This window comes from Dunckerocampus dactyliophorus, chromosome 3, assembly GCF_027744805.1.
Source record: "Dunckerocampus dactyliophorus isolate RoL2022-P2 chromosome 3, RoL_Ddac_1.1, whole genome shotgun sequence".
In the NCBI taxonomy this organism is placed as follows: domain Eukaryota; kingdom Metazoa; phylum Chordata; class Actinopteri; order Syngnathiformes; family Syngnathidae; genus Dunckerocampus; species Dunckerocampus dactyliophorus.
The window spans coordinates 2,005,860-2,076,063 of NC_072821.1; the positions used below are offsets into that span (position 1 = coordinate 2,005,860).

At 42.8% G+C, this 70,204-nt stretch overlaps 6 protein-coding genes across 12 annotated transcripts in view; 4 read left to right on the plus strand and 2 right to left on the minus strand.

Moving 5' to 3' along the window:
* The window catches only part of cplx3b (complexin 3b), a 7,364-nt gene extending 5,002 nt beyond the window's left edge, over positions 1-2,362 (plus strand). The window contains exon 3 of the mRNA XM_054769798.1: positions 50-2,362. Coding sequence (XP_054625773.1) covers positions 50-274 — 225 coding nt within the window. The 3' untranslated portion in view covers positions 275-2,362. The remainder of the gene's footprint in view (positions 1-49) is intronic.
* Positions 2,363-4,441: 2,079 nt separating this feature from the next.
* On the plus strand, positions 4,442-9,635 carry si:ch1073-459b3.2 (growth arrest-specific protein 1). Its single transcript, XM_054769797.1, has 2 exons — positions 4,442-5,099; positions 5,189-9,635. The coding sequence occupies exon 2, from the start codon at positions 5,604-5,606 to the stop codon at positions 6,357-6,359; it is 756 nt and encodes a 251-aa protein (XP_054625772.1). The 5' UTR covers positions 4,442-5,099; positions 5,189-5,603; the 3' UTR covers positions 6,360-9,635.
* An 8,262-nt stretch (positions 9,636-17,897) lies between these two features.
* ulk3 (unc-51 like kinase 3) lies at positions 17,898-36,642 on the minus strand. 3 transcript variants are annotated; one of them, XM_054769792.1, is made up of 17 exons: positions 36,534-36,642; positions 35,961-36,092; positions 35,733-35,873; positions 35,133-35,253; positions 34,082-34,177; positions 33,846-33,989; positions 33,641-33,723; positions 33,090-33,245; positions 32,886-32,991; positions 32,752-32,792; positions 32,041-32,143; positions 28,799-28,863; positions 28,626-28,704; positions 27,933-27,973; positions 24,635-24,682; positions 23,355-23,418; positions 17,898-21,479 (listed from the first exon to the last, which is right to left on the minus strand). In XM_054769792.1, the coding sequence occupies exons 2-17, from the start codon at positions 36,063-36,065 to the stop codon at positions 21,463-21,465; spliced, it is 1,410 nt and encodes a 469-aa protein (XP_054625767.1). In that variant the 5' UTR covers positions 36,066-36,092; positions 36,534-36,642; the 3' UTR covers positions 17,898-21,462. The 3 variants fall into 3 exon arrangements, 2 of the variants coding, with proteins under 2 accessions (XP_054625767.1, XP_054625766.1); XM_054769791.1 differs by having other exon boundaries at positions 35,733-35,876; XR_008569742.1 differs by lacking the exons at positions 17,898-21,479; positions 23,355-23,418; positions 24,635-24,682 and having other exon boundaries at positions 31,992-32,143; positions 35,733-35,876.
* Positions 36,643-37,046: 404 nt separating this feature from the next.
* tars3 (threonyl-tRNA synthetase 3) lies at positions 37,047-49,057 on the plus strand. Of its 3 annotated transcripts, none has more exons than XM_054769781.1 (19): positions 37,047-37,355; positions 37,476-37,562; positions 37,801-37,988; positions 38,083-38,206; positions 38,275-38,399; positions 40,114-40,231; positions 40,999-41,063; positions 41,170-41,248; positions 41,319-41,465; positions 41,833-41,931; positions 43,079-43,245; positions 43,336-43,498; positions 45,907-46,044; positions 46,174-46,251; positions 46,326-46,426; positions 47,194-47,298; positions 48,119-48,191; positions 48,262-48,376; positions 48,716-49,057. In XM_054769781.1, the coding sequence occupies exons 1-19, from the start codon at positions 37,059-37,061 to the stop codon at positions 48,862-48,864; spliced, it is 2,418 nt and encodes an 805-aa protein (XP_054625756.1). In that variant the 5' UTR covers positions 37,047-37,058; the 3' UTR covers positions 48,865-49,057. The 3 variants fall into 3 exon arrangements, with proteins under 3 accessions (XP_054625756.1, XP_054625757.1, XP_054625758.1); XM_054769782.1 differs by having other exon boundaries at positions 40,117-40,231; XM_054769783.1 differs by lacking the exons at positions 48,119-48,191; positions 48,262-48,376; positions 48,716-49,057 and adding an exon at positions 47,405-48,098.
* Positions 49,058-49,387: 330 nt separating this feature from the next.
* On the plus strand, positions 49,388-59,342 carry tm2d3 (TM2 domain containing 3). Of its 3 annotated transcripts, none has more exons than XM_054769795.1 (6): positions 49,388-49,526; positions 49,799-49,900; positions 51,276-51,436; positions 51,526-51,700; positions 54,212-54,287; positions 56,855-59,342. In XM_054769795.1, the coding sequence occupies exons 1-6, from the start codon at positions 49,427-49,429 to the stop codon at positions 57,078-57,080; spliced, it is 840 nt and encodes a 279-aa protein (XP_054625770.1). In that variant the 5' UTR covers positions 49,388-49,426; the 3' UTR covers positions 57,081-59,342. The 3 variants fall into 3 exon arrangements, with proteins under 3 accessions (XP_054625770.1, XP_054625769.1, XP_054625771.1); XM_054769794.1 differs by having other exon boundaries at positions 56,810-59,341; XM_054769796.1 differs by having other exon boundaries at positions 56,565-56,961.
* Positions 59,343-64,991: 5,649 nt separating this feature from the next.
* larp6a (La ribonucleoprotein 6, translational regulator a) overlaps positions 64,992-70,204 on the minus strand; it is a 10,930-nt gene continuing 5,717 nt past the window's right edge. Inside the window, exons 2-3 of the mRNA XM_054769788.1 lie at positions 68,341-68,539; positions 64,992-66,653 (exon numbers count right to left, since the gene is read on the minus strand). Of these exons, the coding sequence (XP_054625763.1) occupies positions 65,535-66,653; positions 68,341-68,539 (1,318 nt within the window). The 3' untranslated portion in view covers positions 64,992-65,534. The remainder of the gene's footprint in view (positions 66,654-68,340; positions 68,540-70,204) is intronic.

Below are 70,204 nucleotides of genomic sequence, written 5' to 3' on the forward strand. Positions count from 1 at the left end.
TCAGCACGCAGGTTATTTCATGGTGTGTGTGCGTGGACCTGTTATTTAGAACGAGATGGACGAGACCCAGATCCAGCAGGCGGGCGACGACGTGGTCCTGCCCACCGAGCTGGCCAAGATGATCGCCGAGGACGGCCAGGAGGAGGCGCACAAGCAGTCGGTGCTGGGCCAGCTGTCCAACCTGCAGAACGTGGACATGGACCAGCTGAAGGACAAGGCCCAGGCCACGCTGGAGGACCTCAAAAAGCAGACGGAGAACTGCATCCTCATGTGATGTCGTGATGACGCGTGACGGCCTCTGGAAGGGCGGAGCTTCTTCTGGAAAGGAGGAAGTAGTTTGCTTGTCTCGTTTCTTTGTTGCTCATATTTGTCAAGCTCATTTTACACACGAAATAACTGGTCCGTAACTATTTTTGCTGTTTCTGACGACCTAAAAGTACAACAAAAATGGTTCAACCGCATCGACCAAAAGATCGGGATTTACCGTCCCGAAGCTTTTGTGTGCTTGAAGACGATGGCTTCATTTTACGTTACGTTTTAGCTAGCTTTTAAAAATGTCTTTTTGGGGGGAAAAATTCCCATAGAAATGACAAAACACTTGACTAAAACAACAGAAAAGGCTGTAAAGCAGATGCCAGACCACTAGTTGGCGACGAAACAGTACGTACGTATTTGCGAAACAACTGCTTTCCCTTGCAGATCTTATCTGAAACGCTGAAAAGACAAAAGCCACGACATTTTTGTTGCGGCCGTTGGACGTCCTCGTGTTGTCGCACACTTAGCACGCTAGCACATATCCTGTTTTTTTTTTTTGCGTTAATTGAAAAAGTGTCCTGAAAGGCACTCTTCCTCGTCTTAGAGAAGCTCCGCCTTTTCCAAAACTGCAAACCGTGCTTGCAACGATCGCTAACATCAGCCGCGATTTTTTTTGAGAAGTTGAATTTACGAAATAAGAGGGGTTAAAAAAAACAAAAAAACACAAAGACAAAAGCTCATTTCACGCAAGCAATAAAGACGGCTTTTTTTCCCGCGTCGTCGTTCGGCGTCTGCTTGAACGGCGTTGACGCAGAATCGGCGGACAAAGTTGTCCACCCGTTGGGAGGTAGTATCGAGTAACAGAGGCCTCCTGTGTGAAAGGGTGTTTCGCAATGCCGGGACAACGCCCGCTCTGTTGTGTTGAGAGTAACCGTCTTTGGTACCTCCCAACGGATGCTAAAGCTGCTTCGCGGGATGCTGTGTGAAAGGCACGAGGTGACATCTTGCGCCTCTCTGCTGGGCCATCTCTGTGTGAAAGTGGCAACTTTTTTCTCGTTTTTAATCGTTTCTTGTCAAATAACTTGTTGCGTTAGGAACTTTACCAGGCGCAATGCAATACATGAAGGGATTTTTTGGACATTTAAGAGCGTCTTTCAGCGTTAGACCATCTTTGCTGCTCTTTCACTTCAACTCATACACTACAGATATGTGTACAGTTTGTGTTTCCCTCACACAACCAACCTACACCGCAGTGAGGGCGTCTGTCTTAATCAAATACCGTAAATGCTCCAATTAAACACACATCATCAACGCAACCAGGGAGTTTGGCATTAATTGTAGCCTTTACGGTATTCATCTGAAAATAAAAAGCTGCTGTCACGCTTTAGAGGCCAAAGCCTTTGGTGTAAAATACGCGAGTCCGATGTTTGTGTCCGTTTTTGTGGCGATATTTCTGTTGTTTCGTCTGCACAGTCGGGGGGAGGGGGCGGGGCTGCCACCTCTAACCCCTTCCGCCGTCAAACGCCGTCCCAGTGGTGCCGTTTTCGTATCGATGGACTTGCTGTCGTTCAGCCCGTGTTGACGTGTCGAGTGATGTCTCGGTGAACCTTGTCCGGAGGGTTGCCAGGTTTAGCTTTCGCGTAGAACTTTGTACGTGTTGTTATTTATAGTCGCATTGGAGGAGCGCCGCGTGGACAAATGTATTGGGACGATTTGTGACGTGCTTTTGTCCGTCAAACGCAAAGCCGAGGGAGAACGCGTGGTTCTTGTCACGTGATAGAAGAAAAGGTAGCAATAAGTCATTTTTTTAACATCGCTACTACACAATATCTACCGTAATACTATACTAATGATAATAACAATAAATGGGGAAGTGAAGCCATAAGCTGTGTGTGTGTGTGTGTGTGTGTGCGTACTAATGGTTACCAAGACAACCAGTGTACAAATGTAACAATTATCGTGTCGTCATCCCGTGCAGGTCATATATTCAGGAAGTGGCTGCTTTTGTTTTGGCCATCAAATACTCTCAATGTCTGTCATTCCGTCTCTTAATATGTCAGTGTTGTTTTGGGGGGAGGCGTAACTGCAATAAACATTTTTAAGATAATATCGGCCTTATGTGTGATCTTTTAGTTGTTTGTTAGCTATTGAAGTAAGTTATGGGACGGTGTAAGGAAGCTCCAAATGAGTTCCTTCCATCCAGCTAATTAGCGTGGACCTGCACTCCTAATAATGGACAGCAGGGGGCGACAAGCGTGGTTACCGTTGGTAGCGAAAGGTAGGACTCTTACCTTGTGTTTTTATTTTTATATGATATAGTTATTTGTATGTTTTTTATATAATGTTGGTACTTTTTTAATGCTTATGCTTATAATGTTGGTACTTTTCTACTCCAACGACTGAGACTGTTTAAAGTTAAATCAATAAAGAAATAGAATAATCTTAATTAAATACATAAATTATCTGTAAATGAATGATTGAATTATGTTTTAAAGTGAAATCAATTACAAATCTAATGATAATATTCATATTTTTAAAGTTAAATAAATATAAATTCTGTAATAAATATGTAGAAATTGAAATGATCAGAAAAGTAATTATTGAGGACTGTAAATTATTTACATTTTAGAGGTAAGTTAAGATTCATTTAAGAAGTAATAGAAAATAAATCATTACATTATTAAGGACTGGAAATGAATTATTGATATTTTTACAACTAAAATGAAAACATCAGAGATGGATGGATGGATGATAGATAGATAGATAGATAGATAGATAGATAGATAGATAGATAGATAGATAGATCGATAGATAGATAGATAGATAGATAGATAGATAGATAGATAGATAGATAGATAGATAGATAGATAGATAGATAGATAGATCGATAGATAGATAGATAGATACATAGATAGATAGATAGATAGATAGATAGATAGATAGATAGATAGATAGATAGATAGATAGATAGATAGATAGATAGATAGATAGATAGATAGATCGATAGATAGATAGATAGATAGATAGATAGATAGATAGATAGATAGATCGATAGATCGATCGATACTTGATAGATAGATAGATAGATAGATAGATAGATCGATAGATCGATCGATACTTGATAGATAGATAGATAGATAGATAGATAGATAGATAGATAGATAGATAGATAGATAGATAGATATGTAGATCGATAGATAGATAGATAGATAGATAGATAGATAGATAGATAGATAGATAGATAGATAGATAGATAGATCGATACTTGATAGATAGAAAATAATAAAATAATAAAATATACAGTAGATTATTCTGGACTGTAAATTAATTATTTTTAAAAAAAAAAATTATGACCTAAAAACATTTTAATTGATGCCCCACAGATTGTTTAAAATTGCAAAAATAATATTTTTGTGCGTGTGCCGTGACATCATTCATTTTCTGTCCCTGATCTTGCTGGTAATCTTGAAGAAAAAAAATCCAAGATTTTACAAACGTGTGTTTGGACAGAGAAAAACAAAGAAAATGAGAATAAAAGACTTCATGATGTCGGCGTTGTAATAGTTGCATTTACTTCTTCTAGCCACCAGAGGGCAGACTTGAAGTGTATTTGGGCACTGCTGTGGTGTGTTGTGATGCTGTTTATTCTCCCTTTGGCGTGACGTCATCATTCCCTCGTGTTTGAGGGTAAGTTCTGCGTGTTCCTTCATAATAAAGGAACAATGAGTTGATGTTAGCACGTGAGTTCATGTAACATTCTTAGTCCACGAGTGTTTCTCTGTCTCTTTGCACTCCTGAAGCGGCATCCAATTTGGTTTTCTGCAACCATGCCAAGGCCTCCCAGGGGGGCAGACACACGTAAAAATGTTGTGTGTTTTTTTTTAAATCAAGGGCATTAGCATGTGAATGGCAGTAAAGGCTGAGCTATTGCTAGTTTTCAAGTGCAGCGTGAAAGGGGCTAGCTGTAAATTATATTGCTGCAGAAGGCCCTCTCCTTTGGTAGCTGCAGTGCGTGAACAATCCTCCTCGTGGGGACACTGCAGGCCAGTGTGGCACAATGGCGGTGAAACGGGCCAGAAAATACGATTCTACCAAGCTGAGGAATGTGTGACAGGAGTGTGTGTGTGTGTGTGTGTGTGTGTGGGGGGGGGGGGGGGGGGGGGGGGGGGGGGGGGAATGACAATTACATAAATTCCCAAAGTGAAGACCCTCAGCGATGAGGCCATCACGGTGGTTCCCGCCTGCATGTTTGCTATACGCTATGAGAGAACAGCGTATTTTTACACCAATGGACACACGGGTTTACATTGTTTGTGGATATGAATAATAGACAGGCTGATGTTTACTTGGTGCCAGTGAATGTGTGTGTGTGTGTGTGTGTGTGTGTGAGAGAATGGAAAGACAGATGTTTACATTACTGTGTGAGTGAATGGACAAATGTGTACATTATGAGTATGCGAAAGGACACGTTTAATTGTATGTGAACGTGTTTACTTGATTCTGTGCGTGTGAACTGAAAGACATGTTGACGATGTGCGGGTGAATGGACAAACGTGTGTATGCATGCAAACGGGCGCACCGACAGACAGCAGGATGTGACAAACGTCATTTTGTATATGAACACGCGCAGTAGTATAATGTTGCCCGTGTAAAAGCAGCGAGTAAGTTCATATTTAGTAGAAGTGTCGGCGTGACGTGTGCAAGTGAGGGGGCTCTGAGTCCAAGAAAATAAGCTAGCAACGTTGCCTCAGTCCGCTAGCAAAGCAAAAGTCACGAGAAGATTTGAGCAGCTGCCGCTCCGCTCTACAGCTGCCAATCAGAAGGCACCATTGCAAGTGACAAACGTGAGTGCGGGACGAAGGGAGGGGAGGAGGGAAGGAGGGGTGGGGGTGTGGATGTCTAAACTTTTCTTTCTCTCGTCCTTCCCCAACAGGGGGAGGGGTGTTGTGAGGGAATGCTCGGCGGAGCGCGAAGCGGAACAGCCAGACGGACGAAGGCGGGACAAAGAACGACGCGCACATTTGCTGCTCCTAATGCGGCACTTTGGTAACTTTTTGTTATTTGATTTGATTTCTTTAAACAGAGGAAGATGCGCCACATTTCTGTGTGTGTTCGCGGCGGCTGGTCCATGACGGCATCGTGGACGTAAGGGGCACGTCGAGGAGCGTTCAGGAGCGTGTTATGATTGTGGGAATATGTCTTCATGCACTCTGCCTTGGCACCCACCCCTGCTACGACCTCTCCAAGACCTTGTGGAATATTTCTGCTTTTTTGGTGAACTTTAGCCTGTAAGACTCAATCATGCACTGCTGCTGCTGCTGGAGGAAGACTAAGCGCGCCCCCCAAGTATGAGATGCTGCTGCCGGGCCCTGGCACTTCTCCCCTGGGTGCTGGTGGCCTTGGACGCTCATCTCATCTGCTGGCAGGCCCTCCTGCGCTGCCACGACGAGCCCGAGTGCGACCTGGCCTACAGCCAGTACTTGGCCGCCTGTGAGGGCAACATCCGGGGCACCAGGCGCCAGTGCCCCAGCCACTGCATCAACGCCCTCATCCGCCTCAACCACACCCGCAGCGGGCCCGACCTGGAGAACTGCGAGTGCGCCCAGGACTCCGAGTGCCTGGGCGCCAAGCGGGCCATCGAGCCGTGCCTCCCACGCAGGCACCCGACGGACGCCGGCGGCATCGGCTGCATGGAGGCCCGCCAGCGTTGCGAGGAGGACAGCCACTGCCACACCTCCCTCGCTGCCTACCTGTCCTACTGCGGGCAGCTGTTCAACGGGCGAAAGTGCTCGTCCAAGTGCAAGGCCACCATCCAGCAGATGCTCTACATCCCCAACGGGGCGCTGCTCAACCGCTGCGTCTGCGACGGCGTGGAGAGACCCTTCTGTGAGGTGGTCAAGGAAAACATGAGCAAGCTCTGCTTCATGGGGGACCATCACGGGGTCATCTCGGACCAGCCGGAGGTGGACGACATGTACGAGGACGAGGATTACGACCCCAGACAGGACAGGGAGGAGGTCTCCAGCGACCATTCCGCAGCTCCACGGAGGTTGTCTGGCTTTGAGACGCTCCTGGTTGTCTTGCTAGGATTTACGTGGCTTTGAGACGGATGGATTTACCAATTATGAGCATCTGGACCTGAGCCTCAACATCTGCTGGATAAGGGAAGCTGGTCAATCGTCGGTAGGAACTTCCCACAAAAGATGAACAGAAGGCCACTTGACGAGCCTTTGAAAGTTGTGCATCGGCGTTGAGCGTGTGCCGTGCAATTCTCTGCCCAAGTGCTAGGGGGCAGTGTTTTCTGGCGAGTCACGTCGGTGAGAAACCGTGACTCTGGTCAACTATTTTGCATGTTAGCTTCCTCAGTCGCTAATGAACGATGGCAACCAAAGTGACCTGGAACGTGGCACTGGGACTAATCGATGTGTTACAACACTTTTATTGCAAATGTTGATCCAAAATCGGCGGAGAAGGGCTTGAGCCGGCAGCAGGTGGGGCGGAGTGACGTGGACAGAAAAGGAACGGGACAATGTGCTTTTTGGCACCAGGTGGGTTTTAATTTGGTGGAAACGGGCCCAAGCATATGACGTAGGAAGGCTGCAGAAGCGAAACCGTGGAGTCTAGACATGCGTTGAATTTGCTTAGACAGAACCGATGTTGAACTAGAACACAAGAGGTAAACTGGAGGTGCTATCGTCTCTCCATACCGTCAACCGGTTCCTGTTTCGCTGCAGGGGTCGGACACATGTTGGAATGCACCCCCTTGGTGTCCCTGCCAGCTGATGGTCAATAGATTCGAGGATTCCATAGACAGTTCTTCCACGACTAAGCCTTCAACTGCAATAAAACTGCTCAACACCATTACGGATTACCATAGACCTTTTGGATTGACCGTTACCTGGATGACATGACAACCTAATCCGACACCACTTTGGACTGCAGCGTCCCCTTTGAAGGCTCTCTACATTTAAGACTCCTTTTCCGGGTGCTTCTGGGCATGGTGGCCTCGTGTGCGGCTGCCATTTGTTTGCTTTGGTGTTGAAAGTACTTGGAGTGTAGCTTTATTAAGACCTTAGGCAAACATGGCGCCTCCGCCGTCCAGTCTGCTCTATACGTTTTTTTGGAAAGGGGGGAGGTGACGGGGGTTTGCGGCTCTGTTGCCGTAACCACACTTCAAATATTTGTCATAGGACAGTAGTCAAATACTCAAATGAACTGAAGCGCCCCAACACAACTGGGTCCCCCTCCCTGTGCCACCACATGTGAGATAGTTTTATGGACCTTTTCCTCTCAGAACCCCCCCGTTCCTTTTCCTTCCCTTGACTTTACGCCTCTAAACCCCCCCCCGGCCTGCCTTTTATTACTGCGTTCACACTCTACTCTACTTCTCCTCCACTTTCTTATCCCCAAATTCTGCCTTTACAAAGACTTTTGTACACAAAACAGAGGAGCAAAAGATGAGAAACAGCTCTCGATGTTTACACAAAATTTACACAAAAAATGCACACATAGTCAAAAAAGTTTTGTGTGTTCCACATGTTTTTTGTTTCCCCAAAGGTCCCGACTATACCATGAACCAATTTAAAGGTTCCAGAGGTCCCACAGTCGTGTATTGGAAGGAGGACACAAACGTTAGCAAGACTAGCGTAGCTATGTCAAGCGCTAACATGACACTCGCATTTCAACAGCAGCGTCATGCTAGGCTAGGCCTATTTGCTGGAGAAAAACACATTGGTCCAGCTCAGCTCCCAAGTTTGACGGATAGTTGGCAGAGCTTTATTTGAAGATATGGGCTCATGTAGCTCGGCCAGGTCAGAGGCGGTATCATGCGCAAGTTTTTCCCTTCATGACGACGTGAAAAGTTGCGTTTCAGCGCCTCTTCTCTCAAAAGCGGAGGGAGGTTTTTCCTCACGTTTTGGTGCTCGCAGGCAGGCTCCAGGCACACAGAAAACAATACTGCTGCAACGCCGTGAAAAGAGTGACTTTTGCATAATAGGGGACCTTGAAAGAATGGTTTTCTGACAAGCGTCTTCCAGATAGTCAGGACTTTTAACAGAAAATGAATCAAATGTGTGCAAAAATATTATGTGGACACTAGCGTAAATTCCGGTGAATGAGGCGCTACTTTTTTTGAAACTTTGAACCCTACGGTTCGCACAGCGGTGTGGCTAATTTACAGCCAAATTCTAATCTCGTGACATCTCCTTTACTTCAGAACTACTCTAATCCTTTCAATACTGTGCCACTCGCGAGTCAGTGAGGAAGCGGTAGGTCTTTCTTTGGCAGGAGCCAATCACGAGCAATCAGTGCACTCACAGCGAGCTTGTCAACCCACTGAAAATCGCAGGAAGTCAGTATTTATAACAGTATAACAATATAATACTCAAACACTCAAAAGGTATACCTGATAAATATACAAAATTGTATAAATACAAGTTTAAAATGGGAAAAACTATTTTAAAGTTTTCTCATAAGGCATAAGGCGTCTGAGCAGTGCGTTCATTGGGGCGCTGCAATGACGTCAGCCTCCCTCTAGTGGACAGAGACAGCACTGCGTCGGTACACGTTTGTATATTTACCAGGTTGAGTGTCAAGTTGCTGTGTGATGAGTTTTGGTGTCATTTGTAAGGTGACACCGTGAGTCAGACTGTTACTGTCTGACCTCCTGCAATTCCCAACAGGTTGACAGGCGCGTTGTGAGTGCAGTGATAGCTCGTGATTGGCTACACGCCACTGTATACAGTATTTAGTCAAAGGTTTGGACACACTGTCTTATTGGACAGCATGGAAAAGTGGGTCCATACCTTCAGCTGGTACTCAAGCTCCAGTGTGAATCACAAACATAAGCAGAAAAGTGCAACATTACGCCTGCATTTCCCCATCCATGCACGTGCACGTGCACAGTGTTCATGAAATATGTGAATGGGTTTGTTTGAAATGCATTAGTTTATATAAGAAAGAGTATAAACTCTAACGATGCGAGTCTAAATCGGGTCACTTCTGATAAGGTTATTTAAGTCAAATCGTCTTAAAAATCAGGGGGAGGGGTGCAAAATCATTGATAACAAAAGGCCTGACACCGCACAGCCTCGCAGTGTGACAGCGTTTGCATGTTTTTAACACGTGATGACATTTCAAAGAAATATGAGGTGCTCCATCTTTAACAACTATCATTTGTACAAGGCTCTGTCAACGTGGCTTTTATTTTGTACTGTTTCAATGTTAAATTATGAAGCCAGAAGAATGAAGCGGAATGTATGTGTTTTACAGTATTATACAATTCTATGAAGGTAATACGCCTGAACACAAATGCAGCCGCGTGATTGAAATTGTCCGATGCTCATCTGTCTCTCTCCAGTGTGTTTGTACAATAAAAATGTTTATCAGTGACGTAAGAGTGTGTGTTCTATCACTTAATGACTGCAAAATGAGTAGTTAGCATCCTAAAATGTCCTTTTGATGCGTTTCCATTCCGAGTGTCTGCATGTCACGCCATGACAGCTTTTCCCAATACAGATAAAAGCAATCCCACGCAGGTCAATATATGCTAAGATATCTGAACAAAGTTAGCTTTGTTGTCAGTGACAGAGCATTTGTGCAATATGAATTTTATTTTTAGAGTACGGCAATAAAAAACAAGCTGTGTGACAAAAACGGCCTCCGGGCCGCACTTTGGACACCCATGAGTGAAGGGATTAGGTGAGTGGATGTGAAAGCTAAAGAGGGATTGGAAGCGTGTGCATCTTAAAGCCAGACAGGATGCTTGCAGCATTTTGGGCTCAGGTTTTCTAAAACTAAACTGACTTTTACCAAAAAGAACTCATGAACTCACAGCTCGCTAACATGCAAGCAGTTCCACACTTCAGAAGGTGTTTACAAGTTGTTAACAAACTGTAAAAGACTCCATTTGTGGTGGTAAGGCATTACAAAGTGCTCGTTTTTAAAGTACACTTGAACCAGGACTTTTCCCTCTATGTCAGGGGTGTCCAAGGTGAGGCCCACGGCACATTCAAAAAATATAATTTAACAAAAAAAACACACAAAAAAGATACACAGCCAAAATGGTTACAAGAATAAAGTCAAAATATTAAGAGAAAAAAGTTGCAATCTAGCAAGAAAAAGTCATAATTTTATGAGAATAACCTATTATTATGAGGGCAAAGATGTTTTCAGTGTAGTTTTTTTAATAAAAACAAAATGAATAAAGTTGTTCATTTTTAGAAAATAAAGTTGTGGGAAAGGTTGTAACGTAACGACAATAAAGTCGTCAGGAGAACATCTACAAGAAGAAAGTAGAAATAGCTGGAAAATGAAAGAAAAAACAGCCGTCATGTAGCAGCGGTAAGAAGAAATTCACAACATGAAGCGCAAACAGTCGCCGTTTTTATGAGAATAAACTTGTAATATTATCAGGAAAAATCATGTCATTTTAGTAGCAAAGAGTTGAAATATTAAAGAAAAAATATTCGTTTTTCAAAAAGTGGTGATACTAAAAAAAACAAAACTGTTATATAAATTTGGTAAAATGTTAAACTATTATGGGAATAAAGTCATTATATTACGAGAGAACATTTCTGAAGTATACTTAAGAAGAAAGTTGAAATATTTGGAAAATAAATTTTAAAAAATCCAAAATGGAAAAGAAGTCATTTTACAAGAATAAAATGAAAATGTTAAGAGGAAAAAACGAAAAAAGAAAAAGTCATTTTAGGAGAACACACTAGCATGAGGAAAAATAACATCAATTTAGTCACATAAAGTTGAAATATTAAAGAAAGACATTTTCTTTTGGAAGTCGTCATATTATGAAAAAACAAACAAAACTATCAATAAAGTTGGCATTTTTGGAAAATTAAGTTGCGTAAAAAGTTACGAGAATGAAGTCACAAGGAGAAAATGTCCAAGTCGAAAGCTGAACTAGCTGGAAAATTCCAGAAACAACAGCTGGAATTTCACGAGAAAATCAAAACATTAAGAGAACAAAGTTGCAGTTTTGACGAGAATAAACTTATAATATTATCAGGAAAAATCATGTCATTTAATAGCAAAGAGCTGAAATATTAAATAAAGAAAAAATGTATTATATTTTTAAAAGTGGAAATACTATGAAAAACCAAAAAGTTTTTTTACATAAGTTGGGGAAAAATGTATAATATTCTGGGAATAAAGTCATAATACTATGAGGAGTATATGTAAGAAGTATATTTAAGAAGAAAGTTGAAATATTTGGAAAATTAAAAATAAAAACAGCAAAAATGGAAAAGAAATCATTTTACAAGAATAAAGTCCAAATATTACAAACTGTCATGAGGAAAAATAACATCAATTTAGTAGCATAAAGTTGAAATAGTAAAGAAATACTTTTCTTTTTTTTAAGTCGTAATATTATGAAAAAACAAACCAAACTATGAATAAAGTTGTCATTTTTGGAAAATCAAGTTGCGGAAAAAGTCGTAAGGAGAAAATTTACAAGAAGAAATTGAATGAAATTGATGGAAAATTAAAGGAAATTAAAGGATTAAAGGATTTAGGAATAAACTTGAAATATTACATTTTTAATTTTTTGAAGTTGTGATATTATGAAAAAACGAACACAACTATGAATAAAGTTGTATTTTTTGGAAAATATAAGTTGTGGAAACAGTTTCGAGACTGAAGTCATGAGGAGAAAATTTGCAAGAAGAAAGCTGAACTAGCTGGAAAATTCCAGAAAAAACTGCTGTAATTTGACAAGAATAAATTCAAAATATTAAGAAAAGAAAGTTGCTGTTTTTAGGAGAACAAAGTTAACAAAGGAAAAATAATGTCATTTTAGGAGCAAAGAGCAGAAATATGAAAGAAAAAATAGAAATAGATCAGTTTTGAAAGGTGGTAATACTTTGAAAAACAAAGCAATTTTTTTTGAAAAAGGTAATAATTTTATGAAGTATATTTAAGAAGAAAGTTAAAATATTTGGAACATCTTTAAAAAACAGCAGAAAAGGGGGGGGGGGCAAAGCTGTACGTTTCCTACTAACGTGTCTCCACTGCCTTCTTCTGAGCATCTTCCAAAATATGAAAGTGGCCTTGCATCCTTTCATTTTTCACCATGTGGCCCTCGGTGGAAAAGGTTTGGACACCCCTGCTCTGTGTGGCAGCATGTGATGACTCCCAGCCAATCAGCAAAGAAAGGACAGGAAATGTGGGAAATAAAGGCAATGAAAGACAAATGCAGAGCTGGGCCTCGCCGAAGTGGCAACGACTCCCTCAGTTGCAAATAAGCACAAACACATCTGCAACCTAAACAGCATTCATGTTCAAATATGACGGTGTGTTCACATGCAGTAGTCACATGACACAAAAGAGCGGGGATGAAAAGGAGCAATTGAATGAAAGCAGATCAGTCCTAAACGTGCATGCAGCGTTGCACAAAAGCAGCTGAAATACAGCATGACCCCCCCACTCCTCCCGCTTGATTGTTAGATTGGCTTCAGTTACCAGTTAGCATGCATCTTCAATTCCTCCCAGACAACCGCCCCCACCCCCTTCACATCCCCACACCCTCACTCTGCCCCCCCAACAAAGTTTTCTGGGAGCAATATCAAAACAAACACGAGCAACTTCGGGTAAATGTGCGAGCTGAGCTCGTGCGCGGTGGGGAAACAAGGGCGCTACAGAGGCCGCACTGTGCTGCAGCCCATTTTCTAAATGATCTGGACTCAGCATTTCCCCAGAAACACAGTCCCCGACCCGCCCGCCCCCACAACAACCCCTCAATCCCGACCCCCGAGCTCCCGTCACTAGGCCAAAAAGGGAGGGACCCACCCGCGGATTTAGGAGGCTCTTGTCTCTCAGAGGTACAATGTTCCATTCATGATAACCATCCAGCCGCACTGAACGGCTGACCTGCTCTCTGCTGGGGGAGCAGTCAAGGCCCCCACCCCCGGGTCCTTCAGGTCTGGAACGCGGAGACCCCTCTTTTAGGGTGATGTTGACGCCCAATGGAAGTGAGCCCTGCGCCATTAAGATAATCAACACACGAGAGGGGAGAAGTGGGGTAGGGGTGTGCTGGTTTGTCGGTAGTGCCGAGAAACTGAGGGTGAGTTTCACAAAGCTTTAGAAAGGATTCACGCCAACATCGACTGAGAACGCGGTCATATGATGCCAGGCCAGGAGTTGGCAGTGTCCGTTGGTACAGAACCACTACACACATGCGCACCAGCTGCTTGTTTGCTGTTTTCCTAAACACCCAAGTTGTGTCTCAGTTGGCGCACTTAGGTACTCACGCTGAGCAGTTTGAGTGCACACAGTGCTACCTCGGTTTTCGTTACAAAAAACACACACTATTTTTCCAATAGGAAACAATGTAAATCCAATGAATACATTCCAAACACCCAAAAATGTTAACAAAAAGAAATGTTATGGAGAATAATTAGAGTCTAAATGCAGAAAACAGTAGTGTTTCTCACCTTCTTTGGCCCCATGGAGAGTTATGTAGCAGTCACGCTCAATAAACAGTGAGTGCGTGCTTTGTTTGGACGCTTAACTTTGCAGAACAATACCGTACAAAGTACACAAACTAGTTTTCCACATCCAACATTGTTTAAAAACCAAGCGAAAATGAAGGTGAACATTTTCTACAAAGACAGACTCATGCAAAAGCTGGGGCGTACAAAAACTGAGCTTTGACTGTACGTTAGCGTGCAGCTTTGGACCCCCACCGCCCTCAATAGCAGCACATCTTGGCTGCGGGGGGGACTAAGTTGAGTGGCTGCAATGCACATTTAAAACAGAGAGGAGAAAAGGAAGTGGATAAATGTTGCAAGTCTCATTTTCAGAAAGTGTGCAAAGACAGAGCTAAGTACACAGTGTACATCAGGGGTGTCCAAACCTTTCCAGCGAGGGCCACATAGTGAAAAGGGAGAGGATGCAAGGGCCACTTTGGTATTTAGGAAAGCAACACATACAGTAGAGATATGCTAAGAAGCTACATGCGTGTAGCTCAAGAAATAACATTGCACTTTTGCAATATACTGTAGGTGAAATGATTTCTTCCATAATAATACAATTTTATTCTTGGAAAATTGCAACTTTTTTTCTTAATATTTTGACTTTATTCCTGTAAAATGACCACTGTTTTTTTCCATTTCTGTTGTTTTTTTTTCCATTCCAGCTTTCCTCTTGTAAATTTTCTTCTCGTAATTATAACTTTATATCTTTTAAAACAATAGTGTATTTTTCTTTATTTCAACATTCTTACTAAAATGATCATTTTCCTCATTCTACAAGTTTATTCTGATCAAATTGAAAATTTTTCTCATTAGAAAACTTTAATATTTTGACTTTACTCTGGTCAAATTTCTGCTGTTAATATTTTTGTATAATTTTCCAAACATTTCAACTTTCTTCTTGTATATATTTTCTTCTCCTAATATTTTGACTTTTTTCCTGTGTTATAAATTTTCCCCCAACCTAAGTTTCCAAAAATGACAACTTTATTCATTGTTTTTGTCTTTACAAAAAAAACCCTTTTTTCTTTAATATTTCAACGTCATGCTACTAAAATGACATTTTCCTCACACTATTACTTTATTCTTGTGACATGATGGCTTTTTTCCTTGCTAGATGACAGCTCTTCTCTTAATAGTTTGACTTTTGATTGATTTTCCCATTTTTGCTGCTGTTTTTTTTTAAAAGTGTTAATTACATTTTTGACTGTGCTGCGGGCCGATAAACTCTCATCCGTGGGCCGCAAATGGCCCCTGGGCCGCACTTTGGACACGCCTGGTGTACCTAATACCGAAGTGTGCTGACAGACGTATAGCAATCCCTCCTTCATTGCGGTTAATTGCTCCCAGACCCGACCATGATAAGTGAATTTCCGCGAAGTACGATTCCTTAATTACAAACAGAACATTTTCATAGTTAGAGCATAGAAAACCTGTTTACAACCTTCTAAATATGGTTTTAACATTATTAGAGCCCTCTAGACATGAAATAACACCCCCATAGTCACCTTTACCCAATAAAGTAGACATAATAAGCCATTTAAGACATAAAGACTTGTGCTCATGTGTTTTGCTATAAATGTTGTTCCCTAGAGGTGAGTGAAGGGCGTACAGGAAGTGACGATGGGCGTTTAGGGTTGACTTTCAGCTTGGCATGGTTTTCGGCCGCAACAGTAACCTGCGTTTTTATTAGGGAATTTTTTATGAAGGACCACAGTCTTAGTTTTTGTACAACAGTGCACGTAACAAACTAGTAGGTTTGGCCTGCACTGTATCGTTCCACGGTATGGCGTGCCCAGACAAAGCACCTTACGTGTTACTGACTCATTGCAGTTTTTTTTAAATTCAGTGCCACTGCTAAATAACCCACCATGGGGTCAAAGAAAGTTGATAAACACTACCAATCATTGCAAAATACAAAGATGTCAGTGTCCATTTATCCATTTCATTCATCATTTCTCATTATTTCACATTGTTTTCTGCATTTGCCCTGTAAGAAACTGACACAACCCCATCATTTGTGCAGGAAATGCAACTTCCCTTTCACACTACTCACACTCGCCGGCTTTTTCCACTGAGTGTTCCATTCTTCAGTCCTTGTTAGGATTGACTCTCGGTCGAGGCAAACGTGGTGGACCGGTGTTTTGAAACCACAAGCTTCCTACTGAAAGCCTTTGTTCGCAGCTGGAGCTGAGGAATGACACATGCGAGTTCTTAAAAGCCTCTTGGAAGTTGCACTCCAGAGATGCCCAGGAGTGCATTATTGTTCTGGGAAAGAAGTCACAACAGCAACTTGAGAGTTCTATCTCTCAATCTAAAGATCAAATGTGATTCTGTGGGGCTGGGGAGGAAAAACAACATCAGCATGGAACTAAAGTCAGATGTACCAGCCACTTGGGGTCACACTGCTGCTTTTTACATCTAACCAGGCTTTGTTCTCCACCGCCCCACCATCTGGTTAATGGTGTTCACCTGGCACACTGGACTTAAATGACTCCCAGACTCCTTGGGGAAACAGGTGGGAGAACCCTGGTCTTCTGTGTGGGCCTGGTTCTGGAGCAACTTCATCACTTTAATCGGGACACAGCTTTGCTTCTGGCAGGGTTTGCTTTGTTTTTCTCAAATCCCCCACTAAGTTATTTTGCACGAAAAGTGCATTTTGATCTCATTATCTTCCGTTTGCGTCAGAGGCCTTTTACTCTGAAAACTGATTTTAAAAAATAGTCCTCAAAAGTTGATGTTTTTGCAAAATGACACCACTGTTGTGTCCGTCTGAAAACATCCAGCTGTGAAGATGGAGGACAAGTTGGCCCGTATTCAGTATTAGCATGCAGAAGTACAAACGACAGCGGCACTGTGGTCCGCTTTTGTCATTTTTATCAGAGCCACAACAGTGGATCTGCCCATTCTTTGCACACAGAACAACCGTGTGCGCTTTCACACAGCATGCACATGGATAATTTCAGCAATAACATCCGGGTTGGCATATGATATACTGGTTCAGACAGATGGTTCTGACACTAACCGGTAGGTGTATTGCCAGGTTGACCTTGTCCACACCATTCCGGCACTGATTGATGTAGCATTCTCTAGCATTGTGTGCAGTCAAATACGCCATTGTTGTTTTTTTGTGTTTTAAAGCAGTCTAGAAAGAATACAAGGTGAAAACTAAGGCTCCGTTCACACTTCTTAAAACACGAGTTAAAAAAAGCCGGAATTAGCCAAGAGGCTATTTTTCATCCTAACGGTCCCCTTACGGTTTGGTACAGGACGGTACAGTCCTCAGGTTATGTACGTCTCCCATTGCTCCATTGCGATGTACCGTAAGTCGAGTTTCGGTGTAAGTTATAAATGACACCTAAGTCACTCACACTGTACACACGTCACGTGAATCTAGTAATACAACACTAAAAAACAACAAACAGTCATAACAAACAAAAGCCAAAGCACGAGCAGCATGAACACACATGACTTTCTCTTTTCTGTGCGTTCTAAAGATATAAAAACAGATAAAAAGAGGCAGCTCATTACTGCACACATCTGGCCTGCCTACAAAGACTACTATTAAAACACCTCCAACAAGGTTTTATGGTTTTCTATACATGCTGTGACCATGTAGTATCAAGGTACATTCATGATAACATGTAATACTTAAGAGTATTTTGTCGTATTTTGGTCCTTTTAAGCATTAGCGGAAATCCCTTCCCGGGCGCATTGATTTCACATAGCAACATAGAAACAAACGCCTACACCTAGCGTTGTTAATGTGTACAAACTCAAAGATAAAAACACAGCAGCAGTTCCAATATGCAGCTTTACCCTTCGGTAGTCGCGTTGTGACGCGCTACGGGTGAGTGCGTGGTGAAGCTACTTTTAAAATGACCACGTCCCAAAGATCTACCTCCTACTATAAATATAGAAAATATATATTTACTGTCTGTATAAATATACAGTAGGTATTTATGTACTTTGTACATGTATATTGGGGTGCACGCACTTTTTCGGGGTGCGGGTTATAAGTTGACGTGATTTATCTCTTACTATAAAACATATAAGACATATATCAAATCTAACCGGTTAACTTTTAAACTACTATACTAAATACTAATGATTCATAAGTATTTCACATTCACAGTTTCAAAGCTGACAGGCAATCAAAGTAGTTTATATCATTCACAAATAATTCACAATTCAATTCAATATGGCAATAAAGATAATTACACATAATTCCTCAACAGTTACATAGTACATAATGTAAGTAAGTAATGTCAGTCAAAATAGCATACTTCATGTATTACGTACAGTTAGCATTTGCTATCAAACATTCCCGATATACAAGAAATGAAAATGGTTATGCAAAAGGCAATGCAGCCGAAGTTTATATATTAAAAAGCTTGAAATAATAATGAAATCATGAAATAATAGTTTAAGAAAGGGACGAGTAGAAAAACACGCATTTCCATAGTGGAGTTCATGCACGCAAAGCCATCAAGCAATTCACTTTATTTCTACTTAACGAGCCGCTACAAGTGAACATAGAACCTTTGTTCTACATACAGGCATCTTACCGCTCATTAGTTATACATTATCGGAAGATGAAAGTTGCATCTCTGTGTGCAGTTTGAGACATCTGGTCACCATTGCCGCGGGAGGGGCAAGAGCGAATCAGGAGGGGAGCTTAATGTCAGCTGACTGATGGCATATGGCATCTACAAAGTGACGTTTATGCTATCGACCAAAACTACCTTTGCGATTGACATAATGTGCACCCCGGGCTAGTAGCTAGCCGGTATGGAGTGGCAAAGTGTCAGTACGCCAGTAACGTAGTTTGATCGGGGTAACAATGTTAATAATAACAATGTCGCTGTAGCTTGGTTAATACGCCTGTCACATGATATGCAAATGGGGCGTTGTTTTTTGGCGCTGAGTTTTTTTCAGAAGGCTTTATAGGCGGAATATGTGTTTCCCAGTACATGCACTCTTAGTTCCATCTTTTCCATCTGTTTTTATATCTTTACAACACACAGAAAAGAGAACTACATATGTTTTCATGTGTCACATACGGATTGTGGCTGATGGGCAAAATTCCCAAAAAAGTGCCGTTTTCCTTTAAGGGGTTTTCTGATTTCCGACGGTCTTTGAACGTGTCATCAGTCCTGCGTGTGCAGAAAGGACAGTTGAGTTTCCTCGCACTGGAGGTTACAACAGTGTCAACTCCTATAAAACTGTAAAAACAACAAAAGGAAATTTGAGGGTGACAAACAAAGGGAGAACACAAACATGAGTCTTTGTGTGATTCTCATACTTGTCGGGATGTTCACATTACAGGCGCTCCAGTCTTGCGTTCAGATGGTATAATTATGAAATGGCCTTACTTTCCCTCGCCAGGCCTTCCGGTCTGTCTCCTCCCCTTCGTGGATGCGAGCCAGCTGCTTCTGCAGAGCAGCCGTCCAAACGACGACGATGGTGATGATGCTGAGGAGGGACTGCTACTTGTGCTCTGCACAACTTCTGGATAAAGATCCATCAATCTCTTTTAATAAATACGTGCTGGATTATACAGTTACAGCTGTGTCAACAGTTAAAAGACAAAATGAAACAACACAGCAGAGTGCAGGTCCTGTCCACAGACATATTGACCGTGTATGTTAATCCTTTTGACTCCTGATTCAGCAGTCCAAATTAAAGCACTTCTGGAATACTACAGCGCGGGTTTGAAGTCATTACAGCGCAAGCCAGACCTCCCACGGTGAGCGTGATCAGCCTAAAAACCTCTCCAGTGTGTGGCGGCATCGCAACTCCATGCCAAGACCTGCAGCTCTAGAGTAAACAAGGACCCGGCCGCGCCTCTCATGGCGGTGGAAATGGCGTCCATCAGTGAAGAGGACATGGTGAGCCTCAACCACAGCCAAGGCGTGCTTAAGCACCAACTACAGCGGAACCTCTCGGGTCCAACACCCCCTCTAGTATGACACCACGCAAGACTTCAGCTCAGTCAGCTTCTGAAGGATTGTGTTTTGCTTTTTCTTTGGCTATTTTACCACAAGGGCGACCAGTGACGGCAAAGAGGAAAAGTGTGATAACCACATGACAGGTCTAAAGCCAGCTGCAATAATAAAGCAGAAACAACAAGACTGGAATGCACACCACTACGTTTAGTGTTTACGTGATGAGTCTAACCTCCCAGGCACAAGCAGTCATCTCCCTCTGCATATTAGTCGTCAAACTTATGAGTAAGTGCACTTTTTATTCCTTTTTTTTAAGATTTCATGTGCTTCTTTTTACACTTGTATGACAGGCATGTGACTGCCTTCAACAATCCCGATACGCCGCCATCATCAGGTGTTCAGGGTGAGTACACAACTTAGTGTTTGTATGTCTCACTATAGCAGTGGTTCACATATTCACTTATTTTTTACACGGAATTTGTTTTTACGTTATAACACAGAGGGATCAACTTCTCTTTTGACACTATTATGACAGGTAAGCGACTGCCTTCAACAAGACAAACGAGACGCTACACATTCGCCACCAAGTGTGATGGGTGAGCACGCCACTTATTGTTTTTACGTTTTACGCCTCGTTTACACTTGCACACATTTCGGCCCCGCAGTGGTACGCAATTTTGTGCGCCAATGAGTCAACTTGTGGTAAACAGGTGTGAATATGCGTAAACTACAGTACATATTCACCCGAAGTCATATATGCATTTTCGGTCACAAATTGCACGCCAAGTGAGTAATCCATGCGTAAGCAGAACACAAACAGTCCGCAAACTAGTCTTCACGTTTGTCAGGCGTGCCATAAATAAACATATGACACGCATTGCTATGGCAAATTGCGGGACAACGCAATATAATATGGGGGGTTAACTTCTTTTTACACTTGTATGGCAGGTAAGAATGTCAAAAAAGCGACTGCCTTCAACAATCCCGATATGGTACGCATCCGTCACCAAGTGTTGCTACAGTATATATACAGTATATGTAGAGGGGGTAACTTCTTTTTACATTTTAACTGATTGCTTAAATAGAGGTTTTATGAGGCCATAGTTTGACTTTGGCGCAGATAAATCAAATTTCCATTATTTTCTTTGGGGGAAAAAAACACAAAAGGTTCCACTGTATGACGCTGCAGTACAATTGGCTCAATACTAAAGTAATCACCATCGAAAGGTCTCATTTTCCCTTTTATCCAGCGCACATTTTCACAGTTTGCTGCCAATACTTTGAAACTAAATACAAGTTAATCACTTTGGCTTGTTGACCAGAGAGATGCATTGATGGAGCACAGTAGCTAATGTTTACATTACAATGATGCTAAATGTTAGGTAGAGCAGCTGCCACAATACCAACTGGCTGACATCACTTCATGAGTGTCTTAAAGGTTACAACTTAAAGGTTGTAAACAGTTCACCGCTGAGGTCTACACAGTTTGTAAGCTCAACGAATGCAAAAAAAAAAAAAAAAAAAAAAGGTACTAGGAATTTGTTGCAGCGCTCTCTCCACCTGCTCTATCCCTTCCAGCACCAACCAAAAACATCATTTAGCACTTTTGGCAGCACTTCCCCACCCAGCCAGAGTGTGGGAGGTGAGGTGGGATGCAGGTTTGATTTGGCCCTGAGCACAGAGCCTTATTGGGCGAGAGGGCTTGGCTCCACGCTCAGAAAAAATGGTCCGATGGTCCAAGCCAGCTGGTTCCCGCGGTGGCCTTTTCAGTTTTACTGCACACAGCAGGCTGGCGAGACAGAAAGGAGCAACCTGTGTTAGCGCTCAATGTCATTTCCTGTACAATACTTTTAAATACACTCGAGCCTATTTTAAACAGTAGTTCAGCTGACGTTTTTTTAGTACTTGTTTGAAAAAGAATATTACTGCGTTAGTCCATTAGAATAGACAATGCAATGGCACTCAATTGCGTTTCGACCACCACCAAGGCAGAACAACAAAATCAGCAAGTATACATACCCAACTAAAACACATTTGGATAAATGCTGCAATATGTGGCAATGTTTCCTTTTATTTATTTTTTTATTTGAAGTGTTTTTCTTGAAGCCTGCCCAACCCCTCCACCCAAGGTTCCATGCTTGGTTATGTAGTTTTGCATAATCCTGATAATTAAAAAATAATAACATAATCTTCTTAGTGGAGGTGAACAAAACAAAACAACAAAGAAATTACACATATGACCTAAAATGTTACTAAAATTTTAACTAAAATGCACGTACTATGTACATTTCAAATTATTTGTATTTTAATAAAGAAAATGAAAATATGGAGGGTAATAGTAGTGGAAGTACTATTTTATTGTTGTTACCATTTTTTCAATGTTATTATTTTTCAACTAAATAATTATAAATTATATAGTGGGTAAAATATCTATCCTAAAAAGACACAGATACAGGGTCCTCGTTGAGTGTTCCTTGGACAAAAGCCTTGGGACATACCTCATAATCTAAATCAATTCATGAACCAACCAGGCCTCTTATGTTGCCCTTCGGTCTTAATTCATCATATTAGCAGGACATTTTGCACAACTGCATGTCTCCATTTTTTAGTCAACAGTTTGGGAACAGTTTGGACCAGCACAGAGATTGCCCTCTCTCAGGTCCAACATCAGGGACTTCTGACCTCACAAGTGGACACAAAATTCCCACAAACACACTACAACATCTCATAGAAAGTCTTCCCCAAAGGCTGGAAGCTCTTATTGCTACAAATGGGAGGGACCAACTCCATATGTTCTTTCATTTTCACTCCCTGAAATTGGACTAACCATACGTCCCAATACTTCTGTCCTCACAGCACATGTGTGTACATTGCTCTTAGCGAGATGTCGTAGTTTGCGGCCGTGTGGTTGCTTCTCGCCGGGAAGAGACTAGAGCTCTGCAGTGCTGGTGCGGCCGCCGTTGGACGCCTGCCACGGTGTGGTTTTTATTAAAATAACTTCAGCAAGAATAAGAAGCCACGTTCTGCAGGAAACCTGAGAAGCTTATGGAGTGACCCCTCCCCACTTAAAAAAAAAAAAAATCTATAATCTTGCAGGAATTTCTCGCTAAGAACAGGATATTGTCTAGGCTTTGGGAGTCTACTATCCATCCCAGAGAAAAGCATGGGAATTAGGTGATGTGTGTACATGGTAGCCTATGAAGTGGCTCAAGTGCAGCAATAATAATGGTACATTTTTGACATAGTTCTGTAAAGAACAGTCTCATATTATTTACAATTGATCAAATATACAGTACATGTTGAGAAAGCAGTGAAAGCACGAGGGGAGGGTATAGTCCAGGTTTGTGTTTTTCCCGGAGCTACTTCCTGCTTGCACCAAGTCTCAATTTCATAAGGTGCTTTTAACAAGAGGCCCGAGGCTGCGCTGCAATGGAATCAAAGAGCCCAGACGGTCCCGTGAGGTGAACAGCAAAGCCAGAGAAGGGCTCATATTTTACACGCGGAAGGAGGAAAAAAAAATAAAAAACCTTCAAGCTTAGGGCAGCTTATTCATCACTTGACTCACCCACCCAGCACCCCAACCCCAACCCTACCCCTACCAGGCCAAATCCTGCACTAAAACACTTCCATGGACAGTTTGTGGGACGACAACAAGGAAACTTACAGCTTCTTACGGAATCTGCAAGAGGCTCACGATCCAGCGAGGCTTCCTTTTGAGTTTCCTGCATCTGGAAAACAGATTAGAGAGATTAGAGATTAGAGATTAGAATTTAGCCATAAATTAGCCACACCGCTGTATAAACTGCAGGGTTCAAAGTTTAAGAAAAAAGTAGCAGAAATTACACCGGAAGTTAAGGTACCTTACTCCCTTGCTACATCACAGTTTGAACATCGCGGCGCCGTCACTCTTATCACAGTTTTTTAATAATTAATTAATTAGCGCTGTTTTGTGGTGGAACACGGCCTATCAGTAAAAAAAATTTGCATATTTAAGCAAATTGTTAAGTATTCTTGGCCTAAATTAAGCATTTTGAAACATTACAATGGCTAAATGAACAAAAATACAAATATAAGGCATCCTGAAGACATGATGTAGTGTAAGTATAAGTGTCTGTGGGGCCTGGGGAGTGACGTGTGTGACGTCGGCTAGCTGGAGTTGCCAGTTGTGTTAAGGTGATTGTTAGCAGCAGCGTCTTTGGTTAGCAGTGTGGCGAGAGCAGATACTGGCCTGAGCTGCGGCCGACAGCAACTCCTGTGTGTACGTTCACTGCATATGTGTTCTCTGCTCGTTAATCAAGCCACTGAAGTGCATCGTGAGTGGTACTCCACACTGGTCACTTGGCACTAACGTTACAGTGATGAGACAGGAAGCAAGAACGCTGTCAATGCTAATGTGTGAGTTTATGTTATATCTTATTTATGTCGGACATGTCATATTGTCTCTTATTATAACTGCTATATTGGGTAATGCAAGTGTATCAGTCACTATAGGGGTGTTACTTCAGGTCCTGAGGGCTCTAATAATGCTAAAAAGTGAATTATGAAGGTTGTAAACAGGGTTTGTATGCTCTGAAAATATTCCATTTATAAAGAAGGAATCCTACTTTGTCAGGTCTGGAACCAATGACGCACGATAAATGAGGGATTACTGCATTTTATTAACTGCACAGTCAGTTAGTGGGCTACAAAAGCTGATAACCGCCAGGGTCTCTAAACATTGGCATTGACAGTTACAGCTGTAGACAACCTCCTGATGTCATTTTTTTCAAATGAACTCCACGAGATGGCAGCAGCTGCATTTGAAGTGTAAAGTACAGCTGCATCACAATTGCCAATTGAAGAATGTAAGATAAGAGGTTTTTTGTTTAATCAACAGTGTTGAACTTCTTTTTACACTCGTAGAGTATCAGCCACTGTGCCTTAAAGCAAAGCACTCTCCCTCACCTTGATGTTCTTTTTGAGGTACTCAGCTCTGCTCATTAGACTTTTGATCTGGAGAAGGAAAAGAAAAGTTGTTAATCGTGATGTATGCACTCAAATATTTGACATTTTGTTGTTTTTTTTCAATTCAATTATGAATGCAAAGATCAAATTTGCAAAACAAAGCTGATCTACTCATCAGCCCTCTAAATGTTCATATTACAAATTATTCTTAATATTTGAAGGGAAAAACAGGTCAGAAGCACCGTTGAGCCTGTGGAAACACGTTAACCATGAAAAGCCACGGTGGATGAAATGAAAGATGGCATTGAGTTGCATTATGGGTAGCGAACAGTGTTTTTCTGACCTGTACCCAGGAGCACAAGGCAGGATGTCTGCGTCTCTGCTGCAGCAGTTTGGAATGTGTGTTATTATTTTTTTTAGCTCTCTTGTGAGACCTCCAGCCTGACGGAAGCGCAATGCTAAATTGCTGGAGCAACCCTTACGAGAAAAGCCAGCAATGCAAGCAGTAGTGTTGCCTTTTAAGCTTGTGGCTGCATTTGAATGGACCGATCAGTGACACAAAGCTGCTTGTTCACAATGAGTAAACCTCCGTGGATAGTTTCCATACTTTCCCTTAAAATATACTGATGTAGTGTAGCAAATTATCATCTTGACCGCAGTTTTTTTTTTGTATTCTGCCCTCCAACCACAAGCCTTTAATCAGCCAGTGCAATAAACATGGAGGGATTCTGCAAGGGATGCAGTTTTAGCACAAGTATGTTGAAGTTAGCATCATGACATTACAGCAGTGTACAGTGGATCCAGTATATCACAATTACGTTTGCAGTCAATGTTTGACTTGTCATAGAGCTGCGTATGTTTTATGAAATGACATAATGTGGTGCAGACCTCCATGATGCTAAACTGTTACAAACAATAGTAATAGTAGTAACAATAGTAACAATAGTACAGGACTGTCTTTTGTCTGGACGACCCCACCATTGTTTTGTGTGTGTTAGCTTGCTAACAAGCCATTAAAATAATAGCTTAAAAGGTCTCCTATAACGCAAAAGTGACTTTTTAATGATGTTCTACCAGTAATATGCGTCCCTAGAGCCAGTTTATGAGCACCAAATGTGAGAAAAATCTATCATCTCCCTGACATGTTTGCTCCACTTTTGCAAGAGGTGTTGCTAAAATGCTCGCTTTTGATGTTGCGGCTTTTCGTGACACAACGAAGGAAAAACCTCCTTCCTCATGGACATGATACCTCCTCTGACCTGCCCTTAGCTAGCTGCCCTTACTTAGGAGAGCTTTGTAAAAAAAACAACAACAGGCTTCACTACACATCTTAAAGTAATCTCTGCCCACCACAGACATGGGAGCTGAAAGTTTGATCAGTTTTGTTTTTTTTAATTCAGCAAATAGGCTAACCTAGCATGACAGTGCTGTTAAAATGTGAGTGTCATGTTATAATATTAATAATAATGGATTCATTTTATACAGTGCCTTTTTACAAGGTACCCAAAACGCTTCACAGTGACGAGAACCCAATATTCATTCACTCCTCAGTCACACGCTGGTGATTGTAATCTACAGTGGTGAGAAAAAGTGTTTACCCCCTTTCTGAATTCTCTATTTTATTATTAAGGGAGAAGACAAATCCAAACCTACATGGCCCTGTGTGAAAAAGTGATTGCTCCCCCAGTTAAAAGATAACTTAACTCAGATAAATTGAAGTCTATCAGTGTGGAAAAGGTTACAAAGCTTTGGGACTCTTTATCCACAAATGCAGTGGTGAACCTTCCCAGGAGTTGCCGGCCAACCAAAATAACACTAAGATCGCTGCAGCAACATATCTAAGGGGTCACAAAAGACCCCACAACAACATCCAAAGAACTGCAGGCCTCACTTGCCTCAGTTAAGGTCAGTGTTCATGACTCCACCATAAGAAAGACACTGGGCAAAAACGGCCTGCATGGCAGAGTTCCAAGACCAAAACCACTGATGAACAAAAACAACATTAAGGCTTCTCTCAATTTTGCCAGAAAACATCTTGATGATCCCCAAGACCTTTGGGAAAATACTCTGTGGTCTAACGAGACAAATTTGACCTTTTTGGAAGGTGTGTGTCCCATTACATCTGGTTTAAAAGTAACGCCGCATTTCAGAAAAAAACATCATAGCAACAGTAAAATGTGGTGGTGGTAGTGTGATGGTCTGGGGCTGTTTTGCTGCTTCAGGACTTGGAAGACTTGCTGTGTAAATGGAACCATGAATTCTGCTGTCTACCAAAAAATCCTGAAGGAGAATGTCCAGCAATCTGTTGGTGACCTCAAGCTGAAAGCAACTTGGGTTCTGCAGCAGGACAATGATCCCTAACACACCAGCAAGTCCACCTCTGAATGGCTAAAGAAAAACAATATGAAGACTTTGGAGTGGCCTAGTCCAAGTCCTGACCTGAATCCTATTGAGATGCTGTGGCATGACCTTAAAAAGGCGCTTCATGCTGGAAAACCCTCCAATGTGACTGAACTACAACAATTCTGCAAAAATGAGTGGGCCGACATTCCTCCACAGCGCTGGAAGAGACTCATTGCAAGTTATCACAAACGCTTGATTGCAGTTGTTGCTGCTAAGGGGGGCCCAACCACTTATTAGGTTTAGGAGGCAATCAATTTTTCACACAGGACCATGTAGCTTTGGATTTTTTTCTCCCTTAATAATAAAAAGTTTCATTTAAAAACTGCATAAAGTGTTCAGTTGTGTTGTCCTTGACTAATATTTACATTTGTTTGATGATGTGAAACACTTCAGTGTGACAAACATGCAAAAAAAAAGAAATTTAACCCCTCTGCACATGTTAAAGTGATAAGAAATGATAGAAAATAACTTATATACCCCCCCCCCCCCCCCTTATAACTTATACTTACTTAATAACTTATGCTTTCTGTCACGCCTTTAGTACCCCTTTCAGGACAATGACCCAGATGGCAATGTGCCATCGTAAAGCGACACTATACTAGTGCATACTGTAGATATGTTATGAATTTGTGAGTAATACATCTCTAGAAGTGCAGTAAAGTGTACAGTTTGCTGCAGAAGCACAACAAAAAATGTCTGTTGGTTTGTTTCTAAGATGCACTACTTTATTAGGAGAGCGACAGTGATATATCTGGATGAATAGAGGTGTGGTCAAGTATGCGGCGGATGATGGATAACATCATTATTTGGCTTTTACCAGAGAAAACGTGAGAAAATGAGACTCCGGTGTGGTTTTAAGAGGTCACCGCCATGCCGGATGGATGGCGACACTCACCTCGCTGTGGAGCAGCTCTCGGCGGCGGCCCTGGGGCTCGGCTGGGGAGGTGGAGGGGAAAAAGAGAATAATGAGAAGAAGGGAGAACATAGCATTGTTAATTTCATAACATTTCCAATACTTTTGCACTATACTGTCTTTGTGCAGCTATTATCAAATAAAGGTGGGCCCTAGATGGCCTTGGAGGGGTTCTGCTTGCATTTGCCATCAAGAAATGCCAACAGAGTTCTTGTAAAAAAAAACAAAAAAAAAACGAGCAGGACTCGACTTTAAGGGCATTTATTGGGAAGAGGGAGCGCTGGCTGTGCTGATCCCAGCCCTCATCAGTGTGAGATAAAGGTTCTTGTGTGTTTCCAGCGTTTGCGGCCCAAATGGGAAGCAGATGGCGGGGCTCCCGTACCGCACGCAGGGAGCTGGCGCTGGCTCTCATCTCAGCTCAAAAACCTCACTGGGATCGCTCGTCCTTGCGGCCGATCTCCCACATGAGCTCATCGCACTTACTGAATGCCCTTCTGTATTTCCCAAGAGCCCCGCCCGCTTGAATACAACTTTATTCACAAACAACAACCATGCCCAACTGCGCCAGTGCGAGCTCTCTTTTTGAAAACTATCTTTATTCCCTCCACGTGTGTTGATGCTAAAATATGAGCTCCAGGGAGGCAATAAAGGCCAAACATTGTGGAGTTGACCTACCTGCTAGCGCCAGCAGAAGTTCTCCTAAGCACTGCTGGTATTCATCCAAGGCCTCGCTGTCATCCAGTCCACTCTGCTCCTACAGCAGGAGGAAACCATCACGTCATTCCATACGCTTATTTTCTTTTAGTGCTACAACTGTTTTTTTATCAGAAGTCTTAAGTATCATGAACCTTAGCAATGGCTTCTGAGGACATCTCCAGCGCAGCCAGCAGGCGTGGTTGGTCACGGGACATTTCTAGGAGGAGACAAAAAAACACACTCATTAAATACCATTAATTATCTCATATAGCCGTGGTGAGAACTCATATATAACAAGTTGATATTTCAACTTTAATTTAAAGTACTGGTTCTCAACTGGTGGGTCGGGACCCATAGGTGGGTCGCGGATCCATTTTGGGTGGGTCACAGACAGCAAGTAAAAAATAAAATATGTCATATACAAATAATGCCTGACTTATTTTGCAGTAAATTTGAGTAATATTTTAGTCATCTTCCTCCTTGGTATATGCACAGTTGCACAGTTATTGGTAAAATCAGTTTTAGTTTAGTTTTAATTAGGATCAATAGACTGATCAGGAGAGCGAGCTCTGTCCTGGACGGTCCTCTGGACTCCGTGGAGGAAGTGGGGGAGAGAAGGATGTTGGCTAAGCTGACATCCATCATGGACAACACCTCTCACCCGCTACATGACACTGTGGGTTCCCTTAGCAGCTCCTTCAGCAGCAGACTGTTACACCCACGGTGTAAGAAGGAGAGGTTCCGCAGGTCCTTCATACCGACCGCTGTCAGGCTCTACAACACCTGCACCACCTGAACCATGTTGTAGTCACTATGCATTCTTTACACTGTACTCTTTACTTGCGTATCTTGCTTGCTGCTGTAACAAGTGAATTTCCCTGCTGTGGGATTAATAAAGTACAAATACAATACAATACAAAATATCCAATTTTGTGGTCTTTTTGGTAATGAATTTTAATTTATGCATGATTTGTATGCATGCAGTTATCACGTTTACTCATTTCCTTGATAAAATGTCTTAAAACATTTTTCTAAAATGCACTTTGGTTGTAATTATGTCAGCATGTAATTATTAATCATGTTTCAAAGGAGGGGGGGATTTAAAAAAAACAAATACTTTTGCTTGGTTTGACTTAAATAAAAGTGTTAAAAAAATACAAATAAAAGTGCAAAAATAATTGTATAAAATAAATATTAAAAAATGATTTAAATTAAAGTGTAGAAAATAATGAAAATAAATACCGTAAAGCACCGTGTATAAACCGCACCCATGTATTAACCGCACCCCCATTTTCAGGCTCACGGCGGGAAAAAAAAATGGTTTTGTTCATAAATGCTTGCCAACTCTTTCATCTCAAATCAACATGCGTAAAGGTACTAAGCAATTTCAAAAAGAAGAAGAAAGGAGAAATCTGCCGTCCATCAATTCATCTGCAATGGAATTACATAATGCTGCATTGCTTCAGTGTGAATTTGAATAAACTCCAACGTTTATTCAAGCATACACAAGCATTTTCAGCAACTGTACAGCAGAGGGCGCTAAAGTCAAAGCAACTGTCTGACCCACAGACGGCTTTCCAAATGCGCTTCTGGTCAATTTCTCCCTGTATTTATAGCCAAATTCTGGCCTAGCGGACCCAAGCGTCCGCGAACTTGCGTCTAGCGGCACCAAACTTTGACTGGGCGTTGTTGGAGCGGTGATGAACTTTGCAGTGGCAGAAAATTGGCTGCTGGTAATATTTTGTGCAGCTCAAAACTTTCGGAGCGGTAGGAGGGACCATCAGCGATGGCCAAGCGGATACGGCATTGCCTTAACGGGGTCCAACTTCTGTTAAACGGTGGTGAACGAGCGGTGTTTTTTTTTTCCCCGCTCCAGGAACGCTACAGCAAAGTTCAGGCGGTGTGACCGGGCTTGTAGTACGAGTGATCTTCCGCTGAAGCGTTGTAGAAGCGTTGTCTGATATTATTTTTCAGTCCGAGTCTGGTCACAGACCTGTCATCGTGTATAAACCGCACCCCAATTTTTTGCTTCTTAGAGGTGTAAAAAAAGTGCGGTTTATACACGGTGCTTTACTGTACAAATTTCCAACGATGTAAATAAAAGTGGGTCGCGATTTCATGACGTTTTCTTCATGAAGAAAACGTTACTTACAGAAGCAAAGCATCAGGAAGAACCTTCCTATTATCCAAATTTATGTCACGGACCTTAATCTCAATTAATCTCATTGACGCGGGGGCGCAAAAGCAAATCAGGAGAGCAGCCTAATGTCAGCTGACTGATGTCATATGACATCAACAAAGTGATGTTTATGCCATCGACCCGTAGCTTGCGATCGACATAACGGGCACCACTGCTCGAACGAAATCAATTTGACTCATAAGGAATCATGTAAACTCAGTTAATCCGTTCCAAAAAGCCAAAAATGTTGAATTTAAACACATTGTTAGAGTTTTACAATTACAGTTTTACATGTAGAAAACAATTCTAAATGCACATAAATACATCTAAATGATTGATAAAAGGAATAAATCAACATTTAAGGTTACTTTTACCTTCACTGATTGTTGCCAAAGACCCAATGTGGCAGCAAGATCAACATGGACACCACCTCTGTGTTTTGCCATGAGTTATTTCTTGAATTCAATAGTATTTACCACCCCAAGTCTCTGCTTGTCTTTTGCTTGTGGCTGCAAAATAACCAAAAATTGAGCCAAACAAAGTTGAAAGTGCCGACATTTTGATAAAGAAGATGAGAAACGCCATTGAATTCAATAAATAAGTCGCTGCAAAACACAAAGGCGGTGTCTGTGGTGATCTCGCTGCCACATCATGTCTTTGGCAACAATCACGTCTTCAATGAAAAAATGTTCAATCTTAAATGTTCATTTATCCCTTTCATTCGCCATTTATATGCATTTAGAATTGTTTTATGCATGTACAACCACAGTATAACTGTAAAACTATGAAGACTGTGACACTTGTGGCATAACTTTGTTAGTTAGCAAAGAACTACAGAGTCGGAGCTGACTTCCGGATCCTGTTTCCATGTATTAGCAAGCTAATAGGCTGCTAACAAGGACGTTGTGAGACCAAAAAACATTACGTAAACAGTTCACTCACGCAGTGTATTAATATGTGACACAGAGAAGGGGTAGGATTAAATTCATTGTGCTTCTTCCTACTCCTTTTCAGACATGTGGAATTGTGTTGTTACATGATGATAGCCCTAAGTTGGAGAATTTACCATAGAGTATTAAAGTTACGTGAGGAAGGTTTAAGAACGAGATGCATCTTAGTTAGGTTTTGACTCTTTTGATTTAGAATCTGGTCGTCTAATCTCTTGCCTGCACGCTTTTTGGACCAGCCTCCGTGGGACGCTGTGGTATTCCGTACCTCGGAGGACGTCCCTGGAGGTGCGGGCCTCCTCAAAGATGAGTTTGTTGTCCGAGGCCACCAGGACTTTCAGCTCCTCCGCTCTGGACGCGTACTGGCTGACCTGCAGGGAGGGTCCTTGACATTAATCACCTCAGCCTTCCCATATGCCCACTGTTGACATTATACAGTGGTGCAAAAGTCTTTGCCCCCTTTCCGATTTCTTTTTTTTTTTTGCACGTTTGTCACCCAAGTGAGGCCTACAGTTCTTTTGGGTGTTGTTGTGGGGTCTTTTGTGACCTCTTGGATGAGTCGTCACTGCGCTCTTGGTGTCATTTTGGTTGGCCGGCCACTCCTGGGAAGGTTCACCACTGTTCCATGTTTTTGCCATTTATGGATAATGGCTCTCACTCTGGTTGACTGGAGTCCCAAAGCTTTAGAAACGGCTTTATAACCTTTTCACTCAGGTGTGCTAAACCACAGTTAAATTATGCTTTAATGGGGTGGGCAATCACCTTTTCACACAGGGCCATGTAGGTTTGGATTTTTTTTGTCCCTTCATAATAGAAAGTTGTATTTAAAAACCGCATTTTGTGTTCAGTTGTATTGTCATTGACAAATATTTACATTTGTCTGATGATCTGAAACATTTAAGTGTGACAAACATGCCAAAATTAAGAAATCAGCAAACACTTTTTCACACCACTGTACATACGGAATTCACAGGTCTACCTTCTTCCTGAGGACTTCTTTCCGCTGCCTGTCAGTCTCATCTAGAGGAGGTGGATATACAAGGTGTTACGTATGATTGATTGCTGGTTTAGGAACGCAAACATGGCACTGTGGGAATGTGAAGGTGGTCTTACAGTAAATAGCAGGGACAAAGTGCTCCAGGGCACTGCAGTACAAAGAGAGCGCGGCGGACCACTCGCCCTCCTGGTCCTTCTGAACTGCCTGCAAGACCAACTCTTTCTGCGGGTCCCAAACAGGAAGTAGCATCATTGAATGCATGACAACAAAGCTATCAGTGTGTATTAACTGAGCCACACAGACTGGTCTTCGTCCCTTACCGCCTTCCCTAAGCTCTCAGCACTCGGCATGTGCTCCAGGTCCACAAAGGGGTGTGTGAAAAACTCCGCAAAGGTGATCCGGGTGTCTGGATTTCTTTCCAGGAGCCGCAGGAGGAGGTCTCGGCATTGCTTGGAAACCCTGGCCCCGGGTGGTAACTGAGGCACAAAATGTGACCTTATTGTGTTGTGCTATCTCAATCCGTTAAAAAGGGCAGCGGAATGTCGCCAAAGACCGCCTAGCCTCAAAGGATGACCTTAAAATTTGTTTGTAGTGGTGTACAACTACACTGCTACATATAGCTGTATCTAATATTTTGCTTTATATGCAGCTATTATAAACAAGCTTCAGTATTGTGCAATGTTGCTGTACATCATTACACAGCACAAATATGTACATAAGCTGTACTGGTATGCTTAAAGTATCGTATGGGGCAAACCAGCTGTTAATCCAGCAAAGTGTGCCACCTAGTGGATGTATGGACGCATGCACAAAGTAGCCTACTGGACTTGTTTAAGTCAGGATTTACATGTGAAACTTGATGGTTACTTACATCAATGGGTTGGTTACTCCGAATCTTCTCCTCCAATTCAGTGTACGACCTTGAAGCAAAGGGAGCCCGTCCAAACAGTGCCTCTGTACGCGCACATGATTTTATTCAATTAGTTATTTTAAAAACATATTTTGTTATCCTAATAGCTGCTTCAGTTACATTCATACGGTTCTGAATGAACCAGACACATTTATCCATCACTCACCATAAAGAATGACTCCCACCGACCAGAGATCCACCCTGGAATCGTACTGTCGCCGACACACCATCTCAGGGGCCATGTAGAGAGGAGAGCCCCTCAGCACGCTCTTCTCATCCCACGGTGACATATACTGGGCGAAGCCAAAGTCTGACAGGCAATTGAGCCCCAACATCGGATGTCAGAAGAGCTAGAGCGTCAATATATGTTGCACTTGATGGTCAGGTGTGTGACGTGATTACCTGCCAGTTTGAGGACTGAGCCGCAGAGCAAGATGTTCTGCGGTTTCAAGTCCAAGTGGGAGATGTTTCGCTCGTGTAGAAACTGGAGCGCACAGGCTGTTGGTGCAGTTTACACATCATTTAATGACATCATGATAACATTTTTCATCAACTGTACAAGTGTTTTAGTCGTTGTCTGATTCTTTAGTTTGTCAGTCATGGTTAGATGGCGTAACTGTAGTGGTGGAACTATGGGGTCGACCGGGGTGGCCGTGGCCACCCTTGGTCACTCTCCGGCCACTCCACTGGCCACCCCCATGGCCGGGGGACAATTTTGACAAACACGCCCCTGTGGTGCAGAACATTAGTTCAGCCTAACCTCCGTTTCTGCTTGGACACATTTCAATGCAGCACACAACTTTCCGTGTGGAGGAGCTGTCAATAAAAGCACGTCTTGCATAACCTGAAAGCGGTAAGGACAGTAAGTTTCTCACGATTACTTCATGGTCTGTTCTCTCACTATGCTGACTTTGATTTAAATTCTAAACCATGATTCAAGGCATAAATCTGTTCATAATGTATGTATGCTCTCTGCAACAGCATGAGTGGGCATGTAAACCAAGGAGTCTACAATTAAAACAGGAGTGCCGATCGGCATCCACTTCCGTATTATAGCCCTGCACGGGTTTGGCTGCCATGATGGTGAGCGGGAATCCAGAAACTATGCATTGAAAACATGTCCTCGGCACACTGCTCAGCTACTAATTGCTCTAATAGATGGTCCAAATGCAGTGGGTGGCCACCCCTGGTCACGCTCCGGCCACCCCACTGGCCATCTAGACAATTCAGGTATCAAGTTATTGCCACCCCTCTGTGAGTAATGGTCTCACCTTGGCCACCCCAGTAAACATTTCTGGCTCCGCCACTGCTTAACTGTGATGTCCTCTAACTGATTTAAAGACTGATCTGCCGACAATGAGTAATTAAGGAATAAACTATGCATGTTTACAAGTTACTGACATGACCATTTAAAGCCAAATAGCACTTTTGCACAACAAAAGCATCGACTTACCCATCTGCTGCAGGAAACGCCGGGCGACTCTTTCCGGTAAGATCCGACGACTGCGGATGAAACGGGACAGATCTCCACCAGAACACCATTCCAGGATCAAATAGATGTTTTCGGAATCCCACTAAACAGCAACACAAATGGAGCATTATTGTCTTATAAAAAGAGCTCTGGCACTAGATCTCATTACATGGTGCTAGTCTATCTAATGAAATGTGTAATTAATAAAGGATGCAGGGTGTCCTCTGCATTATACACACCAATTAGTATTGAAGTCTGACCATGTGGAGCCCAGTTATTTGAGGTTCTCGAGTCAGCAAAAGCGACTCCCACATCATATGCCGCAGCATACTGTAAAAGCGTTTTCAATTTACAATTTATTGTCAGCTATCGGTCTAATATCCCTGGTTAGGATTTTGGCTCATTTGGTCTAAGTCCCTAGGAGGAGTTTGTCAAAATATGACCCCTGGTTTTCACTCCAAAATGGCCGGTCCAAACCAAAATGGCTGACTTCCTCTTTGTTTTCGAACATGGGTTCTATGGACTTTTTTCTGCGTCCTGTCATGACGATCCGCGAACACAAGATTAGTGATAACATCTCACCACAAAGTCTTTTAGCTGGACAATGTGGGGGTGACGCACAGTCTTGAGGATCTCAATTTCAGTGAGCAGGTTCTCCGTAGACGCCTTGTTAAGCGTCTTCTTTGCAACCACCTTCACCGCCACTGCCTCTCGAGTGTCCCCCTGCTGAGTCACAGTCAGGAAACAAGGAGGACATTTAGAGTAACGGTGAAGTGAAAGCGAGAAGTAATTCGTTTTGTCAGATTTCACCTTTCGGTAGGCCTTGTAGACGGTGGCATAGGTGCCACTGCCAAGCCGCTCTGTCAGGATAAAGTCATCAAGTTTCGGAGGGGCAAAGCTGGAAGATGAAGCCATGCTGGCCGACTCTCCAGCAGGTCTTGGCTGCAATGTGACATGCAAAAAAGTACAGTATGCGCAAATTAGAAAACAATACTTCCATACATCATACATCATTCCATACATTTTTTTGTACTATCACTAGTATATTTCACTTTCTCTTGTGTCAAAGTGATGTTGTAAACCATAATAAAAAGGAAGTGAGCTGATTGGTTCACCGTGGTTCTCCTGCTGGGTGTGTACACATCAAAAAGATAAATACCGCATTGATTTAAACACTTGCAAGTTTATTCACACTAAATAGACACACAAGTGCTTGAATGCTACCGGTAGTGAAGTTATGGCTAGCTTGGTGGCAATGCTGCTACACCGTAACAACATAAAATTCGCGACGACATTTAGTCAAAACAAGATGTTCAACACCCGTAAAACTAAACCACGTCTTCTTTATTCAAACTACACTGAATATGGCAGTTTCTCGCGTACCTTCACAGCAGCAAATCCATGATATACTGCGGTAAGCAGTGCATGTTTACATCGCTGTCAGTTGGCTTACTACACATACGCTTGCTCTATAGCGGTCACGTGACTCGAAACATCACTGGAATTATGACACTGCCTTCTAGCGTTTGTACTGCAGTACTGCATTACACCTGTCATGTGCTGTATACTGTAAATACTGTAGAATTAAGTGTTCATGTTAAATAATAATAATATACTGACTGTTTTTGAAGCAAATTGATGCTTCGCCATAGTAGTGGTCTGAATATTAAAAAGGTGAATTAAAAAGTAAAAAAGGGCGTGAGTAGATGGTGAGCATTAAATGTAAAAATTGTAGATGACGATAAACTATTGTGTAATATGGTCTGACATTTTGGCGAGCTGCATGGCACTCTAATACTACGACATCTATCGTGTGCGTAAAGTGAAAAGGGGGGGCTTTATTTTCGTCCAAATCGTCACCGGAAGTCCGCCTTCTTCGTGGCGAGCCAACACAGTGGTCATTTAAAGATGGCCGACTGCTTGGCAGCACGCTTGGCAGCTCAGGAGGAGCAAATTTGTCTCCTCGCCGGGGAAATCTCCTCTCTCCGGGACGGACTCAGCCAGAATTTGGGCCCCGCGGTCGACGCGGATGTCTCCCCACAGCTGGAGAGCCTGAGGTCGGAAAATGAGAAGCTCAAGTACCGGTTACTGCACCTCCGCCGCGGTCTGCAGGCGGAACTGGAGATGGAGCTGGAGAAAGGTGGCAGAGCCGCGGGGGGGAATGGCAACAAAGGAGGGCAGACGAACAACAAAGCTGCTAAAAAGGTGCTGGATAATGCTCAGCTGAGTGTTGTTGTATTTGTGATGAACATGGGTCAAAGTAGCGGGACTCAGGAGTCCGCAATGGGACATTATTTACGTTCACACAATATTTGATAAATGCAGGTGAGCAGCCCGGATGCTAAAGCAGGTGACGAGAGCAAGGAGAAGAAGCAGAATAAAGAACAATCAAATGGATCGGCTGTACAAGAGGTGACTATCCCACCTATTCATCCGTTTTCTATATTGCGTGACCTTTTTCGGGTCACGGGTGAGCTGGAGCCTATCCCAGCTGACTTTGAGTGTGAGATGCAGAGTACACAGTCATTCACACTCACACCTATGGACAATTTCACCACCAGGCCACTATGCAGCCCTCTACCTATTATGCTATCTCCAGTTTCAACTTTTCAACAACTAACCCCATTGCCGACGTTGTTTCATTGTGCAGTTAAAAGCCTGGCCCGCTTATGTTACCGAGCGCCTCAGCCTCTACGAGGAACTCAAGAAGGAGAGTGACGCTCTCCTGGCCAAAAGAGCTACAGATGGTAAGGCGATCATTGTGGAGCTGCCTGATGGACGCAAGATGACAGGCACATCATGGGTCACCACTCCGTACCAGCTTGCTAGTGACGTCAGGTGACTAGAACTCCATTGAAGGTTGTAATTAACACTGCTCAGCTTTGATTTATGGCTTTTGGCCCCCCCCCCCCCCCCCCCCCCCCCCCCCCAGTCAGGGCCTGGCTGACAACGCTGTTATATCTCGTGTGAACGGGGAGCTGTGGGACTTGGACAGACCTCTGGAGTGCGACTGCTCTTTGGAGATCTTACGCTTTGACAATGAAGATGCTCAGACAGTAAGTAAACTTTACCCAGTGTTCTATTCTTACAGGAATTAGTACTCTGTTATCCTTGCTTGTTCCAGGTGTACTGGCACTCCAGTGCTCACATCCTGGGGGAGGCCATGGAGCGCTTCTATGGAGGTTGTTTATGTTACGGGCCCCCCATAGAGAACGGCTTCTACTACGACATGTTCCTGGATGGACAAAAGTAAGCGTGATCTTCTTATACATTATCTCACAATAATCAGTATACCCCCTCACATTCCCACAAGCATTTTTATTGTCAACGGACTATAAAGTAAACTTGGATATACAACCCCTGGCAAAAATAATGGAATCAGCCGTCTCGGAGGATGTTCACTCAGTTGTTTAATTCTGTAGGAAAAAAAAGAAGATCACAGACATGACGCAAAACCAAAGTCATTGCAAATGGCAACTTTCTGGCTTTAAGAAACATTGAAAGAAATTAAGAAAAAAATATTGTGGTACTCAGTAATGCTTTTTTTTAGACCAAGCAGAGGGGAAAAAATATGTAATCACCCTTTGCATTTTCATTCCGAAAGCTAACACCTGCATCAGATAAGATCTGCTCGTTAGTCTGCAGTTAAAAAGGAGTGATCACACCTTGGAGAGCTGCTGCACAAAGTGGACAGACATGAATCACAGCTCAAACACGAGAGATGTCACTTGAAAGCAAGCAGAGGACTATCAAACTTCTTAAAGTTAGTTGCTTGGTCTTTTGAAGTAAAGAGTTTGGCTTCTCAAGACAGATACTCTTGAAGATACTCTTCCCCTGTATATAGATTTTTATTTGACTTTATGTGATGTTTTGTTGTTATGCAAATTTGGAGCAGCCGGCCTGGAGCAGGAGGGGATAGAAAAGAAAACCGGTGTGTGTGTGGGGGGAGTTGCGGGGACAAGAGGGGGACTGTACAGAGAAGGATAATCACAACACCACCACCAACAATTGCAACGACAAATGTATTACTCTTTTGAACGCATATTGTTTTGAGAAGCCAAAATCTTTTCTTAAATGACTCAGCAACTAAGCGGAACTACTAACTAGAACTGGACTCGCTGGACCAAATGGGGGGGGGAGTCACTCTTGATGTCGTCCACTGCTGATGGGGAAGTCATACATCTTCATGTAAAAAAAATCCCAACTATCCCTTTAAAGCAATATTTCTTGAAAATAGAAAATGCACTGCAAAACAAATGGGAGGGAATGGGAGTCATCGTCTGTGACCGAAAGCGACTAAAGGAAATTAGATTTGCATACAGAAAAGATCAACAAAGCCATCATTAACGCCTAAACAGAAAAAAACCAAGGATACAACGGGCTAAGCAAAAGCAATGGTGGACTGAGGATGACTGAATGAAAGTGCATGAAGGAGGAGCATGAATTCCAACATGTACTTTGACACTGTGAAGCAGGGAAACTGGGTTGTATGCAGTTAGTCCCAACATACTGCCAAGATGATCAAGTGCCTTGCTGCCAAGGATGAAGGTGATTGAGTGGCCAAGTATGTCTCCTCCAGACCAGTTGAGCACCTGTGGGACATCCTCTGGCAGAAGGAAGGAAGGTGTGGAACATCTGTGGAGGAGAGGAAGAGGATTCCATTTACAACCTGGGTAGTTCTGTTGAATTCCATGGCCAAGAGGATTAAGGCAGTGCTCCAATAACAACGGGTCACTTTGGGTTACTCACTCATGTTGCCGTTTATTTAGACAATAATGGCCGTGTGTTGACTCATTAAGTGGGTAGTACATCAACACTGCTATACAAGCTGTACACGGACTACTCGAAAGTAGATCCAAGTTAACTTTCTGTCAATTGTCTTGTCCCGTGAGAAGATGCTTGCTGAAATAATGAGGGCTGAAAAGGCCCCAAAAAATTTATTGAATTTATTTATTGTCTCTAGAAGTGTGTCCAGCATGGAGTTTGGTGACCTGGAGACTTTATGCAAGAGTGTGGTGAAGGAGAAACAGCCCTTTGAGAGGCTGGAGGTTACCAAGGAGACGCTGCTGAAGATGTTCAAGGTGAGGGAGAGGGAGTTGTACGTTTAGAAATGAGGAAAAACAAGAGCAAGGGGGGAGACCATGTGCAAGTTTAAGCCAGGGGTCATCCAGAACGTTCTGCATCCAGGGGAAATTGAATAAGATCCCACCAATGATTGGATTCTCATTCACATTTAACGGGAATTTTCTTGGAAGAATTCCAACCATATTTGCTCAAGTCTTATCTGCCGTTCTGCTATACACCGTGCCTCAAATAATTGCTGTGTGTTTAAAAAAATATAAATGCCTTGCCTCAAATAAAAGCCTAACAGGTGTGTCCTGGTAGACGTCGTTATCAAATGAACTCGGTCTCACCCATTTGTACAGACACAATTTACTGTGTTTTATTATATTGGGGAGAAAAAAAATCACAGTATATCAATATTACAATATAATTAATAAAATATACAATAATATGTAATAAATACATAAAATAATGTGAAAATCCAGAAAACAATTAATTACATATTCTAAAAATGCATTTCAATACAATTACCATCTTAACATATGTGAGGTCACATAAGGTCTCTTCTGTTATCGTGCCTGACACTCTCTTCTGTTGAGCAGATGATAGACTAGGTTAAAATGAAATACAACTTTATTGTCATTGTTGCAGAAACAATACAAAGCATTTTAGTGGACAAAAGTTATCATTTTAAAAAAGCAGACATCGCTGGCCATCATATGAGGCAATTGGTGGAGGTAATTTGTTTTAGTGTTGTCATTCGTGAGCTTTTTGTGTCTTCCAGTACAACAAATTCAAGTGCCGCATCTTGAATGAAAAGGTCACCACCCCAACAACTACAGTCTACAGGTGAGCATGTTCAATGGATGTGATATTATTATGCTGAATTACGACAAAAAAGAAAGAAATGTTGTCTTTTTGGGGGGGCTTGTTGTCAATGATGAATGTTGGGTAGGTGCGGACCCCTGATTGACCTCTGCAGAGGTCCCCATGTGAGGCATACCGGCAAGATCAAGGCCATGAAGATTTATAAGGTGAACTATATAGCATGGTGTTTAAAATGGCTGGAATTGTAAGCAGTGTCCTGTATTCTTCTACAATCAGAACTCTGCCACCTACTGGGAGGGTCGCTCAGACATGGAGACGCTGCAGAGGATCTACGGGATCTCCTTCCCCGACTCCAAAATGCTCAAAGAGTGGGAACGTTTCCAAGAGGAGGCCAAGAATAGAGACCATCGCAAGATTGGCAAAGTGAGTTGGCCTGTGTCCACCATCAGCTACACCAGCAGGGGTCGCCGTGTTTCTGCATTTTTGTCTCATTTTGAACTGCTGTGATTCATCTGAGAGCCGGTTGGTTCCCAGCAAGGGAGGTACAGCAGGCGGCCCCCCACCCCTAGTCGCCACTAATGACCACATGCTTCCATATTAATAGCGACTGTTGCGTGTTTTGTCCCATGCAGTATCATGCTGAGCAGGCCTTTAGTCAGCATCCTGAAAATAAAGGCCTCCTTGAGTTTAATGTATTAATCAAATATACTTTATTATTATTATTATCATTATTATTATTATTATTATTAGAAGAGTTGTATTGAGTATTTGGATCCTCTGTGCTTCACAGGACCAGGAGCTGTTCTTCTTCCATGATCTCAGCCCTGGGAGTTGCTTCTTCATGCCACGTGGAGCCTACATCTACAACACGCTCACAGAGTTCATCAGGGTGAGAACCTGTTATAAAATACCCTACAGTATACTTTGTGTGCACGGATAGCCTTTTTAAAATATGTATAATAAATATCAATTAGTTATTATAATAATTAGTGAATAATTATAGAATATATAAATAACTGGGTGGGACACCCTTAACGGTAACAACTGCAATCAAGCGTTCGCGATAACTTGCAATGAGTCTCTTGCAGGAATTTTTGCCCACTCATCTTTGCAGAATTGTCTTGGGGATCATCAAGATGTTTTCTGGCAAAATTGAGACGAAAATTGTTGTTTTTGTTCAGCAGTGGTTTTGGTCTTAGAACTCGTTTTTGCCCGGTGTCTTTATTATGGTGGAGTCATGAACACTGACCTTAACTGAGGCAAGTGAGGCCTGCAGTTCTTTGGATGTTGTTGTGGGGTCTTTTGTGACCTCTCAGATGAGTCGTCGCTGTGCTCTTGGGGTCATTTTGGTTGGCCGGCCACTTCTGGGAAGGTTCACCACTGATCCATGCTTTCGCCATTTGTGGATAATGGCTCTCTCTGTGGTTGTCTGGAGTCCCAAAGCTTCAGAAATGGCTTTATGAACCAACAGTTCCATTAATTATGCATGTTATATTTACGTTCTGCATTATACGGATTCATTACACATTTTACACAGTTACACCAAAAAATTGAAATTTTTTCCACTTGGATTGTAACTACCGTACCTGGACTCCAAAGGGTTAAAGACAAGCTGCAGCCTAAATAGTTGAGCATGTGCAGATAGGATCACAGTATGCATGGGTGTATAGTGTAACTTGTCCCTGTGACATATTTTCTGGCTAACAACATGGAGGACTTTGACAGCAGATGAGGCCAAAACGGTTTGATGTTGCACAGGCAGCAGCACCAGATCATTAGCGCATGGCTTCAGTCTGTCGCAGTGTTAGGGAGTGCGTCACTTTCACCAGTCCCCCTCACTGACACGTGTGGCCTCGCTCTCATGGATGTACAGTAAGCATGCTGGGCTTTGATGGTCGTCTTCAGCAAAGTATCTACACACGAGAAAACACTCCTACATTACATTATGAACACAAGCAAAAGCCTTCAAGGGTCAAAAAGCATGATATTGCTGCAGCACTGGTACTGGTAGCACAGCATGATGTCTTTGCTTCTAGGAGGAGTACTGGAGAAGAGGCTTCCAGGAAGTGGCCTCCCCCAACATCTACAACAGCAAGCTGTGGGAGACATCAGGCCACTGGCAGCACTACAGTGAAAAAATGTTCTCCTTCCCTGTGGAGGAGGACACCTTCGCACTCAAACCCATGAACTGTCCTGGCCACTGGTGAGTCTGACAGATGGAACCCCCCCCCCTCCTTTTTTTGTCTTTGTTTACACCACTAAGTAATTTTTTGGATTTAATTTCTTGTCGCAGTCTGATGTTCGGCCACAGGCCTCGCTCGTGGAGAGAGCTCCCCCTCAGGTTTGCCGATTTCGGGGTCCTCCACCGCAACGAGCTGTCCGGAACTCTCACTGGGCTGACCAGAGTGCGACGTTTCCAGCAGGATGATGCTCACATTTTCTGCACTATGGAACAGGTAAGTAGCGACAATACCTCACCACTTTGAATTTCGCGGCTTAACTGTATCATGTTTTTTTTCAAAAACATATTAATAAATCAGCCTGTACCGCCTATTATTAGTCCAATATATGCATATTTAAGCAAATGTTACATATTTTTTGCTTTAAAGTAATCAATTTCAAGCATAAAAAAGGTTAAAGTAACTCTAGGTGTCAGTAATGTTACTGTATTGTTCAGTGAGACACACAAGCACTACACTTGATTGCTGGAACAACAGGCTTTTATTGCAGGTTTGAATTATCTCACAACAGGCACAATAATCCCTAATAAAAACATGGGCTCCTGTTGTGGCAGTAACCCACGCCAAGCTGGAAGTCAACTCTGAATGTCTTACGTCACTTCCTGACAGCCCTCCACTCAACTCTGCTAACACTGCAACACATTTATAGCAACACACACAAGCACATGTGTTATTTATGTCTTAAATGCCTTATTTATTCTTATTCTGTCTACTATATTGGGTAATATGAGTGTGAAGGTGACTATAGGGGTGTTATTTCATGTCTGGAGTGCTCTAATAAATGTATTTAGAAGGTCGTAAACAGGCTTTTTATACTCTAACTACGAAAAGATCCATCCATCCCTTTTACCGCTTATCTGGCCAGCTCCTTCCCGGCGGATCACGAGGCGTTCCCAGGCCAGTTGGGAGACATAGTTTCTCCAACGTGTCCTGAGTCATGCCTTGAACAGGCGTCCGGGAGGCATCCTGACCAGATGCCCGAGCCACCTCATCTGGCTTCTATCAATGTGGAGGAGCAGCGGTTGTACTCCGAGATTCTCCTGGATGACAGTGCTTCCCACCTTATCTCTAAGGGAGAGCTCAGCCACCCTACGGAGAAAACTCATTTCGGCCGCTTGTACCCACCATCTTGTCCTTTCAGTCACTACCCATATAGTAGGCATCCTACGAAAATATTCTATTTATAAATGGAAATTTACCTATCTGAAATGGGTCTGGTACCAATTAACCATGATAGATGAGGGATTACTGTACTGTAAAACACACAGGTAGGCAGCCATTTTGGTTTGCAGTTGCCATTTTGGGGACTTCAGTTTATTTTCTCTTTAGATGAGCTAAAGTAGGACCATTTTTTTGTTTATTGGTAGTAGGCCTGTCACGACTATAAAATTTACTGCTCGATAAATAAAAACGAACTTGTTAATTTTGCCTGGATCGATATCTTGACGTGTGCATGAGTGTTTGTTTTCCTCCTGTCTCTTTACTAAAGAGGCTGGATGACAAGAGGGTTTACTCTATGCATCTTTCTCAGCAGAGTGAGTGAACCCTCCTGTCAGTCATTCACTATCTTTGTCCCAGTGGGTGGAGGCGGGGCCGCTGGCGAGTCCACACATTGAGTGGTGCAAGTGAGGAGTAAAGCGGCGTCTACACGTGCACTCATTTTGTTTACACTTGCACTCATTTTGCCTCCGCTTTGTCCCACAATTTGCCGTGGCAAACTCTTGTCATTTATGTATTTATAGCACATCTGAAAAGCGAGAAGACTAGTTTTCGCATTGTTTGTATTCTGTTTACGCATAAATTACACACTTTGCATCAAATCATGACCGAAAATGGTGCGCATTAGCACGAACTTACCACACTCCCGCACACAACACAGTGTTTACGTCTAGTGCACGACAGTACGTGCGACGTGCATTGTTCCCACATGGGTATGCATTTTCACCACCACTTTCCGCATCGGTGAAGCAGTCCCGGCATTATTTGGGCCTGCTGCGTCCCGCGTGATGCCACGCAACAGCAGGCATCACCCCTTTTACCTCATTCATTTGCGTTCCTGTTTTGGAAAAATACCCAGTCTTCATTGTTTGAAGTGCAATTTTGTTTACAGAGACTTGATACTATTTATTGGTTTTATTGTTTACAGAGGTCTATTTTTACTTGTTTTTGGTTGTGATTTTTACTTAAGTGCAGTGAGAAGATGGATGGAAAAGAGTCCATTTATTTTCATTGTTTTTTTTGCCCTTTTTTTGTTTAATTTATGATGTTGGATTTCATTTAAAAGCTCTTGACACTCCAATTACAATGTTAAATACTCTTGAGAAATGAAAGTCGGTTGGTTTTGATACTGTGTACTTGCATTATTATGCCATATATTATCATTACATCAATGGAAAAAAATGTTCTCAAAATAATTTTGACAATAATGGACAATTATGGTCCAGCAACATTTGTTATCGTGACAGGCCTAATTGGTAGTGCAGCAGCATATCATGCCCTGCATCGACTAATACGTCATCAACATATATAAATGATGCTAAGTGACATCATCTCATCCATCTCCAGGGGTACGTTTGCTGTCATCTGCAAGAATGCATTTCTCGTTTCCAATGTTCTTCCCTCAGATCGAGTCCGAGATGAAGGGCTGCCTGGACTTCCTGCGCTGCGTCTACAATGTGTTCGGCTTCTCCTTCCAGCTTTATCTGTCCACCCGTCCGGAAAAGTACCTCGGTGACATCGTTGTGTGGAACCAGGCTGAGAAGGTATCCAATAAAGCCAATGCCAAGAATAAAGTTCATTTTCCGTGTGAGATTGTCAGTCTTCTCTATGACTAAGTCTCCATTAAAGTCCTCTAATGATGACTGCTGACTTCACTGACTCATGCTTGTTAGCAACTGGAGAACAGTCTCAATGAGTTTGGGGAGCCTTGGAAGCTCAACCCAGGAGACGGAGCTTTCTATGGGCCCAAGGTCAGTCATTTTCAAAATATTTAACTAATGCAATCTGTCTGGGACGTACGCCAACGCTATATGTGCTGTTATAGATTGACATTAAGATCAAAGATGCCATTGGACGTTACCACCAGTGCGCAACCATTCAACTGGACTTCCAGCTTCCCATCCGCTTCGACCTGACCTTTGTGGGGTGAGATGACACATCGCACAAGCTTTGTTTTAGTCCACTGAGGATGATTCACTGTCGTCATTAAGACTCTTTTAAGCACGGAAAGGCTTCAGGAAGTTCTTCATTGTGACAGAGACTGATTGACTATCAATGAGTGACCAGCTAACTGTCTGTCTCACTGACTGACTCAATACTAACGTCTCGGCCATTGACTCATTGACTTTGTGACAGACTGGGTAACTGACTCGATGTACTGACTGGCAAACTAACAAACTACTTGATGGTCTGACTGACTTAAGAACTGTCTGGCTCAGTGACTCACTCTACATTTAACTGACTCAATGCTTGACTCAAATGATTATTTTACCGGCTCAATAAATGACTTGCTGTCTGACTGACTCAGCTCAGCGACTACGTCAAGGACTGACCGACAAACTTTACATCTCAATAACGGACTCAGTCATTTATTAGCTGACTGACTCCATGACTTTGTGATCGACTCAATAAGTGACTAAGTAATGAATGACTCAGTCACTAACTTGATTAATGAGTCAGTAACTGATTTAGTGACTAAGTGGCTCAGTGATATTGTGACCAACTCAATGAGCGACGTGCTGACTGAACGACTCACTGACAGTAACTAAGTAACCGATTTAATGGCTCAGTGACTGACTCGGTGAAAGGCTCAGTGACTGACTCAATAATGTGATAAGCGATACCCCAGGAGACAAGTAGTTCACAGTCGTACGTGGACTTCTAATATTCCTTTTTGTTGTGATTTGTTACAGGAAGGACGGTGATGACAAATTGCGTCCGGTTATCATCCATCGTGCCATTTTGGGCTCCGTAGAGAGGATGATTGCCATCCTAACTGAGAACTACGCAGGGAAATGGTGAGTTGCCTCTTGGGTAACTGGAAGGAAACTTAGTGGAAAATATGAAATAACGATGTTGTTAAGAGTTCAACTTAAAGGGATACTTTGGATTTTTGACATGAAGTTGTATGACAAACCCATCAGCGGTCCATCAATGGTGACTTACCTCACACTTGGTCCCGTGGGCACAGTTCTGGTTGGATTTCGGTGATGAGAAACGTAGTTCCAGTTAGTTGCTGGGGCCACTTAAGTAAAGAGTTTGGCTTCTCAAAAAACTCTTCTCGGAAGAGTAATACATTTGCATGACAAAAATGTGTCCTGGAAAAAAATCAGATCTCACAAATCGCTCAGCTTTACTTTCTCTGACGTCGTGTTAGTGCGCGCTGTCAGCTGTCCATTGTTTTGTATGTGGTAAAGATGCAGCCGCTGTGAGTGTCGCAGCCATCTTGTTTACGTACATGTTCCACAGCGGATGAAGATGCGAGGGTTGCAGCCGTCTTCATCACATACACACCAATGGACAGCCGATGGCGTGCATTAATACGACGTCAGAAAGTATAGTCAAGCGATTTGTGAGGTCTGATTTTTTTTTTTTTTCCAAGGATGCATTTTTGTCATGCAAATGTATTACTCTGTCGAGCACATATTGTTTTGAGAAGCCAAGCTCTCTGCTTGAGTGACCCCAATAACTAACCGGAACTACGGAACTTCTCATCACCGAAATCCGACCAGGACTGGGCTCACCAGACCAAGTAGAGGGTAAGTCACTGTTGATGGGGGTGTCATACAACTTCATGTCAAAAAACCCCAACTATTCCGTTAACTGTTCCCCTACCAGGCCTCTGTGGCTCTCTCCACGCCAGGTGATGGTTGTGCCCATCAACCTGTCCTGTGAGGACTACGCCAAGAAGGTGAGTCCCCATTGAAGGAACTGTTGTTTTATGATGTAACCAAAAAACTGCGGTTTTCTCATCTCATTAGGTTTGTAAGCAGTTTACAGAAGCAGGCATGATGGCCGATGCTGACCTGGACTCTGGATGCCTTTTAAATAAGAAAATTCGCAACGCTCAGCTGGCCCAATATAACTTCATTCTTGGTAAAGAGATACTTGTATTAGTCTAACAGCGGGGAAAGTACATGTTAAAGTATGAACACAAGAATAAATAAACATGACATAGACACCTCTTATTTTCCATTTAGGAAAACGCTAACAGTTTTTACCACTAAGTGGCCGTAATTACCTTTACTAAGTGGTGGAAGTCTTTACCACACACACCAACTGTATAGCAGACATGGTATCTGTAAAGTTGACATTTAAGAAGGAGTTTAAAAAGTATCATTATTTATTTATGGAATGTTTTTACATTTTGTACTGTACTTTATAGTAGCTGTTATGCTTTTGGTGTGAGCCGTTTGTCTTGTGCTGCCTCGGTAGTGGTTGGCGAGAGGGAGAAGATGACCGGCAGCGTCAACGTACGCACAAGAGACAACAAAGTGCACGGGCAACTGTCGGCGGCCGAGGTTTTGGCTCGCCTCGGCCTCCTCAAGAAGTCTCGCTGTCGAAATGCAGAGGAGGAGTTCTGAATACCAGTCTAAGTGTTGTTGGGTGTCTCACGTAAAGGTGGTACAGGGAAAATACAATATGGATGTGTACAATTTCATAATGAAACACGTTTTGTATGTGGGTCACTGTGATGGAGTAGTTTGGTGTCATTATGAAGACTGAAGACATAATTGGTGTGCCTCCTCTTGGAACAGAAATAAATCACATGCTGAAGTACAATTTGTTTTGTTTTTGTACCATCAATAATACAAGAAAGTTGGCTAAATAAACAAGTACTATGATGGGTTGACTATGGAGCTAGCTAGGATAACCAAAATCGAACTATGATGCAGTGCATTTTGGATCAATAAAATATATATCTATGCAAAACTACTGAAAACTACTATCAGGATGGTAAACATAACTAATAATATAGGCGCAGTATAAATCAAAACCGACCGTTGTAAAGACAGAATCACTTGTATTGGAGCTCATTGTGCCAGTGTAGTTAATGGCCACAGGGGGCGATAATGAGCCTTATTTTACGAGCAAGCGGCAAATGAAACCATAGAAGAAACGCCACAACAAGGAAGGAGGCGACAAATGGCTTGTCAACGGTGGACGCCGGACCGGGGACGATGTCTCAAAACTTACGCTGTCGTTCTCCTTTTGTGTACGGACATTGTATTACAGTGTGTCAACGGTATGTTTGTTTATACTTATTGCGAGTCTTTAAATGTACATACGCTTGGTCTTTTACTATCTATCGTGCTACGTCTGCTTCCACGCACAGTTGCTATTATGCTAACAAACCTCTAGCTAGCTGATGAGGCTAGCAGGCTACATGCTGAAGTGTTGCTATCGCTAGCAGGCTAATGCTCGCTAGTTTAGCAGCGCCAGATGGTCAGTTCGGCACATAGTTCATTCATGTTACTCATTTAACCCTTGGTATATATGTTTATGTTTGTCCGTTAGGATACCTGAGCTCCCCTCACGTTGACCAGGAGCCTCCCTACACCAGAGACGCCCAGCATGGCCCGGTTATCACCAGCCCGGTGGTACCTGCTGCAGCCTCGGGTAAATAAAGGCGCACAATTTTTGCTTACTGTTAACCGCACCGTCACTCACATTGACGTGAATATGTTGGTTTGTCGTTCGTAAAGCCGTTAAATAGTCATCTAAGCCTGTGGCGTTTTAGTTTCGGTCTCAGTTTCGTTTTGTCACAGTCACACTTACGGTCATAAGGCATTGGCGGTTCAATGGTAGAATTTCGCGGGGGAGGCCCGGGTTCAATTCCCGACCAATGCAATACATTTTATTTCTTGTAGATGGTTATCGTCATCTTTCATAACGAGAAACACACACACACACACACACACACAAACAAGCGTAGATGAAACAGAACGATACTTAACTTAATGATATTTACTATTTATTCATAACACAACAATACTCCAACTTTAAATGATTCCTCTGAATTGCATTGATTCATGTGTGTGCAAGATAGAAATGTTCCTCCCTGTTAGTCATTTTTTAGCATGAGTTATTTGAAGGCCTTTGATGGCCAGTAGGTGGCCAATTGTTATCATGGATACAGTCAGTGCAAAACAGCACCCCCTGTAGGCAGCCTACGTAGCCCTTTTATGCGACTGAACATTTAAAATGTTTATTTTGTGTTGTTCCCATTCCCCATACCGGGAATTGTAATATAAATAATAAAAAAAAGATTTCCAGCGTTGTAAAAAAGTACTGTTAGTTCCACACTGAAAATGTAAAAAAAAAAAAATACAACAAGAAAACAAATAATAGAATTAGATATAGTAAGGTTACGCATGCAAAACATGTAATATTGTAATAGTTTAATAATAGTCATAATTAAAAAAACACATTTTTTGAGAATAAAGTTGAAATGTCATGAGGAGAAAAATGACAGTTTTAACAAGAAGGAATATTATGAGGAAGAAAAACCTTAATTGTATGATTGTAAGTTGGAATCGTATGAGAGTGAAGTTGGAATTTTACTGGAAAAAAGTACCGTATAAGAAGATAAAGTTGGATTTTTACCAGAATAAAGCTGAAATATTATTAGATTAAAACTGTATTTTTACGAAGATGAAGTAGTAATATGACCGTAACGGCTGAGGATCATTGAGGATGTTGTCAAGTTACATTACTGTAATATGGTTCAAGAGAATAAAGTTTGATTTTTATTTCTAATGTTGTAATATTACCAGAAAATGGTACTATTTTAATGTAATAAAATACTAATATGACAATGAAAGCTGAGGCCCGTTGAGGATGTCGTCAAGTTCAGGATTTGTGTAAGCAGTGGAGGAGTTCTGACACATCAACGGCATCATCAGAATGAGCACTTTAATGTGATATTACGAGTGCTGAAACAACCCACATAACTGTTTTTGTTTGCTTGTCCTTTCTTATTGCTTTATTTCAGTCTCTCCCACTGATGACGAGAGCTACGCCTCTAAATGTCCCAGCGGGGGCTCGTGCAGCCGCTTGCCAGCTGATTGCATGCATTGCAATTACCAGCACAACTGCACCTACGGGAAACCAGCGTCTTTCACCTGCAAAGCCAAAAACGGGGTTCACTGTGTGGTCAGTGGTACTTTCGTCACGTGCACTTATTCTCAGAGGTCTAATACGGTTGCTTCGCATCAGTAATGTCATGTTGGGGGTTTTTGCAGGGCGAGTCGGGCCAGCAGCAGAACAACTTCTCCTTGTCCATCATCTGTCAGTTCTGCTGGCAGCTGGATCCGTCTCAGTACCGCTGCTCCAACTCCACCACTTGCATGACGGTGGCCTGCCCCCGACAGCGCTACAATGCCACCTGCGACGTCCTGGACCATGTGCACTGTTTAGGTATGCAAAAGGGCGCGGCTGTAAGACCGATGTAGCTGTTTGCCGGAGTCTGGTTGGAGCCTCAGCGTACGTATGAGTCCCGTTCTTCCTACGCTAGAGTTTTAGTGCTGGTTGGAATTTATATTTCAATGAACATATAAAATACAGTAATGTACCAAGATTCAAATACAAGAATGAAATGAAACGGTAATAGGGTTGTCCTGGACACTGGAAAGGAGGGAGAGCAGAATTACTAAGAGGAAGTGTCAATAATGAGGCCGCTATGCAGCTTAGTTATCGCTGTCTATTTCATAGTAGAAGACGCTTTTACATGTTCAAGGATACCATTTTTATTCTTGGTGATGGTCGCGGCCTGGACCAGTCATGCGGCCAGTGTTGATCTGCGTTTCTCCACTTTCTAAAGGATTTTACGATGTCTGCTGTAATTTTACTTCACTTTTCACTTTCACTTTCCGTAACAGGAGGACCACTTGTATAATGAAAGATGACAGTATGTTTTCCTCCTCCTGTTACAAAAATTTATAGAGTCGTCCATCACCACAATGCGCTTCGAATTTTGTGGCTTCAATCTATCACGGTTTTCGGAAATACACTAGGTCCCCAACTTACAAACACAATTGGTTCCAGGCGACCGTTCTTAAGTCAAATTGTTCTTAAGTAGGAGAAAAGGTAATATTACCAATGATATAGGTACTACATGTACGTGTATACATATACAGTATATGCGTATGTATGTAAATATTAGTTTGGATGCAGTAGTAATATTAAACCAGGATAATTAATGAAAAAAACAATAATAAAATTGATATAATAATACGTAATGATAAATGTTATTTACCTTTGAAGAGGAGTGGAGGAGATATTGAAAAAGGACAAATTGGCGTGGTGGTTAGACTCTTCTAAAAGAGGTAGTGTTCTGTGGGTGGTGTAGATATAAGCAGGCCTATTAACTCTTCATAAACTTTAATCACACGCTCTGTCCAGGTTGTATCATACAGCTACAATGTAGCTTTCCATTTAGCTTTCTCTCCCCAACGTCTGTTGGTCCCATTAGCAGTGTCACAGTGCCCTCTACTGGTCAAGCATGTACAGCATCAGTATAAATACTGATGGAGCGACTACAAAGCAAAATAAAATGTAGACCAGTCGGCTTGTGTTCGTATACGCGAATGTTCGCAAGTTGGATGTTCGTAAGTTGGGGACCTAGTGTATATAAATGAATAAATCATGCTGTTTTGAGATTTGATACACCCTATTATTTGTACAAAAAATCGGCCTTTTTAACTAAAATGTTGCATATTTTTTGCCTGAGTTAAGCATTTTCAAGCATGAAAATGGCTGAATTAACTAAAATACAAATATAAGGCATTCAGAAAACAAATTCAAAGACATTGTGATGATATGTAGTATTCTACACTGGTCAGTAGGTGTCAGTAATGATGTTTGGGGAGACACACGCACCGGACTTGATTGCCAGAACAACAGGCTTTTATTGCAGGTTTGAATGATCTCACAACCGGCGCAATGATCCCTAACACGGGCTGCCCTTGTAGCTGTAACCCATGCCAAGCTAAAACTCAACTCTGAGCCCCTGTCGTCACTTCCTGTCCACCCCCTACTCGGCTCCCCTAGCACCGGAGCACATTTACACCAACACACGTGAACACGAGTCTTATTTATGTCTTATGGTCTCTTATGTCTACTATATTGGTTAATACGAGTGTCAAGGTGACTTTAGGGGTGTTATTTGAAATCTAGAGGGTTCTAATCATGTTAAAAAAACGTATTTAGAAGGCTGTAAACAGGTTTTCTTTGCTGTAACTATGAAAATATTTCATTTAGAAATTAAGAGTCATACTTTGCATAAATTCACTTATGTTGGTTGGATCTTGAACCAATTCACTGCAATAAACGAGGGATTACTGTATTTTTGTTTGTTCGTTTGTAGCACACCACCTCGTAATCTAGTTTGATCAACGGCAAATCATCTGTCTTTGTTTCGCTTATATTTGTCAGTATATCGTCTACCCAGAAATTGATCTTGGCGGTGCTTGTGGTGGTGTACTTTTTTAAGAAGGCTTCTAAACATACTGTGTGCGATTGTTAATCACTGCTGCATAAGATTCAAGATTCAACAGTTTTATTGTCATATGCACAGTAAAACAGGTAGTTATACTATGCAATGAAATTCTTGTTCTGTTCATTCTCCCCCCAAAAAAAGAAAGAAAAAAAACACAAGAAAATGAATAAGAACAAAAGAAACTAACTGAACATAACTGAAGTAAAGAAATCAGATTTAAAATGGCAAGTGGGACTAACTTGTAAAACGTGTTTGTACTCTGCGACTGCATGTAACATTTGCTGAGCAACCAATCAGAGTGGGTAAATTGGTTTATTGACTCGTTAGGCCACACCTCCACATATTATTTCTGTTTGTGAACCAATATTCTGCAGCATCTCTGTTAAGTAAATATTAAATAATGACTATTTATATTTTTCCCCCGCTTGCAGGTAAAAGACGTTTTCAGAAGCGGTTATTTTGCAACTGGACTGGAGGGTACAAGTGGTCCACAGCGTTGGCCCTCAGGTAAAAGCAGATCTTTTTTGTAAACCCTCCAAAGGGAAATGATTCAACAGCTTATTGTTGTCGTGGTGCTTAGCCATTGCTGTTCATAAAACCTTGATTAACTGTTACAAGCAATGTTTTATGTTTTTACTGCCATACAAATGTAAATAGAAGTTAACCAAGTTAAAAAAAACAGCTGCACAGAAAATATTGGTCATATTTTTCAACCATAAGGGAATTTGACTGCACATCTTTCGATGTAAACACTTAAAACAGACTGCAGTATATGTAATTATGTGATGGTGAATGCTAGCTGTGGTAAAGCGCTTGACGATGTTGACTTGTGTGTTCATACGTTACACCAGTAGTTGACCAATTTTGACTTCAACATACATGCATAATCATATTATTAAAGGTCCCCATTATGCTTTTTAATGACGTTATATCAGTAATATAACAGTAATATGTGTCCCTAGAGACCGCGTACAACAAAAAATCTATCATCTTCCTTCAGCCTCGTTTACACTTGCCCGCCCTTTGTCCCCGCAGAGGTACTCAATTTTGCGTGCCGATGAGTAAATTGATCATTAACTGGTTTGAAATATGCGTAAACTGTGCAGGGGCACAGGTGAAGGACGCTGGTTTCCCGTAGGTGCAGTTGTGCTGCCTTTTCTTCCACTCCTTATCTGTCAATTGCCAACAGGACAGGTGATTCCGGTGCATGTTTTTCAAAATAAAATGTAGTGAAGTTTTTATATTTGATAGATATTTTGTTTCAAATTAATTGTGCTCAATATGTAAATAATGCTTTTTCAGCCTGTGGGCTACTTTATCCCGAAGCTCTACCTCCTACTCTAAACATAGAGAATATATATATTTATTAATTTTATTTATAAATATGACTATTTATGTACATCTTACATGTACAGTATATACAGGTGTGCACGCAATCAGAATGATCTACCGCTTACTATAAAACATATAGCATATATAAAACCTGACCAGTAAACTTTGCAACTACTATACTAAATACTAATGATTAGTATTTCACATTCACATTAGATGTAGCGGTAACCCTGGTTGGGCCTGTCACGATAACAAATTTTGCTGGTCGATAATGGGGCTACAAATTATCGTCAATATTATCGGCATTTTTTTCTATCATTCAATTTATCGATTATTGTGACAGGCCTATGTAGCGTCTTGGATCTTCCTTGTGATTATGTGTTAATAAGTGAACATAAATGCATAAATCGATGTCTTCAAGTCATCAGTTCCCTCTCCCACACTGTCCGTGTGCCTTTTTTTTCTAGTTTATTGCCTCCTTCCTGCTCGTTGCACATTCTTTACCTGCAGCTACGAGAAAATATAGACTTACCTTTTTTTTATTATACTAACTTCTCTGGCGTTCAACACCTTGTAGGTACCTTGCAAATGGAGGAATTAATTAAGCGAAAGGGGTAATGCCTGCTGTTGCGTGGCGTCACGCTGGACGTAGTGGGACCAAATAATGCCGCGACTGCTTCACTGATTTGGGAAGTGGTGGCGACAATGCACACCCATGAGGGAACAATGCACGTCGCTCGTACTACTGTCGTGCACTAGATGTAAACGGTACTTGACAAGGTCACGAATTGCGTGCCAAGTGCAGAATTTATTCATAAACAGTGCGCAAACTAGTCTTCATGCTTTCCAGGCATGGCATAAATCAATAAATAAATGACAGCTATTGCCACGGCAAATTGTGGGACAATGTGAAGAGGCACTCAAAAACTCTTAAATGAATAAAATGAAATTTTTCAAAAGCAGGCTTCGCTACACATCTTAAAGTAAACTCTTCCCACTATTATGCAGCTACAGATGTGGGAGCTGTAAGTTTGATTGCGTTGCACAAGTGCAAGGTAGCAGTGTAAAAAGTGGATGAGGTACTCAACAACGCTTCTCGGAACACACATTTGGATAAACACAGCTCATTAGCATTAAAGCTACAGACACACAAAATGGTGTGTTCCTAGTAGGGCTTACTGAAAGCACTAAATTCCAGCATCAAGGCTACATTTTGGTCTCACTTCCAATACATTATTGTGGGACATCTTAGACATATTTCAAATTGATAAAAACAAAAAAAGGATAATACGGGACTTTTAAGGTAAGCAAGGCAAGTTAGCCCCCGTATAACATTAGGGCTGCATGTTTTTGTGGCGACCAATCACAGCTAACTTAAAGTCTTGAGTAAAACGGGAGTGCTGCGACAAGCATCAAGCCACTGATATGTTTCATCCTGTCTGCTCTGTGCAGCATCACACTGGGTGGTTTTGGGGCGGACCGCTTTTACCTGGGCCAGTGGCGAGAGGGGCTGGGCAAGCTGTTCAGCTTTGGAGGCCTGGGCATTTGGACGCTAATAGACGTTCTCCTCATCGGCGTCGGTTACGTGGGACCTGCCGACGGCTCTCTCTACATCTAAAAAAAAGATAAAAATAATTTACACTAAAATAACTCTGGGCATGTGGCTCGCACCGTTTGTGCACTCTCCCGCCTTCAAGGACTGACGATCTTCTTCCCAACCTCATGTTCTTCGCGCACCCCAGCGCGCCCATCCCATCTGCTACCAGTCAGGAGGTGTTTTCCTCCTCACCATGCCCACACAAGCGCCGGATCGATCCCAGTCACAGCCGCCGTCTCCTGGTGAGAGTGTGCAGATGGAGCGGCGCGCCGCCGGCGAGAACCTGCAATTACGCCCTGGTGGGATTCACTCCGATAGCGTCGACTAGCGGCAGAGTGCACTTCCACTTCTTTCCTTCGACTTTACGGTAGATAAGTGGGGCTTTGATGGAAACCATGGCTGTAGATGAAGTAGGAGAGTGTTGCATGTTCTGTAATAAAGCAGCTCAGGCCACAACTGTAAGAACATTACACCAAATCTGTGTTAAGATCAACAGATTTGTACACTCGGCACATGTAAATATCATACGTCTGTCATTCAGATTCACCAGAAGTTATCCAGAATGTTGGGTTCAAGCTGGATGGGTAATAGATGTCATCGGCAACGCCATCATCTCTCACTGTGCATGCATATTTTTACACAACACTACTGTCGCACAAGTACCTGCAGGTAAGCGACCGATGCCATCATAGGATTTGACAGGAAGTGACATTCAGAGCACCAACTCGCTCTCACTACATGTTTCTTTCCTGTGTGGCTAGTACAGGTGGAATTAATGGTTGGAACGTGCATTTCATTTTTATTTTTTTGGAAACACTGTAAGTGACGTTGTTTTGAGTTATTTAAATAAAAATGTGGAAAAATATTTCGGGTTAAATGGATGTTTTGAATTTGTATTATCTTCACGAGTTGCAAAATAAGGGGGTCCAAAGTGCAGCACAGCTTGCAGCTTATTTTGACTGACCCTCTGCATATTGTAACAATAAAGTGAATTTATGATTGAGATACATTATTAGACATTACAGTAATTCTCTGTGTCACCTTTTGTAACTTAGCATAATATTGACTTACATTGGTTTGGTTTTAGCATATTTAATTCACAAACTGAATGAAAGTGGGCCCCCCGCACTTTTTAAAATTTTTCTGTATGCGTCCCTTGGTGGAAAACGTTTGGACACCCCAGTTTCATGTAGTCATCCCTCGCCACTTCACGCTTTGACGTTCACGGCGTCACACTATCAAGGTTTTTAAAAATATATTCATTTTAAAAATAATTGTGGTTGACTATAGCCTATTAGTTTAAAAAAATTGCATATTTAGGCAAACTGTATGTATTTTTGGCCTTGTGTTTTCCAGCATAAAAATGGCTAAATGAACTAAAATGAAAATATAAGGTATTCAGAAGACATTCAACAACAAAGGCCTGGGTACGCGTGTCTGTGTAGCATCGTCATTGAAAAAGTTGCAGTATTTTCACAGGTGAGTAGTTGTGTGTAAGAACTGTGCGTGTCATTATAATGTACAAGTAAGCAAGTATTATTATACAAGTGTGTAGTAACTATTGAATAAAACAAACCATCGGCTAAGGTTGTGTGTGCTTTATACTCATATGTAGTATTCCACACTGATCACTAGGTGTCAGTAATGGTACATTGAGATGATAGCCACCACAGGACCTATTCAGTGATTCAATGCTACTCTGACGATGCTAACGTGTGAGTCTACATTATGTCTTATTTCTGTCTTATTTTCTCTCATGTCTGCTATATTGGGTAATATGAGTGGAAAGGTGATTATAGCGGTGTTATTTCATGTCTAGAGAGCTTTAATGTTAAAACATGTATTTAAACATGTTTTCTATGCTCTCACTCTGAAAATGTTCCTTTTATAAGTAAGGAATCCTACTTCACCGAAATTCACTTATCACAGTTGGGTCTGTAACCAAATAGTCATGATAAAGGAGGGGTTAGTGTACATTTGAAAACATTGACACCTGTAAATATGTACAGTATGTGTGATATCATTTGTTTATAGCACCCCTACTGGGAAGCTAACACACAGGTCACCAACTGAGCCTTTATTTTCAGCCAAAAAGAGAAATACATTAAAATAATAATGTGATATTCATTGCGTTGGTGCGGAAATGTTGAGTAGCTTTTGCGTAGAGCAGGCGTCAGCTTTACAGATGCCATGTCGTCACGAGTCTGCGGCCTTGTGATAGGAATTTCAAAGTCTTATTATTAGCTGAGGTCTTCGTCGTTCACCACAGCGAACGACACCTGAAGCACGGCAAGACAACACCGTCTTCCCAAACAAGCGTCCTGTCTTTAGAAGCCTCCGAGCATGACGTTGCATAACTAGCAAGAAGGGGAGGGGGACACACACACATACCAAAAAGCAGTTTCTTCCAATTGGCCGCTTTGCTCAGGCCACAATACTCCACCCTCGTTCTACTTCCTCAAGCTTGACACTGCTGGCTGAAGGCCAAACATAACCACTCCCCCACCTCCGTCTGATGCAATTGTTGGCCCTGACTAAACTGAGGAAACGTTAACCTTCATTTCTTGACTTCTGATGAACCGTGAGCTGTGCATGATAGATAGATGCAGTAGAGCACATGTGTCAAACTGGTGCCCTGGAGGGCTGAGACGCTGCAGGTTTTCTCTCCAACCAGTTTCTTCAGCAGGTGATTTCATTGATGAGCTCCTTCCCTCAAACTGAAGGTGTTGATCATTAAAATCACCTGCTTTAGTGACTGGCTGGAAAGAAACCTGCAGTGTCTCGGCCCTCCATGGCACCAGTTTGACACCCTGCAGTAGATGATAGAAAGATACAGGAAGTGAACACACCCCTGTTAAAATAACGCCCTTTGCTGCTTTTCTTGCCGTAAATGTATTTACATCAAAACCCCATTAATATGGCTCATCACGTCAAAATTCATCTGAAGACAGAAGCAGTAGAAAATAGACATTTTCACCCCCATCCCGAGCTGTGCAGCAGGGACATCACTGAAGGAGCACTTGTTTCGCTCACTTTAAAAAAAATGTGACCACGGTACAACATTTTGACACATTTAATGTGACGTATAAACTGTACGGTTCAATTGGAAAAAATGTAAAAAGCATATTAAAAATGTTTTTAAAATGCCAAATAGGCATAGGTTATGGAAGTATGCACAACCTAAACTTATTTTTAGGCCCTCGTTATTTAATAAATAAATAGCAAATGATATTTATTGTTGTATATAAATTATTTTAGTACTTATTTATATAAATAATATTCATACATATTTATATATATTTTATACTGTATGTACTGTATGAGCAAGTGCACCACTGATTTCTGCAAATATTTTAATTTTTTCATTTTGTTCGTGGGACAGCACTGAAGAAATGATACTTTTTGACACAATGTAAAGTAGTCACTGTACAGCTTGTATAAATGTGTAAATGTACTTTCCCCTCAACACACAACTCAGCTCAACTCAACACGGCCTTTAATGTCTAAACTGCTGGCAACAGTTGAGAGTACGCCCCAAAAAATGTGGATTGGGACATCCGGACTGCGCAGTGTGTGTGTGTGTGTGTGTGTATGTATATATTTGCACTAGGGATGTCCAGATCCACATTTTTCTGGCATCCGATCACATTTTTTAAAAATACTCTTACTGATCTGATCCACTTTTGTTACAAACATGAATTTGTGGAATTGAATATGGTTATGAAAATAGCTCTTAGAAGCATTAAAAATAATGCACCCAAATTATTGCTGAATTTGCTTTTTTATTACACAGCATGACCAACAATATTGTTTGGCTTTTGTAACAAACCTCTGTGAGTCAGGTCCCTAATCCAATAAAAGGTCAAATTGGAAATAATGGGTGTGCAAAATACTTTTAAGGTAGGACTAATCATTTGACATGGTTATAGATCAATTTGTGGTGTGATTTAGAAATGTGACTTTTTTTTAACAAACTTTCTTCAACACGAAACCCAGCAGTTAGAGCAGCACTTCCCGTGCGACCTCCCCGCACCATTACACAGCAGTCCGGGCGCAGTGAGGGGGAACTAACGCTGTAGCTATGGAGCTGAGTACCTGACGTCCAATGTGAAACAAACTTCACCACGGTACACCTCGGGCATGTCTGCATGGTGGGGTTGCGTTTTCTTCTACTTGCGGGTGGCGGGAGTCGAGTGGCAACCAGCTTTGAGGCGCGTTACCGCACCTACCGTGTTGGAGTGTGCCCCAGAGTTACTAACGTTATACGGCAACCGGATCGGCCCGATCTCCTGGCGGAAGCCGATTTTATCCGATCTTCAAAATACAGCGGATCGGCAGCCGATGTTGAAAGTAGAAAGTAGAGCTGCACAAAACCACAACGCAAAAAGCAGAAGTGGGGCGTGGCAAAAGAAATTTAGAGTAAGCAATTTATTGCAAACAAGCATTAAAGTAAAATAGGCTGGTAAGACCACAGCCTTCAAAAGCCCAAATCTTGGCAAAAATGTGGATTCAGTGTCACTGTCATGATCTCTTGATGGCAAAGGCAAAAAAGCTTTCTCTCTTTGAACGCGGTGGGATTGTTGAGCAGCATTAGTAAGACCTCTTGTGGCGCAGTAAGACAGTCATTTTAAACTTCTTCAAAGATCCCGAGGGTTATGGAACAAAAAAATCAAATGGTAGGCCCCCAAAAAATGTCACTGGCTCTGAGCTGGCATATCCCATTGGCTGACATGGGACCTCCCTGGGCCCAAATGAAGGTTGCTACTGGTGCCGAGTGCAGTCCAATAACCACCAGATATCTGTGAGAGGATGGTTTTAACAACAAAAAAGGACTTCAAAGGCCTCGTCTCCTTCAGTGCCACAAAATTGCTCATTTGGAATTTGCACGAGAGAGCAAACTTGCAACACTGAAAGGTGGAGGAAGGTTTTATTCTCTGATGAGAAAAAATGTAACCTTGACGATCCTGATGGCTTCCAATGTTACTGGCATGACAAGGAGATCCCACTCGAGATGTTTTCCACACGGCACAGTGGAGGGGGCACCATCATCGTCCTTCAATGGAACAATGGAGCTTCGGCTTGTGCGGGGGCGTCAAATGGCAGCTAGCTGTGTGGAGATGTTGCACGGGGGCATCCCTCGTCTGTGTGGTAATGACTGGCTTTTTCAGCAGGACAGCGCCGTGCTTCTCAATGCCCGCCTGACAGGAATAAGCTCACTCTTTTGGACCATCCTGCGTGTTCCCCTGATCTAAATCCAACGGAGAACATTTGGGGATGGACGGCAAGGGAAGTTTACAAAAATGGTCAGTTCCTGACAGTGGGTTCCCCCCATGAAACCATCTTCACCACCTGGCGCAACATTCCCACTAGCCTCCTGGAAAGACTGGCATCAAGCATACCCGAAGCCATTTTTCAGCTCATTAACAAGAATAGCACAGCCACTCATTACTCACTCCTTTTTTCAACATTTTATTCCTATTTTTGGGGAGTTTTGTTTGTTTTTTAGCTAATGCTTGTTTGCTGTAAATGTTTTTTTTCTCACTCCCATTCTTTTTGCATTTTGAAGCTAAAATATGAATAATATAGATGAATGAAAAATAGCTAGATGTATAGTTCATTAAAGAGTTTCATAATATTTGCAAACTCTTGGCATGAAGCCATACCAGGCATGCTTCAAAGTCTCATAAGTTCAGCCTTTCATTATGATCCATTCTTACTAATTATGTGTAGTTAAAGAAGCATAAAGTAGAGCTGGCTTGGCATTTCACTCGAACAAAAGTGGACAATTACATATAATGGCCTGTGGGGTATAACGTTCTGCTATTATCCCTCATAATAATGATAATAATAAAGATAATCCCATTTTCTGTTTGCGTGGCAATTATATGGCCCATCTCCTAATGAGCATGATAGTATAATGATGATGGGACTAATCATGTGCTAATTATCCCAAACATTAATACAAATACAGACAATAGTGCTTGTCATGCAAAAGAGAACAAAAGTTTATTCATTCCTATCTTACATAAGCCACTCATGCGAAAACACCGGTTCTGACCTCTCTGGAGACCTGTTGCGCGCTCCACGCCAAATATGCTCACTCCTACGTCTTGCGCAAGTCAATGCCGTGTGCGCGTGTAACAGCGTCCCGCCGCGTGCGTCGCTTCACACTCGCACGGTTGCCATGGCGAGTGTGGAGCCCACCTGAAGCCGTGGAGCTAATTGCAGTCAGTGCCCTTGTTGTTGGACTTGTTCACTTTTGTCACAGTGACAGTGAGTCACAGTTTGTTTGTGTATGCGCTAAGTGGGGGAGGACAATAGAATCCAAAATGTGAACAAAGAAATATTGTATAATCTTTCAGCTGGACCAGGGGTCGCGGGAAGCTTTGAGGTGCAGTGATGAAAAAAAATTGTAAATCTACATTCTACATTCATAGAGGGGGGGGAACGAGATGCCCGAGCCAACTCCACTGACTCCTCTCCATGTGAAGGAGCAGCGGCTCTACTCTGAGTTCCTCCCGGATGACCGAGCTCCTCACCCTATCTCTTAGGTTGAGTCCAGCCGCCTTACGGAGGAAACTCATTTCAGCCGCTTGTATCCGCGCATCTGCACAAAGCACATCGATTTTGGAAATATATAAAAAAATATACAGTTAGAAATCCCATAGTTTTTGCATGTATATGTTTGCTGCAAGCAGTGACCCGTCCCACTTTTGACAGTCTTTGAACGCACTATTGTGCGTGCGCTAACTTCCCCGACTCTGCAGATAGACTACTATACTGTATTTGGACCGTTTTTCTTTCACCACATATTTAGTCTCAAATGCTGACACCACGTGGGAACGCAATAAGGTACGTTTTGGTCACGTATTTGTTGGCGCACAACCTCAAGTTAGTTCATGCTAGCACACTGACTTTTACCACTCCCATCAAATAGCACTGACACAAAAAAGTGTCAGTAAAAGCATGTAGTGAACTTTGAGAAACAAGGTCCAGGCTCTTACTGGTGGGTGGTGGGTCTGTATTCATTTAGTGCTTTTAATTTGCTGTAGTTCCGGTCTTAGTTTTATATCACTTTATATAATTAGTTAGTATAATAACTAAGATCAGTGAGATCGCTATAATGTGTGACCCCACCCCCCCATCCGGTCCAAAAACGTTGGGGACCGCTGAGCTAGACGACAGGCCATACTTCACACAGTCTAATGTGTGTTATGTACAGTGTGTGCTTATTGATCAGGTAATTGGCGCACCCACCATTAAAGTAACTTTGATGAGGTACAGCAGCACGCAGCATATCATGCACTGTCTTGGCTGAAGGAGCTTATTTTTGTGATAACGTTAAGTACGACTATCCACTGACACCAGCACAGTGCCTCGATTTGTTTGCAGATGTGAACAAATTTTATGTCAGATGTTTTTTTTGTCCTCTGAGATCAGTCAGGCATAGTAGCACACAGCATATCATGCATTGTCTAACAGGAAGACTTGTTTCTGTGATATCAAAGTACGACTATCTGCTTGGCCACCACGATACCCTCACAGTGCCTCGATTGGCTAGAGTGATTTATTTGTCCACAACTTTGTGCAAATTTGGGGTCCAATCTGCTATGTTTTTGTCTAGCAAGCAGCTCCTTCAGCAGCAGACTGTTACACCCACGGTGTAAGAAGGAGAGGTTCTGCAGGTCCTTCATACTGACCGCTGTCAGGCTCTACAACACCTGCACCACCTGAACCATGTTGTAGTCACTATGCATCCTTTACACTGTACTCTTTACTTGCGTATCTTGCTTGCTTGCTGCTGTAACAAGTACATTTCCCCGCTGTGGGATAAATAAAGTACATACACATCATACACAGTCCTCACAAAAGTGGCTTATTTCTCTGTCTCCTAAGATTTTTGCACATATTGCGTAAAAATAGGCTCAATGTCTCTTCTGAATTCCAACAAATCTGGTCAGGTGCAGTTTTAGTGCTTTATTTGTACAACAGGATTTGCACTGTACAAATACCACCAGCTCAGGTAAATACGGCGGAAAGAACATAAGAGCATCTCTTTTTGCCTGACCTGAGCACCCCCCCCCCGCCACTCCTCACTGTGCAGGTCAGGAAACAACTCCCAAGGAGAAACAAAGCTTCAAAATAATAATAATAATAATAATAATAATAAAAAAGCAGCCACCTGCTGAACAAACGGACATGGCTCGAGGAGACCCTTCCTTCCAAAAAAGTGCCAAAAGCATCCGCGAAATTAAAACAAAGAAAATTAAAAAAAGACGAACTGTCCAGCCTCCACAACAGCGGAGCGTTTATGGCCTTGGTTTAAATAGCATGTAGAAATGGAAGTTGCAGTACAGACACACAAAAAAGGCAAATGGTGATTTCCATGGGCTCCATGCGCCTACGTCGCTTCCACGTCAGTACACCATCCCGAGAGTGAAGCTTTTACACACGAGACAGAACACTCCATCTAAAAACAAACAAAAGGCTAGGCCCCCCACGAAAGAAAGAAAACACACGGAACTCCTTCAACAGCCGCAACGTGACGTTTTTAGATGGAAGCAAGCATTCCCTGTGGCGCGTCGGAGGTCCTCTTAAAGCAACAGTTACTTTGAAATTCACTCATATTTCCATTAGTGAAGTACTAATGTAACCAAGTCAACTCAAAGTGTTTGTAGAAAAATAGAACAGACTGAAAACAGATTCACTCAACGAAAATAGATCTCCACAGTCTCAAATGAGGGGTGGGGGCCCAAAGGACAGCTCAGGTTGGATTCCCAAGGTAGGGGGGTGTGGGCGGGATGCTTTTTGGCGACCTTCGCGTGTCAAGTCTGAGTGGCGGCACTCTTCCCCCTCTCCCCCGGCACCACACAGTGAAAGCCGCGGGTTCCGTCAGGGCCGCGCGGAAGCCTCACGACGCCCGGCGGTAGCCCGTCGGCGTTCTGGATCTTCCTCCCCAGCATGGGGCTTCCCACCGGGCTGCTCTCCTGCGAGGCCACCTGCTTACGCCGCTGCACCCACGGGCTCCCGGATGGAGTCAGGCTACTGTCTGAGGAGTAGTCGGCCCAGCGGCGTCCCGCCTCGGGGCTCAGCCGGCCCTCGCTGGCCAAGGGAGACTTGTGGGAGTGAGGGGACTTGCGTTGAGGACAAGGGCTGGCACGGGGGCTGGACCACGGGCTGTTGCGGGGTGACATGCCGGGACTCAGGTGATTGTTCTGGAAGGCGACTCCGGCGGCAGTGGGGCTGAGCTTGTTGCAGGATTGGGACTTTCGGGCCAGCCGGGGCGACGTTGGGGTGCTCTCCGTCTCGGAGGAGCTGCAGGCCGAGTCCTCGCCGTGGTACTGGAGCTCTCGCACTCTGCTGTTGAGCGAGCGGCTTTTGCGCATCCCCGTTGTTGCCGTCCCCTCCTCGCGGGGTCGCTCCTTCTGCATTTTCTTTTTCGGTGGTTTGGTTCCGATCAGGACGACCTTCAAGCCCAGCGAGCTACTCCCTCCATCCTCGCTTCCCACGGCTTCATTGGCTTTAACTGCCGCTTCCACCTCCTCAAACTCCACAATGGCGCACTCCTCTGTGCTTAGCTGATAGTAGCGGCTGCTCAGCCTCTTCAGGTCGGCTGGCAGGTCCTTCCCGGGCTTCAGGACTCGGACGGAAGCAATGGCGCCGTACGTCCCGAAGGCTTTGAGCAGCAGCTTCATCAGCTGCTCCTGCTGAGTGGACCCGCCCTCGCTGCCTCCGTTCTCCTTGGCGCCACCCGTGATCTCGGCCAGCTCAGGCCAGCGCTGCAGTTCGCTCAGCAGTAGCATGCGACTGGGCAACGACTCGCTGGCAAAGACCGGCACAGCCGACTTGCGCCGCACCTTCCGGCCCTCGTCGTTGAGCTCCAGCGCTTTGGAGTGTCTCAGGGCGAAGGCGGTCGTTCTCCAGTCGCGGGTCAGGTGTTTAACCTGCAAAAGGAGGCCAAATTAGCCACTCGCAATCGCTTCTTGGGAAATTTTGTGCACTCAATATCAATATGCAGCTAATGCGTGAAAGATTTCAATGTGGTATCACTAAATGATCACAAGATGGCAGCAAACCACCATGAAGATGGCGTATGGGTGGGTTTTGGCAGAATTTCATGCTTGCACTCTTGAGTTCCATATTTTACAGTCCTCTGCTGGCCCCAGTATCGGGTTATGAGCCGATACGGCTCCCATACTGACTAATAGATGTCTGCTTGTTCATATGCAAGTTTTACGCATACATTACTTCGCCCAAACGTCAAGGCAGTCAGGAAGAACCTGATAAATTCTGGTGGGGGGGTTCTCAGAGAAAAATGCATGAATCGTAATGAGAAAATTAGGGATGTCCGATAATATCGTCCGACCGATGATATCTTGGCATAAAAGTGGGAGATCGGTATTGTTTTCTTCTTCTAAGAATATCGGCGGATGACGTGCGCCACACAGCAACAACGAGTTTGCTAGCTCAGTACGTCTGCACTCTGGAATTATTTTGAAGTTTGGCCTTTGGATTGGAAACATGCAGTTTGCAATGAAAGCGCTGGGTATGCTAGGTGGGGGCGCAGTGTTCCCTCGCTCCATCACACTTCAACTTTCGCAGCCTCGCTGTTTCACTGATTTTTTTAGTGCAATTTTAGTCGTACGAACGCTGTTACATGCCGAGCCTGGCCCTTTAAGAAGAATTGGACTGTGGGAAGTTGAGTGTTGTAGTTTTGCGCTTTAGCACGAGGTGCCTGTGTGTCTGTCTCTCCCTCTCCTGTCTGCACCGTCCATTGTCCTCCGAGTCCTGATTGATTGATTGACAATGGTGTACAGCTTATCGCCTTCGTGCCGTCTCTTGTTGGGGTCATCGCTAGCAAACTAGCTAACCCTGTGAGCTGCTTGCCACCCGCCAATAAACAATAGAAGAAGAAGAAGCATCTGAAGCACTGAACGCTGTGCCAGTTTTTTCCCCCCCAACAAAACCCACAGTGTTGACGAAAAGTTCTGCACCCAAAAGGCAGAGGAAGCCATCGCACAAAAAGTTGGACTTCTGGACATGCTGAAGGAAGGTAGATGTTGCGGCTGCGGGGCGCAGGAGCACGCCGACAAGAGCAGTATGTTTTAACAAGGAAACAAAAATGCTACAGTACAGCGGAATGTCGCCAGGACTGAAAGGCTCGGTCACAGGAGTGAAACACGCGTGAGTCACTTAATCGTTTCTTGTGTCCAACCTGGTAGGTTGGTCATTAACTTCCACACAAAGGTTTGAACTTTTCAGAGTGTTTAAACAAGAGAGAAATGTGGGAAAATGTTAATGCCTGTCTGAGAAAAGTGTATAAAGTGTGTGAGGGGTTCACAGATTTAAACATATCATTGTAAAAAATAATTTTTAAAGTTGGCTACTTTGCGGATTTAATTTATTGCGAGCTATTTTGGGAACCTTTTGCCCTATAATTTATTTTGAAGAGTCACCGTTATTGATCAACAACCAAATGCAAGTGATCAGGAGCCACGACATTTTGCGAGTGACTCCTTGCGCTATTTAGCATCGCGGTGAACACCAAGTGCAATATGCAGTCGCACGGGGGCCGCGAGGAAGTCAAATGACTCCCTTTTGTGCGGCTGGACCATTTGCAGCCATGGTTACCTTTTTGAATGAGGTCAGCAACTTGACGCTCACAAAGCCCAGCTTGTTGCGCCTGACGTGCTTGAGGAGGAAGGCGTCGTGCTCGAGGTTTTCGTCTGACAGGTAGTACTCGATCTGGGCCACCAGCTTTTGGATGAGCTCCACGTCGGGGGGCTGCCAGCTCTCCTCCTCGAGCTCACCTCCACTCGTGCCGGCACCACTGTATGAATAGCACAAAAAATAATAGGAACACTTTAAACATCACAAATAAAAATAGGCTCGTCACAGTATTAACAGCACAGGATGTATCTAGTACACGTATGCAAGCATTTATACAACCTTGGTGAATTGTAACATGAAGCATTCAAGGTCAACTCTATGCATGTTCCAAATAAAATCAACCGTAACCATCCCTCCCCACTTTGGCTTTTCAAAAATAAATCATGCGTGAATGCGGCCTATTGTTCAGTCAAAAAACATGCATAGTTAGGAAATGTTGCTTATCAAATTGGCTAACTGAACTACAATACAATACAATACAATACATATCAAAGGCATTCAGAAGACTCCTTCAAAGACGCTGTGAAGGTGTCAGTAATGTTCCTGTAAAAGACACACAAGCACCAGATCGCCAGGCTTTTATTGCAGGTTAGAATGATCTCACAACAGGCACAATCGTCCCAAACACGGGCTGCTGTCCCCGCTGGGTTTTGACAACCCACCACATCCCCTCCTGCCCCCCCCGGACACAGCTTAGCAAAGCATCGGCTCAAGTGCGCTGCGTGTGGACTGCCGTGGCGAGTGGACGCACACGGCGCTTCAAAGTCTGTACACTTAAAAACTTTGCATAGAAACGCCCACAAGCGGAGCTCAGATTGAAGTTACACACGTCCGCCATCTCCTGGTGTAAAGGGTTCACAACGTGAGGCACCATATTTGCAGAAGTGGCTTGTTCAATTCAGCAATGTTGCTCGTCGAAATTGTGTGACTTTGCCAAAATGGCTTATTTTCTGTTAGTGTGTGAACTGTATTGGGTAAATACGAGTGGAAAGGTGACTATAGGGGTGTTAATCCGTGTCTAGAGGGCTCTAATAATTAAAAAGGTCGTAAACAAGTTTTCTGTGCTTCAACTACAAAAATGATTTCACTCATCATGGTTGGTTCTGGAAGCAATGAACTGTATGGTGCTTTTCGAGTTGACTCCATCATGTACAGCCAGGGACAGCCCCACTGCAGTCCTCCAGCTGCACCGAACCCATATTCATTGTCCCATGTGCCCAAATTGGCCCAAATGGGGTTCAGTCTTGCTGATGAACCAACCAACCATCAGATGGCCTCTTTGTGATTTGGGCTCATGTTTTTTTTGTGTTTTTTTTTTTAAACCTTTTGCTGTGTGTTTTTTTGTGTATCAGCAACAAGCCAAACAAGAAGACTGTATTTGACACAAAAAAAGAAAAAGGAACTCATCTCCAAAAGAGGTAGTCCGCGGTGAAGTTCGCTACACGCTTTCAGTTGTGCTGTGAGAAATGCTTCTGTTCTTCTTGCTTGCATGCAACTTAACTGTGCTCACGTTTGACTTCAAAACGTGACATTTACTGCCTTTCACACCGGGGTGTCCCAAAAAAAAGGTACACACTGTGAAAAACAAAAAAGATGCAAGGGCCAATTTGCTATTTTGTAAAGCAGCACATGTAGGTCTGCTAAGAAGTGATGAATATTCCACCTGAACTTCGTCTTATGGCTGAAAAAGCCTCCTAGTATCAGCTTTGCTCCTTTTCACCCCCAAGTTTTGCTGCTTTTCTTTTCATAATATTATGACTTTATTCCCATCATATTTTTATTTATTCCCATAATTTAAAAAAACTTTTACCACAACCTAATTTTC

Bases quoted from the DNA above. Each gene is read 5' to 3' on its own strand.
- si:ch1073-459b3.2 (XM_054769797.1), top strand. From the start codon at position 5,604: ATGAGATGCTGCTGCCGGGCCCTGGCACTTCTCCCCTGGGTGCTGGTG.
- tm2d3 (XM_054769794.1), top strand. From the start codon at position 49,427: ATGGCTTGTCAACGGTGGACGCCGGACCGGGGACGATGTCTCAAAACT. The intron at 51,437-51,525 runs GTCAGTGGTACT...GGGTTTTTGCAG, and splicing joins AAAACGGGGTTCACTGTGTG to GGCGAGTCGGGCCAGCAGCA. The intron at 51,701-54,211 runs GTATGCAAAAGG...CCCCGCTTGCAG, and splicing joins GGACCATGTGCACTGTTTAG to GTAAAAGACGTTTTCAGAAG.
- tars3 (XM_054769781.1), top strand. From the start codon at position 37,059: ATGGCCGACTGCTTGGCAGCACGCTTGGCAGCTCAGGAGGAGCAAATT. The intron at 43,499-45,906 runs GTAAGTAGCGAC...TTCTTCCCTCAG, and splicing joins TTTTCTGCACTATGGAACAG to ATCGAGTCCGAGATGAAGGG. The intron at 48,192-48,261 runs GTGAGTCCCCAT...TCATCTCATTAG, and splicing joins GTGAGGACTACGCCAAGAAG to GTTTGTAAGCAGTTTACAGA.
- ulk3 (XM_054769791.1), bottom strand. From the start codon at position 36,065: ATGGCTTCATCTTCCAGCTTTGCCCCTCCGAAACTTGATGACTTTATC. The intron at 33,724-33,845 runs GTGAGTGATGGA...GTGCGCGTACAG, and splicing joins GGTGGGAGTCATTCTTTATG to AGGCACTGTTTGGACGGGCT. The intron at 28,864-32,040 runs GTACGGAATACC...GTCTCCTCCTAG, and splicing joins CTCCAGGGACGTCCTCCGAG to AAATGTCCCGTGACCAACCA.